A 71,689-nucleotide genomic window follows, 5' to 3' on the forward strand; every position below is an offset into this window, starting at 1 on the left:
GCAAATTGTCAAGTTGTAAAATTTGCTGATGATACTGCCCTCATTGGATTGATTGAAAATGATGATTATAGTCACTACCAAAATGAGATTAAAGCTTTTGTTAAATACTGTGACACTCATTACCTAGAACTCAATGTTAAGAAAACCAAAGAGTTGGTTATTGATTATAGGAGAAACAGCATGACAACTGAAGCAGTAGAAATTAAAGGGTCAGTAGTGGAAAGAGTGAACTCATACAGGTATTTAGGCGTAGTTTTTAATGACAAGCTTACATGGTCTGACCATCTAAGTTTAGTGATGGAAAAACTAAGTTCACGCATATATTGCCTGAGAAAGCTGCAGTCTTTCAAGGTAAATTTAGCTGTTGTGAGGATGTTTTTTATGGCAGTAATATGTAGCGTGTGGAGTTACTGTGTGGTGGGATGGGGTGGGAATGCTGGGGCAACTGAAAAGGCCAGGATTGACAGAGTGACTAGGAGGGTTGGAAAAATGATGGGAGAGTCAAATACTGTTGATAAAATATATGAGGACCGCCTAGCAAGTATGAGGAAGAAAATAATTGGGGATCCTACTCATCCTCTACATGAGAACTTGACAGGGAGGGTTATGGAGCGCAGTGGTAGGTTAAAGCCCCCTGTGACAAGGACAAATCGGTATGCTCTCTCTTTCATTCCTCAGGCTATTAGACAGCACAACAAGCACTTTAAGCGTACTTTTCCATAGTGTATTAAATTTATTTATTTATTATGGCCTTATGGTTTCTTAAAGATGTGTATATTTATGCTAATGTTTTTATGAGCATGGGATGGGTATGTGCACTGTAATTTCCATGTTTATGGATGAAATAAACCTGACTTGACTTGACTTGACTTCTCGTAATTCGTAATTCTTCTCCTTCCGGGCTTACGGTGTTTACAGATCCCAGCGCGCTCGCGGGGCGTGTGTGGGCATGTGAGGACACTCCTCCTCACCAATCAGTGCACAGGGGAGTGTCTGCTCATGCCCCCAGCCTCACTCGGCACGGCTTGGCTCGCTTCAGCCCTACTCCAAAACGGTGCGAGTTTTAGGGGCTAAGCAGGGCTGAAGCGAGCTGAGTCGTGCTGGTTTTTGGTAGTCGAAACGCGAGCCGTGTTGGGCTGAAGTGAGCTGAAGCGAGCTGAAGTGAGCTGAAAAAGGGTAGTGGAAAAGGGCCATTAGTAGTACTGATGCAAATAGGCTTAGTGTTAGTAGAATTAGTACTGTTAGTAGTAACAGTATTATTGTTCGCGTTGTTAAGACTGTTAGGAGGGTTCGTGTTAGTAGTATTAGTGTTAGTACTACTATTATTAGGGTTAGTGTTTTTCCAATCTATCCCTTTGTCTAATACTATGTATTGCCTAAAATATGCAATAATGGAGGAAACAAATAATGGGGCAAATACTTCTTCATTGCAGTATTTATACGATAGTCCCCTTTTCAAACTTTTAACCCACTTGAATTAAAGGTTCTTCAGATATTAGCTTCACTTCAAAGTAGTTAATACTTTCATAATGTTATTGCAAATGATTACTTTTTTTTTCATGGTTGGTAGAAAAAGGAAGAAGCAATCATTGTGTGATTAATACCACATCCTTCTTTCTGCAGCTTTGGTTTTACGATGCTGCAGTGAAAGCCTGTTTTGGGGTGAGTAATGGGTGAATCTTAAACCTACTTCTCTGTCTGTACATGTGTTTATATGTGAACTGTGGAAACTCAGTGTTTGGACAGAGAAGGGACAGAAGAGTTACAAATTGGGACAACAGGAACACACACAGGAGAGACAGACCAGAAAGGGCAGATGAGATCGTTATAGTTGGTCTACTACATCGAGTTAACTACACCTTGTTTTGTTTTTTAAGTTTGTCTTCTTGTTTTAACAGATCGTGAGCTAATCGCTAGTCATTTAAAGCTTTTCAAGCACAGTGCGCCACCATTTGCAGTGATGGCTACAGCCGCAGTGGAGTTGATGGGCTTCTTCTTGGGCATCCTGGGTATGATTGGCAACTTGGTGGCCACCTTGTTGCCCTACTGGGAAATCACGGCCCACATTGGCCCGAACATTGTCACGGCCGTGACAAACATGAAGGGCCTGTGGATGGCATGTGTCCACCAGAGCACCGGAGCCTTCCAGTGCGAGACCTACAACACCATCCTCGGCCTATCCACCGACCTACAGGTGGCCCGGGCCATGATGGTCATCTCGATTATCTTATCTGTCCTCGCCTGTGCAGTGTCCAGCATTGGGATGCAGTGCACCATGTGCATGGACGGCTCCTTGGCAAAGACGAAAGTGGCTGGAGCCGGAGGGTGCCTTTTTTTAACAGCTGGACTTCTGTCACTCATTCCCATTTCCTGGAAGACCAACGAAGTAGTGCAGACCTTCTACCAGTACAACCTACCCGACAGCCTGAAGTTCGAGATCGGGGACTGCCTGTATGTCGGAATTGCCTCGTCTCTCACGTCTCTGCTAGGCGGAGGGCTGCTAAGCATATCCTGCTACACTGACCTAGAAGCACAGCGAGGATTCAGACACTACGGTAGAGGTTACCCGTATCCTGAACGCATGGGAAAACATGGCACGGGTCGTGGCGTCTCACATTCGATGCCCTTCCACCCGTCAGCCACTCTGCAGAGTGCAATCAACATGAACTCCACCAATAGAAACCAGACTCTGGTCAGCCAAATCAGTAGCAGTAGCCACTCCACAACTGGCGTCGGAGACTCCAGGAAACCAGCACGCCAGAAAACGACAGCTAGTTATGATGTCACCGGGTATGTCTGAAGAGTTTGCCAAGGTGCTGTTTTGCACCATGAACTTGAAAAGACTCGACTGTTAAAATTCAACTTGTGAATACAGCTTGGATTTTGGAAAAAGGTGTTTTATAAACTACACATATTTATAGTATTTTCATAGCTAACAGAAGTATTAAGGCTCACAAAAGGTACATTTTGTACAGTTTGTTTTTTTTTCCTGCTGAGAGAACAATTACAGGAACAGTGAGGCATGCCTGCAAGGGAAACAAATCAATACCAGGTCAATCGACCACTGGTACCTTGCAAAAGCGATAAAGTCCTCTGTGTAAACACAAAGAGCTAAAGTTTCACATTAATGGTTTAATATGGCTGTGAAATCCTTCTCTTGCAGTAGGATTCATTTTGTACGGTTATACATTTGGCACATGGACGGGTTTGCGCTGGCTCGTCCTCCTTAAATGACAAAAGTACAAATAAATGATATGAATAATAAAGAATGTTTCAAATACAAAAGAAACGAGAAAGAAATTAAGAATAGATGAAGCTGTTTCTCAAAGTGGGGCTTGTGAAGCATGACCAGGGCTCTGAGATTATTTTATTTTTATTTCTTATGTTGTTACAGTGTTGGAAATCACAACCCAGTGGGTTTAACTGAAACCACAAATAAATCAGTTTATAAATAACACAATAATGTATTCTGAGCTGGATTGTGTTTATTTTAAACATCTATCCTGAGGGAGTTTGTAGAATTTATTTTGCATTTAAACAGGTCCCTGGCTGCAAACTTTTGAAAAGTAAATGAGTGTCCCTGTTTAAAAGTTTATACAGGGCCAGATGGATGGGTCAGTCAGGTCAACTTAAATGTCTAAATAACCCTTAACATCTCTATCTGTGGCACGGGTCATTGATTTACAGCAGGAGCTGCATGAAGCACTGCACTGGAATCGACCGAATCGATTCAGGCCGAGTGATTCTGTGAGAAACTAATGCTCCTGCAGCAGTGTTATAATAGGCGTTCCAAAATAGGCATTTTACTTCTGTTTGGAGATAAATTCCTCCATCAGTAAAAACTAGGCATGGAACGATTCACTTAATTCACGATTTGAGTTAATTCACCGTGTTGGGTTCATGATTCGATTTTCCCATGAGTTTTTTTTTGGGGGGGGGGAATATTTTATTACCAAAAAAAAAGAAAGATCTATTTTCCTATTCTTTATCAACTTAAACATTCCTATAGTTAAATTAAAAAAAACAACACACACATTTTTTCTTAATAACAGAGTTATTTAACCACATTTGTAAAAGTTGGAGTAAAATATATATGTTATTTCCCAGCTGGGAGGTCCGTATTGTGAAATACCGTGGCCGAGGTCTTGAAAGTACTGAGCGAGGCCCTCTGGGCCGAGGTCAGTATTCAAGGCCGAGGTCACGGTATTTCACCATACGGACCGACCTTAAGCTGGTAAATAATATACTTATTTTTTTCTTTACCAAATTCTAACAGAAAACGAGAGCGCCCGAAAGGGAAAACCGAGCCGAGCCGCCATTTTGAATCCTCATTCACGGCTGTAATGCAAATGGCTTCCTCCTCGGTATACAAGTGCACTTCCATGGCAGGAAAAAAACTACATTTTGCCGCCTATGTAGTCCCGTATTTATACAAAATTGAGTCATTCAGGATTCAGCCATGTTTTTGCTCGGTGTTAGCAACAGTTAGAGGTTTTTAGCTTTCTCCTGAAGTGTTTTATTTCTTCTTCCTCAGGGTAGTAAAACTCGCTTTCGCTGTGAACACTGTCGTTATCGCTATCCATGCTGTAAAATTAATGCTATTCTCCTGAGAAATGCTGGCAAACATTTATAAGATTTTTGATAATCTTATAAATAAATCTTATTTAAAAAAAAGATAAAATGTTGACAAAAAATGCTACTTCTTGTTGTGAACAAGCAAGTCGCCAGAGGTCCGTAACTGGGGTCTGTATTGTAGGATACGGACACGCTCGCCAGCCAATCAGAGCACAGGATTTGATGGAAAGCGCACCGCGAAAAAATTTTTATTAACATATTCCTTTTATTAAAAATGAAAAAGTTAATAACAAATAGGCCTTTTCTTAAAGGGCCCATGGCATGGTGGTTTGTTGATGCTTTAAACGGGCTCGTGGAGGTTTCCGGATGTTATATCCGCAGCCTTTCTCGAAATGAACCCTCGGTACGTAGATATAGCCTCCTGGGAGAAAGCCCCATTTCATCGCTTTTCCCAGTGCGTCGTTTTGCTAATGAGAAGCAGGAGGCGGGGAAGGGTAGACGGTGGGGGCGTGCCATGGGGGGAGGGGCTGCCGTCTGCCTCCCAAGCCGGCCGAGAGCGCTCCTCGTCGGGCACGGCCAGGCGGGCGAATGCCCTGGTCCGTCCGCCCTGTCTAAAAAAATGGTACAACTCGAGCCCATGGTAAAACTGGGACTTTGTCATTTATTCCCGCCTGAGGCCCATGGTAAAACTGAGCAGTGGGACTGTGTCATTTTTTTCCGCATGAGGCCCATGGTAAAACTGCACTTCCAGGAGGGGCTGCCGTCTGCCTCCCAAGCCGGCCGAGAGCGCTCCTCGTCGGGCACGGCCAGGCGGGCGAATGCCCTGGTCCGTCCGCCCTGTCTAAAAAAATGGTACAACTCGAGCCCATGTACCTGGCTAACTGCAGGAAGCGGTTAGCTGCACAGCTAATGTAGCCATTGCTAGGCTAACGCACCGATTTTAAAACACGGCAAAACGACCAGTTATACACTTACTTGTTCGGTGTTTGTTGCTGATGCGGCAGGGATGCTTGGTACGGACCCAGGCTTCAGTGACAGTTGATGTGCAAAACCTGCCCTGTACTGTCCCAAGTTGTGGAAACGTTCATCAGGAAAATGCTTCCGACAAACATACACCGTCTTAGGTAGACTCGACGGCGTATTATTGGAGTAAATAAAATTAAGCCACTGCGTCTTCAGGGGCTCTCCCGTCGGCAGTAAAAACAGACTCCTTTCTGTGTTGTCACATCCATGTACAGCGCAATTTCCATGTTGTGTCTTCTATGGGCTCCTCACTACAAAATGTAGTCATGTGTTCTGCGCATGCGCAGTAGGCTTGGTAGGACAAACAGCAACTTTTGAGTTGGGCGGGCAATCCATACAGTGGGTGGGAATCCAGAGGGGGGGTGTGGGGATCATCTCCCTTGCTGACGTAGGCAAGGGAAGAGTTTATCAACGCGCCGTTTTGACGCACCATTCTCAAATGTTGGGCATAGTTTGGTTTACACATTATGAAATTTCTAGCCACTGGGGTGACTTAAGAAGGTCAGAGGAACTCATTTTAACGTTAAAAAACCTCAGAAAGTGAAAATTTCATGCCATGGGACCTTTAAAACTATAATGAACATTTGTACAACCTTCATTTGCTTCTCTTTTCTTCATCTTTCAGCAGTCTGGAAAAAGAAAGCGCAAATTTCTTGTTAGCTCATCCAGCCGACAGGTGATGAGTTTATGCCATCATGTGTTGTCCATCGTCTCTCCGGCGTCGTCCACATTTCACAAAAATCGCTTCTTCTTTCTCAATTCTTCATTGATTATTCTTTTTGGCAGGAAGGTCGGTCTGCCTGGGGTGCATATGGCTTCTAACCAAATTTGCATAATTGCAATTAATAATGAAGATATGGAGCAATTAATTAATCCTTAACGAGCAGTTTCCACACAAATCGCTTCTTCTCCCTCAATTCTTCACCGATTTTGATTCTTTCTGGCATGAAGGTAGAGGTACCTAGGGTGCATATAACTTCTACCCAGATATGCTTCATTACAATTATTAATGAAGTTATGGACTAATTAAGCCTTAATTCAACAGCAGTTCAACAAAAATCGCTTCTTCTCGGTCAATTCCTTGCCGTTTTGGATTCTTTCTGGTAAATCGGTCGGTATTCCTAGGGTGGATATCACTTCTATATATAGCTTGCACCATTTATTGCACAAGGTGGCCCACTTTAGATCGTTCCTTCTGGACTAGACTTACAGTCTCGTTAAATCTATTTGTACACAATCACATAACAGCTCTTTCACATTGTAGATCTGTTTTTTTTTTTGGCGGGGGGCGGCAGTTTGTTTTTGCGTCATTAGAGCTGTGTTACTTCCACCTAGGGTGAAGTCATGTGCATTCCCACTCTTAAACGGTACTGTCTAAACAACACAAGTACAGCTAGGAAAAACTAACAGATTGCACAAACACGATTCATTATTTATTCCATCGATTCAAATCGGCATAAATTTGTATCGCGATTTATCATGACACAATATATCATTACATGCCTAGTGTAAACTTTCACCACTCTGGTACAGTGAACTGATTTCTCACACTATCTTATCCAAGAAGGATTCTTATGATGCTACTTTCAAATCTGGCCAAAATAAGGCACCTAAGTGCACCTTCCCGTTTAGGACGATCCTCCTCCCAGGAGCACAGATGCTTCCCAAAACGCTGTCTACTGAGGATACTGCCTTCTGATTGGACCGTGCTGCCGAGACTGTTCTTAATCCTAGTCTCAGTGTTCGGCGTTTCTTTAAATTGTGAAATTGTAATTTGTAAATATGCACTATTTGTTGTCAAGGTATATCACTTTATTTTCCTGAGAAATCACCCATACTTTAATAACACTGACCTAACTCCAATGGCACACGCTAACAAGTATCTGATTGGACGTTAAAGTACATACAGTATACATTTCATTATACCATTTCATTTTCCCTCCTTTCCTTTGTTAAAAATATTTTAACTCAATTTCAAACCTTGACCCAGTGGCACCTTTTAAAAGGCTGCATAAATCACTTTGTATATTGAAATACAATATTTGTACTATATAGCCCGCTCCAAAGACTTTTAAGGCACACTGTGAGGCCTAAGTATGTTTCGTGAAGTTCACAGAGCACCTACAACTATTGAGATTTTTTTTTTTTCTGAAAGCACATCAATAGGGTTAGAGTCCACAAGGAAAGAAGCTACAACTCAAATGGAGAATCTGTAGTCAGGTTTGGTGGAACGGTATACACACGGCCCAAGCACTGCTCAAGATATGAACATCACCTTCTTGGTAAGATTGCGCAAGATCCTGTACGTATCTACAGTGTTGTTATAGGGACCCCTCCTGGTGAAATGGAAAACTTCTACACTGCATCTGGAGGTTCTCAGGAGAGCATTGATGACCAGGAAACCTGTGGTTTCTACCACATTTATACCATTCTGCTATTAAAGCATCGATTCTAATAGACCACGGCTCTCTCACTCGGGAAATCACTGCACGTACACGTGTCTGTCGATGTGGTACGCTAAACATTCTAATATAGAATTAAGATTTTATCGTATATATTTAAGATTATAGATTTGAGTATATATTTATTTAATATGTCCATTTATATTCCATTCTAATCAAGGAGCTTTAATTTTTTTCCCTTTGGTCAAGAATAACAGTTAGGACTAAGTTTTATCGTACACATTTAAGATTTATTGTTTATATTTAAGATTATAGATATTAGTATACATTTCAGATTTTATTCATTTATAAATTATTAGACTACTTGGGGCCAGTTATGAGTTTGACACTTTATTCAAGTTGTTGACTGATCGATCGATTGCTCTTACTGAGCAGTTTTGGGCGTCTCCAGTGTTAGTGCTTTGTAACAGTCAGAGGGAAAGCTGTAACTTTAAGATCAGGAACATGACGCTGCGTTCGTCCAATTTCAACAGGGATTTAAAAAAAAAAAAGAGGAGGCGGAAACGGAACGACTGTTTATCGCTGTTACGATGGAAGACATAACAGGAATTTAGTTGTTCTGCGGATGTTCTACAACTGTTGGAAAACTGGGACGGTGGTGGCTCAGTGGTTAAAGTGCTCCGTTGCTGATCTTCACGTTTGAGGGATGGAGCTGCTGGGCTGCTTTGGGCAAGTCTTTTAACCCTACCAGCTCAACCCTATTCGCATTCCACACCTGGGGAAAAGAAGTGGATACAGACCTGGAAAATGAAAAAGAAAAAAAAAAGTTGGAAAATTGCTGTGGGATAAAAGGACTAGAACATCTGGGTGGTAACAGCAACTTCGCTTCATGAATCACACGACCATACAATCAATCGCTGATTATCATCCCGTAACAGCACAGCCTGTCTGTCGTGTTTTATTCCTTACATAAATACTATTTAAAGTACTTCATCATTACAGTCTCATGAGCAGTTTTTCAGATCCTTTTGCGCTGGAGTCGTGCTGTGAATTTCTGAAGCGTCTTCAGTCGTTGCGCGTCTCCTCTCCCGGGCAAACTCGATGACGAGAGGCTTGTCCTGCAGTCTGTACCCGTTCACGGTGTCCAGCGCGGCTTGGGCAGTCTCTAGATCTGTAAAACTCATTAGTTAATGAATGATCCGAGCTAATAGTTATTAAACGTGTGCAAAAACTGTTTAATGAAAATGTTAATCTACAACCCCGATTCCAAAAAAGTTGGGATAAAGTACAAATTGTAAATAAAAACGGAATGCAATAATTTACAAATCTCAAAAACTGATATTGTATTCACAATAGAACATAGACAACATATCAAATGTCGAAAGTGAGACATTTTGAAATTTCATGCCAAATATTGGCTCATTTGAAATTTCATGACAGCAACACATCTCAAAAAAGTTGGGACAGGGGCAATAAGAGGCTGGAAAAGTTAAAGGTACAAAAAAGGAACAGCTGGAGGACCAAAGTGCAACTCATTAGGTCAATTGGCAATAGGTCATTAACATGACTGGGTATAAAAAGAGCATCTTGGAGTGGCAGCGGCTCTCAGAAGTAAAGATGGGAAGAGGATCACCAATCCCCCTAATTCTGCACCGACAAATAGTGGAGCAATATCAGAAAGGAGTTCGACAGTGTAAAATTGCAAAGAGTTTGAACATATCATCATCTACAGTGCATAATATCATCAAAAGATTCAGAGAATCTGGAAGAATCTCTGTGCGTAAGGGTCAAGGCCGGAAAACCATACTGGGTGCCCGTGATCTTCGGGCCCTTAGACGGCACTGCATCACATACAGGCATGCTTCTGTATTGGAAATCACAAAATGGGCTCAGGAATATTTCCAGAGAACATTATCTGTGAACACAATTCACCGTGCCATCCGCCGTTGCCAGCTAAAACTCGATAGTTCAGAGAAGAAGCCGTATCTAAACACGATCCAGAAGCGCAGACGTCTTCTCTGGGCCAAGGCTCGTTTAAAATGGACTGTGGCAAAGTGGAAAACTGTTCTGTGGTCAGATGAATCAAAATGTGAAGTTCTTTATGGAAATCAGGGACGCCGTGTCATTCGGACTAAAGAGGAGAAGGACGACCCAAGTTATCATCAGCGCTCAGTTCAGAAGCCTGCATCTCTGATGGTATGGGGTTGCATTAGTGCATGTGGCATGGGCAGCTTACACATCTGGAAAGACACCATCAATGCTGAAAGGTATATCCAGGTTCTAGAGCAACATATGCTCCCATTCAGACGACGTCTCTTTCAGGGAAGACCTTGCATTTTCCAACATGACAATGCCAAACCACATACTGCATCAATTACAGCATCATGGCTGCGTAGAAGAAGGGTCCGGGTACTGAACTGGCCAGCCTGCAGTCCAGATCTTTCACCCATAGAAAACATTTGGCGCATCATAAAACGGAAGATACGACAAAAAATACCTAAGACAGTTGAGCAACTAGAATCCTCCATTAGACAAGAATGGGTTAACATTCCTATCCCTAAACTTGAGCAACTTGTCTCCTCAGTCCCCAGACGTTTACAGACTGTTGTAAAGAGAAAAGGGGATGTCTCACAGTGGTAAACATGGCCTTGTCCCGACTTTTTTGAGATGTGTTGTTGTCATGAAATTTAAAATCACCTCATTTTTCTCTTTAAATGATACATTTTCTCAGTTTAAACATCTGATATGTCATCTATGTTCTATTCTGAATAAAATATGGAATTTTGAAACTTCCACATCATTGCATTCCGTTTTTATTGACAATTTGGACTTTGTCCCAACTTTTTTGGAATCGGAGTTGTAGTTAAAAACGCTTCTGTACGGTGATGCCTTGTTTGCTTTTTCCTACCAGAGAAAGTGATGAAGGCTTGACCCTTCAGCCTCCCCGTCAGGAGACGATACACAATGGGATTTGTCTCGTCCTTCTGAAACCGGCAGAAAAGAGCCACCAGCTGAGCCAAAGAGGCCCGAGGACTCAAGTTCTTCACACACAGCACCTACGCAGAATAAAAACAGTGCAGTCATACAACTCGATTTCGTAAACTGGCACATATGCACTCGCACAAACTTCCGAAATCATTACTTTAGAATAGTCTTTTTTTTTTAAGGAGTGTTTGGCTGCATTTGACTTGCAACTCCGACCCCATCGTCTTTCCTCTTCCTTCTGGATAAAAAAACCCTACTAACTGACCACAAAAAGCTTGCAGTACGCAAACAAACACTTAATATGCTACGCAGAAAACGTACATTTGATGGCTCTCCACGCTGATAGTTCTGAAAGCGTGAAATCCCTCTTATTCCGTCCTCCGTCTCCCGATTGTTCCTGATCTCCTCGTCGGAAATCTCCTCGACTTTACCACTGAAGGTCACCGGACCGTTCTGGCCCTGACCGCAACACGAGGTCACGCGTCCGATGGGTTGGTTGACCGTCAACTTCTGTGGAACACGTGACGATTCTTGATTCTGGCACTGTGCTGATCTGATGGGGGGCGTGGGTACGGGTACAGGCATGGATTCATTGCTTACTGATGATTGGCTGTTACAGCCGTTGAGATCATGCGACCGATCAGAATCCGGGTCTGGACGTGGTGTTTGGTTCTGATCAGAATTTTTAGTCTGGGGTAGGTGTGTGACGCTTTCAGAGTCTTTCTGTTGATCTTTGAGAAAGTCTCTGTATAATGAATCCATTGGGTTTGAAAAGGTCGCCCCCTGCTGGCCATTCTGTGAATCTCCTTCTGTGAGGGAAGACAGTGAAAGATGGTATGGTAAGTGTTCTAATTACCTCGTAAATCTGAGGAAAGCAGAAATCGTACCGCAGGACTTGAGAACACCATGATAGATTTTCTAGACCCAAGTGAGGTCGAAGCATAGCACAGGAGGTCTGAATTTTTTTTAATTTCAAGCCACCACAGCTCTTATAACTATTAGCCTGTCTAACTGAATGGGTTCAGTCCAAACCTCAATCGTTTAAAGGGGACGTATTCTGACAAACTTGAGGTGCACGAGCCAGTGCATTCTAAGTGCCAGTGCCAAGCCTGGATAAATGGCGAGGGTTGTGTCTGGAAGTGCATCTGGCGTAAAACTCAAGCCAAATCAACCATCCAGATGATGAAAGGACTTTCATAAGGGATCGATCGAGGCCCGGGTTAACAACGACCGCCACTGGAACTGTTTCCCAGCAGGGTACCAGTGCTACTGGTGGGAAAAGGAAGAGAAAGAGAGGTGGACGGTTGGTGTGACTGAAAAAGATACGGAGGAGATGGAGGGACATTATCCGCTGTCACAACCTCTAACGGGAACAGCCAAAAGAATACAAAGACTCATGGCCTAGTGGTTAGAGAAGCAGCTTTGGGACCAAAAGGTCACTGGTTCAACTCCCTGGACCACATATATACCCAGAGCAGTGGGCTGCTTTGCTACAGCGCCCGGGGAACAGTTGGGGCTTAGGTACCTTGCTCAACGGCACTTCAGCCATGATATAGAACGATGGGTAAGTGCTGTTCATGCACTCAACTCTCCTTACAGTTTTCCTGCTGGTCCCAGGAATCAAACCAGCAACGCTTTGGGCCCAAGGCTGCTTCTTTATCCTTCAGGCCATGGCTGCCCCTAATAATAATATGGTGGAATCCATGGCCCAATGGTTAGAGAAGCAGCTTTGCGACCAAAAGGTTGCCAGATCGATTCCCTGAACCAGCAGGAATGGCTGAAGTGCCCTTGAGCAAGGCACCTAACCCCCAACTGCTCCCCAGGATGCTCTGGGTGTGTTGTACGTCGCTCTGGATAACAGCGTCTGCTAAATACCATTAATGTTCTTGTAATATGAAGAAGGATATAATGAGAAACCCTGAAACACGACACTCGTCAGTATCTTCTGCGCCATTTCAGAAAACGTCACGTGATTCAACACGTCGTTCAGATTCGGCTCCCCTTTCTATGTCACAAGGAGCTCATTTTCTCCTTACTATGAAGTTTGGCATCTTAAACAAGTGTCGGGAAATCTTGCAGCCCGACTCTGCAGCCTCCAATGTTTAAGCGAACTGCTGAAACCATAATGTTTAAAGATTAAATCGTAGGCTAATCAAACCAAAGAAAAACACAGCCTTTCCAGAACATTGTCTGCCGAAGCCTACAAAACGTTTAATAGCAAAGGTCTTGCTGCGGCTTCAAATTTTCACCTGATCACCTTTCAATAGGCAAATATCATTATTACTACTACTATTAGTAGTAGACAAGTAACCTAGTTGCCTAGTAGTCGGACAGCCAAATAGTTTCATCAGTGGCCTACGCCGAGCCTCCCCGGGACTAGACAGTAGCGGAGGCTGTATTTATTTATTTAGGCCTATCTAGCGCAACAACTTAGACTATTCCTTTACATATACTCAAACATAGCACAAGAAAGGGTTCAACAACAGGCAATCACAGCAGCTTGGTGAAGTTCTAAATCACATCGGTGTCAGACCTATGGGCCTACCCCCCCCTTGGATCTGCATCACTCTCATTATTGACCTTTAGCGCTCCCAGTTGACGGAAATCCGTCATAGCGACGGAAAACTTTAATCCATGGGTATGTCTGATTACTGATGAGACACCTGATCCAACTTCTCAGCTAATTATTAAACCCTTAATGGAGTGAACCTCGTCTGATGAGCAGAGAGGACTGAGGCACAGCGAGAGCTGCAAACATATGACCACGTACGTCAACTGGAAGTTAGAGGATCCCCCGATCCTCCTTTATGCAGACCAGAACGACCCAGTGCTCCATTCAAGTCAGCGAGGAGGTCCGTGGTTTTCACCAAAACACTGGCCATTCTTTCTCTCTAGGAAGGTTCATGGGTATTGGGAGGAATACACTCACCGGCCACTTTAGCAGAAACTCATTCTTGATTCTGAGATCCCTGTTCCTGGCTGCAGGAGCGGAACGTACAGGTGGGGTGAAGTATTGCAGTAGGGTGATGATCAATGTCCTGATCAGTGGTTTGAATTGTTTCTCTACTGGCACAAAACTTTTCCTTAGGATCGTGTAGTGTCTGCCAAAGTTCAAAATAACAACAACCATGTTATTAGCAATGTTGGTACTGTTGGCAGCGTCAGTATTGGGAAGAGTATTCATGCTAACAGTATGAGTATTATTAGGGTTAGTAGTGTTAGTGTTATCAGTATTAGTATTGTTAGCAGTCTAAGTTTCATTAGGAGCATTAACGTTAGTATTGTTAGTAATGTCTGTGTTATTAATAGTATTAGGAGTGTTAATGTTGGTTGGATTAGTATTGTTAGTAGCATTAGTGTTGCTGTTAGTAGTATGACTGTTGTTATAGTGTTAGGGTTAGTAGTGTTTGTATTGTTAGTAGTATTAATGTTGTTAGTCATGTTAGTATTGCTAGCATTAGGAGTGTTAATGTTAGTTGTATTATTGTTAGTAGTCTGAGTAGTATTGATGCAAATAGGGTTACCGTTAGTATACTATTGTTACAGGGCTAGTGTTTGTAGAACTAGTATTGTTAGTAGTGTTATTGGTAGTGTTGTTATTATTATTGATAGCATTAGTGTTGCTGTTAGTAGTATTACTGTTATAGTGTTAGTAGTGTTTATATTGTTAGTAGTGTAACAGCATTCACTTTAGTAGTGTTTGTTTTGTTCGTAGTATTAGTGTTGTTTTATGTTAGTTACATATATTATGTTAGTTAACATATATTAGTGTTGTTTTAGTATTAGTGTTAATAGTATGACTGTTATAGTGTTAGGGTTAGTAGTGTTTGTATTGTTAGTAGTATTAATATTGTTAGTCATGTTAGTATTGCTAGCATTAGGAGTGTTAGTTGTTTTAGTGTTTCTTTTGTTAGTAGTATTAGTATTATTGATAACAGTGTTGCTGTTAGTAGTATTACTGCTGTTGTAGTCTTTGTATTGTTAGTATTTTAACAGAATTCGCATTAGTAGTGTTTGTATTGCTAGTAGTATTAATGTTGTTCGTCATGTTAGTATTGCTAGCATTAGGAGTGTTAATGTTAGTTGTATTATTGTTAGTAGTCTGAGTAGTATTGACGCAAATAGGGTTACTGTTAGTATACTATTGTTATAGGGTTAGTAGTGTAAGTAGTATTAGTATTATTGATAACATTAATGTTGCTGTTAGTAGTATTATTGTTGCAGTCTTTGTATTGTTAGTATTTTAACAGCATTCACATTAGTTAATGTTAATGTGAATGTTAGGGTTAGTGTGTTAATGTTAGTGGTAATAGTGTTATTAGTAGTGTTAGGCATGTTAGTAGTATTAGTATTATTGACAACATTAGTGTTGCTGTTAGTAGTATTACTGTTGTTGTAATGTTTGTATTGTTAGTATTGTAACAGCATTCAGGTTAGTAGTATTAATGTTAGTCATATTAGTGTTGTTAGTCATGATAGTATTGTTAGTACCATTAGGAGTGTTAGGCTACATCTACACGACAACGGCAACGAGATGTTATTAAAAAAAATATCGCGTCCACATGGGCAACGGATCAGTAAAATATCAGGTCCATATGGCAACGCAACGCTTGCTGAAAACGATGCAATACACATGCCACACCTCTACGTGCGCTGTAAGACGGTCCCATCGGAGACACCAGAACAATAGAAGAAGTAGGACGCATGCGCATAAACCCCTCCTTCTACCCGGCGTGAAGCACTCACAGGAACAAACACACAACAACAAGAAGAAGATGGCTGCGACTACGCGAGGAAATCGTGCCTTCTGTGTGTACAAATTAGTTTTATTAGTGTGCATAGTTTTATATAACTTAATTTTCTTATTGTGTGTGAACATTTTGAAAAGCATTTTTATATAATTTATATAACTTTTTATATTGTGTGTGAACATTTTGAAAAGCAGTCTTATCCAATGAAAAAAAGAAATTCAAGAAATGGTTCAGTTACTTGTGTATTTAAAATAAAAGCTGTATAGACCCTTTTCAGTCACGTGACCTTCGTAAACGCGACCACCATTTTGGACATGTAGCGGACTTCGGCTCGAACTGGTTTGAATGCGAGGAAGGCGACAAACGGAGAACATACAAGAAAAAGGAGCGAGATGCAGAAAACACCTTCGCTATCCAGCGACGTAGGGCATTTACAGGGCGAGCAGAGGGAGAAATAACAACAGTAACGACACATTAGCAACGCCGTACAGAAATAACGGTTTATGGCACGGACCCTTTCGGTTCTCGCTCATCTAGCTGCTACAATGACTGCTTAGACTGCAACAATAATACCTAACCCACATTTAAGTATCCGTCGTAAAGACGTGAAACTCGTCGAGTGACGAGTGTGTTCATTGATAAGCTAACACAATCTAAAAGTAGACATACCATCACACTGCCCTGGCGCTGTGTACAGTTTACCTTCTATGGTTTGTGCACTCGCTATTTGCCATTACTTTCTCCAACCCAGTGTTACAGATTACAGGGAACGGCCTGGATTTAAGAGACAAATACATGCTCCTATTGTTTTGAACACTTATTTGTAGGCAGTGCTTAATTTGTAAAGTGGGAGGTCCCGGAGCGCAGAGGATGAGCGGCTCCGGTGCGGAAAAAAGAGGGGCGGGGCGCTGCGCTGCACTTCTGGGCATGTTTTGTAATAACACTGCAAATTAAGTTCATCTGCAGATATTTTGTGGATGTCATTTCATGAGAGAAATCACCAACAAGGCAGATATCAAAATCAGACATTAACACTAAATAAACTTGCATTTTTTTATTTAATTATTTGGGTTGTTTTTTTTTTTTGTTACATAGTCAAAAGAGGTGTCGGATCACCGGATCCAGTGTAAATAGCTGCCGGAGCCAACGCCCGAGGTTCCGGAGCGCGCTCCGGCTTGCTCCCCCTCAAATTAAGCGCTGTTTGTAGGACACTGCCTCTGATCTGTCCTACAGTCTACCAACAGCAAAGGAAAACAACGCTAGCTAATGTCGTTAGCTAATAGCTACTACAGAAGAACAAAGAGGTTACAATGGGTTATTTTAGCCTATTTGGTTACACACTCACCGCCACAGAATGTTAACAGCAATGTAATGCCTTTTCTGGCTAATTTTATTCGTCTTACCTCCAACAAAGTGGTCACTACACAAGCGCTGGTATGCTGAGGGCTGCCAATCTGTTAATTTTTTTTTTAATGGCCGCAATCCATCTTCTCCGTCAGGATCCGATAAAATGATAACCCTTGCCTTGTGTGTTGATGGTTACTACATCCAGGTGCACAACAATATAGTGGCATGATGGAAGTCTTGCTGAAAATAAACACTTTTTTTGCTGCCGTTCCTCAATGTTGGCTGTGGTAAACTACTGGTAGTACACGTCCAAAATGGCGGCTGCGTTTGTCGTGACGTCACGTGAAAAGGGTCCATACAAAAGTGAATGCAATGCAGTGGTTCATACAAAACAGCGAGAGTGCTGCTTGTTCTAGTCATGTGGTTGTGACGTCATCGTAAACAAATCCGTTCTACTCATCCAGACGACTTCGCAACGGCGCCGTTGCCAGATTTTTCCACTCTGGAACCTGTTCTCGTTTTGGGGCACCCAAAACGCCGGTGCCGTGTGGACACCAGGCCGAAACGATAAACAATTTTATCAGATTCACCTGAATCCGTTGCCGTGTGGACAGCCTCTTAATGTTAGTAGTCTTAGGAGTACTGATGCAAATAGGCTTAGTGTTAGTAGAATTAGTACTGTTAGTAGTAACAGTATTATTGTTCGCGTTGTTAAGACTGTTAGGAGGGTTCGTGTTAGTAGTATTAGTGTTAGTACTACTATTAGGGTTAGTGTTTTTCCAATCTATCCCTTTGTCTAATACTATGTATTGCCTAAAATATGCAATAATGGAGGAAACAAATAATGGGGCAAATACTTCTTCATTGCAGGATTTATACGATAGTCCCCTTTTCAAACTTTTAACCCACTTGAATTAAAGGTTCTTCAGATATTAGCTTCACTTCAAAGTAGTTAATACTTTCATAATGTTATTGCAAATGATTACTTTTTATTTTGTTTTTCATGGTTGGTATTAAAAGGAAGAAGCAATCATTGTGTGATTAATACCACATCCTTCTTTCTGCAGCTTTGGTTTTACGATGCTGCAGTGAAAGCCTGTTTTGGGGTGAGTAATGGGTGAATCTTTAACCTACTTCTCTGTGTGTACATGTGTTTATATGTGAACTGTGGAAACTCAGTGTTTGGACAGAGAAGGGACAGAAGAGTTACAAATTGGGACAACAGGAACACACACAGGAGAGACAGACCAGAAAGGGCAGATGAGATCGTTATAGTTGGTCTACTACATCGAGTTAACTACACCTTGTTTTGTTTTTTAAGTTTGTCTTCTTGTTTTAACAGATCGTGAGCTAATCGCTAGTCATTTAAAGCTTTTCAAGCACAGTGCGCCACCATTTGCAGTGATGGCTACAGCCGCAGTGGAGTTGATGGGCTTCTTCTTGGGCATCCTGGGTATGATTGGCAACTTGGTGGCCACCTTGTTGCCCTACTGGGAAATCACGGCCCACATTGGCCCGAACATTGTCACGGCCATGACAAACATGAAGGGCCTGTGGATGGCGTGTGTCCACCAGAGCACCGGAGTCTTCCAGTGCGCGACCTACAACACCATCCTCGGCCTATCCACCGACCTACAGGTGGCCCGGGCCATGATGGTCATCTCAATTATCTTATCTGTCCTTGCCTGTGCAGTGTCCAGCATTGGGATGCAGTGCACCATGTGCATGGACGGCTCCTTGGCAAAGACGAAAGTGGCTGGAGCCGGAGGGTGCCTTTTTTTAACAGCCGGTCTTCTGTCACTCATTCCCATTTCCTGGAAGACCAACGAAGTAGTGCAGACCTTCTACCAGTACAACCTACCCGACAGCCTGAAGTTCGAGATCGGGGACTGCCTGTATGTCGGAATTGCCTCGTCTCTCACGTCTCTGCTAGGCGGAGGGCTGCTAAGCATATCCTGCTACACTGACCTAGAAGCACAGCGAGGATTCAGACACTACGGTAGAGGTTACCCGTATCCTGAACGCATGGGAAAACATGGCACGGGTCGTGGCGTCTCACATTCGATGCCCTTCCACCCGTCAGCCACTCTGCAGAGTGCAATCAACATGAACTCCACCAATAGAAACCAGACTCTGGTCAGCCAAATCAGTAGCAGTAGCCACTCCACAACTGGCGTCGGAGACTCCAGGAAACCAGCACGCCAGAAAACGACAGCTAGTTATGATGTCACCGGGTATGTCTGAAGATTTTGCCAAGGTGCTGTTTTGCACCATGAACTTGAAAAGACTTGACTGTTAAAATTCAACTTGTGAATACAGCTTGGATTTTGGAAAAAGGTGTTTTATAAACTACACATATTCATAGTATTTTCATAGCTAACAGAAGTATTAAGGCTCACAAAAGGTACATTCTGTACAGTTTGTTTTTTTTTCCTGCTGAGAGAACAATTACAGGAACAGTGAGGCATGCCTGCAAGGGAAACAAATCAATACCAGGTCAATCGACCACTGGTACCTTGCAAAAGCGATAAAGTCCTCTGTGTAAACACAAAGAGCTAAAGTTTCACATTAATGGTTTAATATGGCTGTGAAATCCTTCTCTTGCAGTAGGATTCATTTTGTACGGTTATACATTTGGCACATGGACGGGTTTGCGCTGGCTCGTCCTCCTTAAATGACAAAAGTACAAATAAATGATATGAATAATAAAGAATGTTTCAAATACAAAAGAAACGAGAAAGAAATTAAGAATAGATGAAGCTGTTTCTCAAAGTGGGGTTCGTGAAGCATGACCAGGGCTCTGAGATTATTTTATTTTTATTTCTTATGTTGTTAGTGTTGGAAATCACAACCCAGTGGGTTTAATTGAAACCACAAATAAATCAGTTTATAAATAACACAATAATGTATTCTGAGCTGGATTGTGTTTATTTTAAACATCTATCCTGAGGGAGTTTGTAGAATTTATTTTGCATTTAAACAGGTCCCTGGCTGCAAACTTTTGAAAAGTAAATGAGTGTCCCTGTTTAAAAGTTTATACAGGGCCAGATGGATGGGTCAGTCAGGTCAACTTAAATGTCTAAATAACCCTTAACATCTCTATCTGTGGCACGGGTCATTGATTTACAGCAGGAGCTGCATGAAGCACTGCACTGGAATCGACCGAATCGATTCAGGCCGAGTGATTCTGTGAGAAACTAATGCTCCTGCAGCAGTGTTATAATAGGCGTTCCAAAATAGGCATTTTACTTCTGTTTGGAGATAAATTCCTCCATCAGTAAAAACTAGGTATGGAATGATTCACTTAATTCACGATTTGAGTTAATTCACCGTGTTGGGTTCATGATTCGATTTTCCCATGAGTTTTTTTTTTTTGGGGGGGGGGGGGGGGGGAAGAATATTTTATTATCAAAAAAAAAAAAAGATCTATTTTCCTATTCTTTATCAACTTAAACATTCCTATAGTTAAATAAAAAAAACAACACACACATTTTATTTTCTTAATAACAGAGTTATTTAACCACATTTGTAAAAGTTGGAGTAAAATATATGTGTTATTTCCCAGCTGGGAGGTCCGTATCGTGAAATACCGTGGCCGAGGTCTTGAAAGTACTGAGCGAGGCCCTCTGGGCCGAGGTCAGTATTCAAGGCCGAGGTCACGGTATTTCACCATACGGACCGACCTTAAGCTGGTAAATAATATACTTATTTTTTTCTTTACCAAATTCTAACAGAAAACGAGAGCGCCCGAAAGGGAAAACCGAGCCGAGCCGCCATTTTGAATCCTCATTCATGGCTGTAATGCAAATGGCTTCCTCCTCGGTATACAAGTGCACTTCCATGGCAGGAAAAAAACTACATTTTGCCGCCTATGTAGTCCCGTATTTATACAAAAGTGAGTCATTCAGGATTCAGCCATGTTTTTGCTCGGTGTTAGCAACAGTTAGAGGTTTTTAGCTTTCTCCTGAAGTGTTTTATTTCTTCTTCCTCAGGGTAGTAAAACTCGCTTTCGCTGTGAACACTGTCGTTATCGCTATCCATGCTGTAAAATTAATGCTATTCTCCTGAGAAATGCTGGCAAACATTTATAAGATTTTTGATAATCTTATAAATAAATCTTATTAAAAAAAAGATAAATGTTGACAAAAAATGCTACTTCTTGTTGTGAACAAGCAAGTCGCCAGAGGTCCGTAACTGGGGTCTGTATTGTAGGATACGGACACGCTCGCCAGCCAATCAGAGCACAGGATTTGCCCTGGTCCGTCCGCCCTGTCTAAAAAAAATGGTACAACTCGAGCCCATATACCTGGCTAACTGCAGGAAGCGGTTAGCTGCACAGCTAATGTAGCCATTGCTAGGCTAACACACCGATTTTAAAACACGGCAAAACGACCAGTTATACACTTACTTGTTCGGTGTTTGTTGCTGATGCGGCAGGGATGCTTGGTACGGACCCAGGCTTCAGTGACAGTTGATGTGCAAAACCTGCCCTGTACTGTCCCAAGTTGTGGAAACATTCATCAGGAAAATGCTTCTGACAAACATACACCGTCTTAGGTAGACTCGACGGCGTATTATTGAAGTAAATAAAATTAAGCCACTGCGTCTTCAGGGGCTCTCCCGTCGGCAGTAAAAACAGACTCCTTTCTGTGTTGTCACATCCATGTACAGCGCAATTTCCATGTTGTGTCTTCTATGGGCTCCTCACTACAAAATGTAGTCATGTGTTCTGCGCATGCGCAGTAGGCTTGGTAGGACAAACAGCAACTTTTGAGTTGGGCGGGCAATCCATACAGTGGGTGGGAATCCAGAGGGGGGGCGTGGGGATCATCTCCCTTGCTGACGTAGGCAAGGGAAGAGTTTATCAACGCGCCGTTTTGACGCGCCATTCTCAAATGTTGGGCATAGTTTGGTTTACACATTATGAAATTTCTAGCCACTGGGGTGACTTAAGAAGGTCAGAGGAACTCATTTTAACGTTAAAAAAACTCAGAAAGTGAAAATTTCATGCCATGGGACCTTTAAAACTATAATGAACATTTGTACAACCTTCATTTGCTTCTCTTTTCTTCATCTTTCAGCAGTCTGGAAAAAGAAAGCGCAAATTTCTTGTTAGCTCATCCGGCCGACAGGTGATGAGTTTATGCCATCATGTGTTGTCCATCGTCTCTCCGGCGTCGTCCACATTTCACAAAAATCGCTTCTTCTTTCTCAATTCTTCATTGATGATTATTCTTTTTGGCAGGAAAGTCGGTCTGCCTGGGGTGCATATGGCTTCTAACCAAATTTGCATAATTGCAATTAATAATGAAGATATGGAGCAATGAATTAATCCTTAACGAGCAGTTTCCACACAAATCGCTTCTTCTCCCTCAATTCTTCACCGATTTTGATTCTTTCTGGCATGAAGGTAGGGGTACCTAGGGTGCATATAACTTCTACCCAGATATGCTTCATTACAATTATTAATGAAGTTATGGACTAATTAAGCCTTAATTCAACAGCAGTTCAACAAAAATCGCTTCTTCTCGGTCAATTCCTTGCCTTTTTGGATTCTTTCTGGTAAATCGGTCAGTATTCCTAGGGTGGATATCACTTCTATATATAGCTTGTATATAGTGTATATAGCTTGCACCATTTATTGCACAAGGTGGCCCACTTTAGATCGTTCCTTCTGGACTAGACTTACAGTCTCGTTAAATCTATTTGTACACAATCACATAACAGCTCTTTCACATTGTAGATCTGTTTTTTTTTTTTTGGGGGGGGGGAGGCGGCAGTTTGTTTTTGCGTCATTAGAGCTGTGTTACTTCCACCTAGGGTGAAGTCATGCATTCCCACTCTTAAACGGTACTGTCTAAACAACGCAAGTACAGCTAGGAAAAACTAACAGATTGCACAAACATGATTCATTTTTTATTCCATCGATTCAAATCGGCATAAATTTGTATCGCGATTTATCATGACACAATATATCATTACATGCCTAGTGAAAACTTTCACCACTCTGGTACAGTGAACTGATTTCTCAGACCATCTTATCCAAGAAGGATTCTTATGATGCTACCTTCAAATCTGGCCAAAATAAGGCACCTAAGTGCACCTTCCCGTTTAGGACGATCCTCCTCCCAGGAGCACAGATGCTTCCCAAAACGCTGTCTACTGAGGATACTGCCTTCTGATTGGACCGTGCTGCCGAGACTGTTCTTAATCCTAGTCTCAGTGTTCGGCGTTTCTTTAAATTGTGAAATTGTAATTTGTAAATATGCACTATTTGTTGTCAAGGTATATCACTTTATTTTCCTGAGAAATCACCCATACTTTAATAACACTGACCTAACTCCAATGGCACACGCTAACAAGTATCTGATTGGACGTTAAAGTACATACAGCATACATTTCTTTATACCATTTCATTTTCCCTCCTTTCCTTTGTTAAAAATATTTTCACTCAATTTCAAATCTTGACCCAGTGGCACCTTTTAAAAGGCTGCATAAATCACTTTGTATATCGAAATACAATATTTGTACTATATAGCCCGCTCCAAAGACTTTTAAGGCACACTGTGAGGCCTAAGTATGTTTCGTGAAGTTCACAGAGCACCTACAACTATTGAGATTTTTTTTTTTTCTGAAAGCGTATCAATAGGGTTAGGGTCCACGAGGAAAGAAGCTACAACTCAAATGGAGAATCTGTAGTCAGGTTTGGTGGAACGGTATACACACGGCCCAAGCACTGCTCAAGATATGAACATCACCTTCTTGGTAAGATTGCGCAAGATCCTGTACGTATCTACAGTGTTGTTATAGGGACCCCTCCTGGTGAAATGGAAAACTTCTACACTGCATCTGGAGGTTCTCAGGAGAGCATTGACGACCAGGAAACCTGTGGTTTCTACCACATTTATACCATTCTGCTATTAAAGCATCGATTCTAATAGACCACGGCTCTCTCACTCGGCAAATCACTGCACGTACACGTGTCTGTCGATGTGGTATGCTAAACATTTTAATATAGAATTAAGATTTTATCGTATATATTTAAGATTATAGATTTGAGTATATATTTATTTAATATGTCCATTTATATTCCATTCTAATCAAGGAGCTTTAATTTTTTTTTCTTTGGTCAAGAATAACAGTTAGGACTTTAAGTTTTATCGTACACATTTAAGATTTATTGTTTATATTTAAGATTATAGATATTAGTATACATTTCAGATTTTATTCATTTATAAATTATTAGACTACTTGGGGCCAGTTATGAGTTTGACACTTTATTCAAGTTGTTGACTGATCGATCGATTGCTCTTACTGAGCAGTTTTGGGCGTCTCCAGTGTTAGTGCTTTGTAACAGTCAGAGGGAAAGCTGTAACTTTAAGATCAGGAACATGACGCTGCGTTCGTCCAATTTCAACAGGGATTTAAAAAAAAAAGAGAGAGGAGGCGGAAACGGAACGACTGTTTATCGCTGTTACGATGGAAGACATAACAGGAATTTAGTTGTTCTGCGGATGTTCTACAACTGTTGGAAAACTGGGACGGTGGTGGCTCAGTGGTTAAAGTGCTCCGTTGCTGATCTTCAAGTTTGAGGGATGGAGCTGCTGGGCTGCCTTGGGCAAGTCTTTTAACCCTACCAGCTCAACCCTATTCGCATTCCACACCTGGGGAAAAGAAGTGGATACAGACCTGGAAAATGAAAAAGAAAAAAAAAAGTTGGAAAATTGCTGTGGGATAAAAGGACTAGAACATCTGGGTGGTAACAGCAACTTCGCTTCATGAATCACACGACCATACAATCAATCGCTGATTATCATCCCGTAACAGCACAGCCTGTCTGTCGTGTTTTATTCCTTACATAAATACTATTTAAAGTACTTCATCATTACAGTCTCATGAGCAGTTTTTCAGATCCTTTTGCGCTGGAGCCGTGCTGTGAATTTCTGAAGCGTCTTCAGTCGTTGCGCGTCTCCTCTCCCGGGCAAACTCGATGACGAGAGGCTTGTCCTGCAGTCTGTACCCATTCACGGTGTCCAGCGCGGCTTGTGCAGTCTCTAGATCTGTAAAACTCATTAGTTAATGAAGGATCCGAGCTAATAGTTATTAAACGTGTGCAAAAACTGTTTAATGAAAATGTTAATCTACAACCCCGATTCCAAAAAGTTGGGACAAAGTACAAATTGTAAATAAAAACGGAATGCAATAATTTACAAATCTCAAAAACTGATACTGTATTCACAATAGAACATAGACAACATATCAAATGTCAAAAGTGAGGCATTTTGAAATTTCATGCCAAATATTGGCTCATTTGAAATTTCATGACAGCAACACATCTCAAAAAAGTTGGGACAGGGGCAATAAGAGGCTGGAAAAGTTAAAGGTACAAAAAGGAACAGCTGGAGGACCAAATTGCAACTCATTAGGTCAATTGGCAATAGGTCATTAACATGACTGGGTATAAAAAGAGCATCTTGGAGTGGCAGCGGCTCTCAGAAGTAAAGATGGGAAGAGGATCACCAATCCCCCTAATTCTGCGCCGACAAATAGTGGAGCAATATCAGAAAGGAGTTCGACAGTGTAAAATTGCAAAGAGTTTGAACATATCATCATCTACAGTGCATAATATCATCAAAAGACTCAGAGAATCTGGAAGAATCTCTGTGCATAAGGGTCAAGGCCGGAAAACCATACCGGGTGCCCGTGATCTTTGGGCCCTTAGACGGCACTGCATCACATACAGGCATGCTTCTGTATTGGAAATCACAAAATGGGCTCAGGAATATTTCCAGAGAACATTATCTGTGAACACAATTCACCGTGCCATCCGCCGTTGCCAGCTGAAACTCTATAGTTCAAAGAAGAAGCCGTATCTAAACACGATCCAGAAGTGCAGACGTCTTCTCTGGGCCAAGGCTCATTTAAAATGGACTGTGGCAAAGTGGAAAACTGTTCTGTGGTCAGATGAATCAAAATGTGAAGTTCTTTATGGAAATCAGGGACGCCGTGTCATTCGGACTAAAGAGGAGAAGGACGACCCAAGTTGTTATCGGAGCTCAGTTCAGAAGCCTGCATCTCTGATGGTATGGGGTTGCATTAGTGCGTGTGGCATGGGCAGCTTACACATCTGGAAAGACACCATCAATGCTGAAAGGTATATCCAGGTTCTAGAGCAACATATGCTCCCATCCAGACGACGTCTCTTTCAGGGAAGACCTTGCATTTTCCAACATGACAATGCCAAACCACATACTGCATCAATTACAGCATCATGGCTGCGTAGAAGAAGGGTCCGGGTACTGAACTGGCCAGCCTGCAATCCAGATCTTTCACCCATAGAAAACATTTGGCGCATCATAAAACGGAAGATACGACACAAAAGACCTAAGACAGTTGAGCAACTAGAATCCTACATTAGACAAGAATGGGTTAACATTCCTATCCCTAAACTTGAGCAACTTGTCTCCTCAGTCCCCAGACGTTTACAGACTGTTGTAAAGAGAAAAGGGGATGTCTCACAGTGGTAAACATGGCCTTGTCCCAACTTTTTTGAGATGTGCTGTTGTCATGAAATTTAAACTCACCTAATTTTTATCTTTAAATGATACATTTTCTCAGTTTAAACATTTGATATGTCATCTATGTTCTATTCTGAATAAAATATGGAATTTTGAAACTTCCACATCATTGCATTCCGTTTTTATTTACAATTTGTACTTTGTCCCAACTTTTTTGGAATCGGGGTTGTAGTTAAAAACGCTTCTGTACGGTGATGCCTTGTTTGCTTTTTCCTACCAGAGAAAGTGATGAAGGCTTGACCCTTCAGCCTCCCCGTCAGGAGACGATACACAATTGGATTTGTCTCGTCCTTCTGAAACCGGCAGAAAAGAGCCACCAGCTGAGCCAAAGAGGCCCGAGGACTCAAGTTCTTCACACACAGCACCTACGCAGAATAAAAACAGTGCAGTCATACAACTCGATTTCGTAAACTGGCACATATGCACTCGCACAAACTTCCGAAATCATTACTTAAGAATAGTCTTTTTTTTTTTAAGGAGTGTTTGGCTGCATTTGACTTGCAACTCCGACCCCATCGTCTTTCCTCTTCCTTCTGGATAAAAAAAACCCTACTAACTGACCACAAAAAGCTTGCAGTATGCAAACGAACACTTAATATGCTACGCAGAAAACGTACATTTGATGGCTCTCCACGCTGATAGTTCTGAAAGCGTGAAATCCCTCTTATTCCGTCCTCTGTCTCCCGATTGTTCCTGATCTCCTCGTCGGAAATCTCCTCGACTTTACCACTGAAGGTCACCGGACCGTTCTGGCCTTGACCGCAACAAGAGGTCACGCGTCCAATGGGTTGGTTGACCGTCAACTTCTGTGGAACACGTGACGATTCTTGATTCTGGCACTGTGCTGATCTGATGGGGGGCGTGGGTACGGGTACAGGCGTGGATTCATTGCTTACTGATGATTGGCTGTTACAGCCGTTGAGATCATGCGACTGATCAGAATCCGGGTCTGGACGTGGTGTTTGGTTCTGATCAGAATTTTTAGTCTGGGGTAGGTGTGTGACGCTTTCAGAGTCTTTCTGTTGATCTTTGAGGAAGTCTCTGTATAATGAATCCATTGGGTTTGAAAAGGTCGCCCCCTGCTGGCCATTCTGTGAATCTCCTTCTGTGAGGGAAGACAGTGAAAGATGGTATGGTAAGTGTTCTAATTACCTTGTAAATCTGAGGAAAGCAGAAATCGTACCGCAGGACTTGAGAACACCATGATAGATTTTCTAGACCCAAGTGAGGTCGAAGCATAGCACAGGAGGTCTGAATTTTTTTAATTTCAAGCCACCACAGCTCTTAACTATTAGCCTGTCTAACTGAATGGGTTCAGTCCAAACCTCAATCGTTTAAAGGGGACGTATTCTGACAAACTTGAGGTGCACGAGCCAGTGCATTCTAAGTGCCAGTGCCAAGCCTGGATAAATGGCGAGGGTTGTGTCTGGAAGTGCATCTGGCGTAAAACTCAAGCCAAATCAACCATCCAGATGATGAAAGGACTTTCATAAGGGATCGATCGAGGCCCGGGTTAACAACGACCGCCACTGGAACTGTTTCCCAGCAGGGTACCAGTGCTACTGGTGGGAAAAGGAAGAGAAAGAGAGGTGGACGGTTGGTGTGACTGAAAAAGATACGGAGGAGATGGAGGGACATTATCCGCTGTCGCAACCTCTAACGGGAACAGCCAAAAGAATACAAAGACTCATGGCCTAGTGGTTAGAGAAGCAGCTTTGGGACCAAAAGGTCACCGGTTCAACTCCCTGGACCACATATATACCCAGAGCAGTGGGCTGCTTTGCTACAGCGCCCGGGGAACAGTTGGGGGTTAGGTACCTTGCTCAACGGCACTTCAGCCATGATATAGAAGGACGGGTAAGTGCTGTTCATGCACTCAACTCTCCTTACAGTTTTCCTGCTGGTCCCAGGAATCAAACCAGCAACGCTTTGGGCCCAAGGCTGCTTCTTTAACCTTCAGGCCATGGCTGCCCCTAATAATAATATGGTGGAATCCATGGCCCAGTGGTTAGAGAAGCAGCTTTGCGACCAAAAGGTTGCCAGATCGATTCCCTGAACCAGCAGGAATAGCTGAAGTGCTCTTGAGCAAGGCACCTAACCCCCAACTGCTCCCCAGGATGCTCTGGGTGTGTTGTACGTCGCTCTGGATAACCGCGTCTGCTAAATACCATTAATGTTCTTGTAATATGAAGAAGGATATAATGAGAAACCCTGAAACACGACACTCGTCAGTTTCTTCTGCGCCATTTCAGAAAACGTCACGTGATTCAACACGTCGTTCAGATTCGGCTCTCCTTTCTATGTCACAAGGAGCTCATTAGAATTACGAGTCTCTCCACTCAGGGCTTGAGAAGTGCCCTGGTGAATGAATACTCATGATGAAAGTGCTACCTGATTGGCTGGCTGAAGATGGGGGTCGGGTGAGCAGTGGCTCGTTATCATTTAAAGGAACAGGCGCACAAATCGGCTGTTTTGGACGGGGTGAGAAGAGAGCTGTGGTGCTTTATCTCTGTAGTATTGCTGGGTTTCACGTGACGTCACATCCACCTCATGAGTTATTCAAAACTTTAGCTGGTGGTCTACCAAAGCTCAGTCGACAAAGCGTTTGTACGGAGAAGGCACATCGCTTGCATGAAAAATACCTTACGCTTGCGTTGTTTTAGGTTGTTCGAATCGATCAAACCGTGAAACTGATAAAAGTTTCTTCAGGGTGCGCCATGAACTAATAAAAAAGGGTGAAGGAACACAGGATTTCACAAAAAGACGTCGAGAAAGGCGGCTCTGACTGAAATCGCAGGGAGCAGAGTCAAAGCGTGCTCGAGTTTGCAGTGATCACTTGGTGAAAGGTTTGTATTTCCCTCTCAGCTCTGTCCTTAGTGTTTTCCAAGTAATTTTCTTGCTATGTGTTGTTATTTTACGGTACTTTTTTTTAGTCATGAAGCGCTAAAGTCCCCAGCTGTTTCTTTGTTTCCTCCTCACAAAGTCCATATGCATGAAGGTCGCGACAAAATTCTTCCCCAGCCGTACAGTTACAATGCACTGTGATCACTTCTCCGTCTTGTTTAACGAAGGCTATGTTCACACTGCAGGCTGAAGTGACTCAAATCCGATCTTTTCGCCCATATGTGACCTGTATCCGATCTTTTATTGACAATATGAACGACACAGATCCGATTTTTTCAAATCCGACCCAGGCCGTTTGGATATGTGGTCCTAATTCCGATTCCTATCCGCTCTTTTCATATGCGACTTCAGTCTGAACCGCCAGGTCGCATTCATCCGACTTACACGTCATCAACAAGCCACAAACGTCACTATTCTGCGCTGAAGTAGGCGGCGGGTCTCTCAAAAAAAGTTACAACAACATGGCGCATAATCACGGGCGCAGATAGAGGGTGGGACGGGTGGTATTCGTCCCACCCAGATTTAAATTCACCTCGCTCGGTCCCCCCCACTTATAGGGAGGAAAAAACGTCTATGCTGTCTTTCTTTGCATAAGGCAAACCTCACGGAAAAATCAAAAGACTAATTACCATTCGGTTTATTGAGGTGCACGGCAGTGTATACATAGTTGCAACAACTCACATAAAACAAAACAAAGACTGATATTCGGTTGGTTGAGCTGCGCAGACTGCACTGGTTGCGAGCTCGAGCTTGGTTGCTATGGTAACCCACAACAAGTTTGACAGGCATATCGGGGTTGGGGTTGGTTTGCTGGCAGCTTTGTCCCCCCCAGTTTTTTGTCCCCCCCAGTTCAAAAAACGTATCTGCGCTCCTGCGCATGACATCAATGCGAGGGACGCTTCGGGCTGTGAAGGTTCTGAATCTTCTCAATGGAAGGACGCAGAGGTTAGGGAGCTGATTTCCATTTGGGGGGATGCAGCTATTCAAGCTAGATTGGCTGGGTCATACCGCAACCGGGCGGTTTTACTTCCGTAAACACTGGCCATGCTCACTGCGTGTGACGTCGTCGTATCCTGCAATGCACATGCGGAACACTTTTAGGTCGCTTTTCGTTCATACTGAGGATCACATACAAGTCGCATATATTTGTTAATGTGAACGACCTCACAAAAAAAATCGGATTTCACAAAAAAATCGGAATTGAGCATTAAGCCTTGCAGTGTGAACGTAGCGTAAGATCCAGGTCTTTAAAGGGGTTTCGGATGATCTTTGTGAATGATTTATCTGAGAGATAAGAGCCAACACAAGTGAGAATCAAGCCAACTGTTGTTTGTTTACACTTCAATTTGCAGCGCTTTGTGGTAAAGACGCGAACGAAAAGCTTAAAAAAAATAAACAGACTTACACGGGCAAAAACAATACAGGATTCATTCGGGAGCGACTTGATCGCGAGGTCCTTTACCCAGCCATGTACAAAAAAGTTATAATCCTCCACACTCTTCCACGCTTTCATCTGTTTTGCGGTGTAGAAGGACGTCTGCAACACCAGATAGTTTGAGATGTCGGGGAACTCGACTGAAGGGTAGTTTTCCAGATTGTATGACAAATCCTTCTTTCCCAGACTGTAGGCGTCGATTCCACTGCACACAGCAATCTTCTGAATATATCTAAAGCCAGCAGCGGCTTTTAGATCACGAGTGTACTCTGATAACTTATCGCTAGTTGTTTGCACTACGGCAGCCGTTTAGACCACCAGCTATTTCACTGCCAGTAAAACCGCTAAGAAAAGTCACGTGACTGAAACCCAGCAATAGTAACCAAATCATGTCACAGACATTTCATTAAAACCTCAGGGAACTGGGTCAACTTGTGGAAAATGAGCACAGTGTCACTTTTAAAACAAAATTCAGGAATTATGAAACCTATATGGCTACAATTAATATCCAAAATATCATATTATACATTTAAATAATAATCTCAATACAGTGGTGCTTGAAAGTTTGTGAACCCTTTAGAATTTTCTATATTTCTGCATAAATATGAACTCAAACATCATCAGATTTTCACACAAGTCCTAAAAGTAGATAAAGAAAACCCAGTTAAACACATGAGACAAAAATATTATACTTGGTCATTTATTCATTGAGGAAAATGATCCAATATTACATATCTGTAAGTGGCAAAAGTATGTGAACCTCTAGGATTAGCAGTTAATTTGAAGGTGAAATTAGAGTCAGGTGTTTTCAATCAATGGGATGACAATCAGGTGTGAGTGGGCACCCTGTTTTATTTAAAGAACAGGGATCTTTCAAAGTCTGGTCTTCACAACACATGTTTATTGAAGTGCATCATGGCACAAACAAAGGAGATTTCTGAGGAGCTCAGAAAAAGTGTTGTTGATGCTCATCAGGCTGGAAAAGGTTACAAAACCATCTCTAAAGAGTTTGGACTCCACCAATCCACAGTCAGACAGATTGTGTACAAATGGAGGAAATTCAAGACCATTGTTGCCCTCCCCAGGAGTGGTCGACCAACAAAGATCACTCCAAGAGCAAGGCGTGTAATAGTCGGCGAGGTCACAAAGGACCACAGGGTAACTTCTAAGCAACTGAAGGCCTCTCTCACATTGGCTAATGTTAATGTTCATGAGTCCACCATCAGGAGAACACTGAACAACAATGGTGTACATGGCAGGGTTGCAAGGAGAAAGCCACTGCTCTCCAAAAAGAACATTGATGCTCATCTGCAGTTTGCTAAAGATCACGTGGACAAGCCAGAAGGCTATTGGAAAAATGTTTTGTGGACGGATGAGACCAAAATAGAATTTTTTGGTTGAAATGAGAGGCGTTATGTTTGGAGAAAGCAAAGCACTGCATTCCAGCATAAGAACCTTATCCCATCTGTGAAACATGGTGGTGGTAGTATCATGGTTTGGGCCTGTTTTGCTGCATCTGGGCCAGGACGGCTTGCCATCATTGATGGAACAATGAATTCTGAATTATACCAGTGAATACTAAAGGAAAATGTCAGGACATCTGTCCATGAACTGAATCTCAAGAGAAGGTGGGTCATGCAGCAAGACAACGACCCTAAGCACACAAGTCGTTCTACCAAAGAATGGTTAAAGAAGAATAAAGTTAATGTTTTGGAATGGCCAAGTCAAAGTCCTGACCTTAATCCAATGGAAATGATGTGGAAGGACCTGAAGCGAGCAGTTCATGTGAGGAAACCCACCAACATCCCAGAGTTGAAGCTGTTCTGTATGGAGGAACGGGCTAAAATTCCTCCAAGCCGGTGTGCAGGACTGATCAACAGTTACCGCAAATGTTAAGCTACAGTTATTGCTGCACAAGGGGGTCACACCAGATACTGAAAGCAAAGGTTCACATACTTTTGCCACTCACAGATATGTAATATTGGATCATTTTCCTCAATAAATAAATGACCAAGTATAATATTTTTGTCTCATGTGTTTAACTGGGTTCTCTTTATCTACTTTTAGGACTTGTGTGAAAATCTGATGATGTTTTAGGTCATATTTATGCAGAAATATAGAAAATTCTAAAGGGTTCACAAACTTTCAAGCACCACTGTATGTGTGAATAGTCAAAAACCAGCTGGGTTTAAAATAAAGAGGATCTGTGTGTTTAAAAAAAAAACAGTTACAAGCGTCCCTGTCTAGACAAACTACTTCTTTCTGTTTTCTACCTTGATGGTAGAGGACAGTAAGGAAGCTGGAGCGGTCGCTGCCGTGGAACAGAGACTTTTCAATCTCCATCTCTCTCCGTGTGAGAGCTCGGCTGCCCGAGAAGTGCTGGGGACGGGATAATAACTCCGTCCTCGCCGTCATCTTGTCCCAAATAACTCGCAGTCGCTCGTCCCGTGCTTCAGGAGCTACGTTCACACCACGATTCTGAAAAAAAGAAGAAAAAAAAAACAACCAAAGGTTTTTAACTGTTTCCTGCATAAGCATCCTGCTTTAAAGGAGAACTGAAGGCAAATTTATCATCAAAATTCTATTTCTCATTTTATTAAATGTCGGAATGCATTTCTGATCACTGTTTTGTCGCTGCTATAGCAAGTTATGAGTGTTTGAAATATGCTCTGTAATATATCAGTCCATATGTCAAAGCGATGGCCGTAAACGAGATTCGTTGAGACCTGTGCGAGACATCGTAGGATGGAAGTAAAACGTACAGCGGAAATCAAAGTGACCGACATCTGACAACATTGTCAAAAGACGCGCACGCCTTCTTTCGAACACTGATGTAATCAAGCCGGAAGTTTTGTTTGTTTTGATAGCAATCAGGAAAGTTTGAAAAAAGTAGGCGTCATTTAAACTCGTTTTTGTGCAATATTTTGTTTGGAAAACAGTTTTCAAAATGGCGGCGCTGACACCTGGCTGACACTTCTTCACGTTTCGAAGTCTCGCGCAAGTCTCGTGAAGATCACGCGGATAAGCGACGCCTGCCGTGGACCAAACGAACTAAACTCAACACGGCTAAAAACCGAATAGGCCGATAAGTATAATATTTAATTGCAATTAGTTCCCAATACGAGTCACGATATAAGGTTACTAAAACCGAATAACACGTTAATTAAAGCCTAGGTCACAACCGGACGTATGATTTTTTTGGCTGTGCGATTTTTGGCGTTTCCCAAATCGCTGCGGTTTTTTTTGTTCGTGGAGAAAGATGCACGTTGGCCACAAGTTTGTCTTGCAACCTGAAAAAAACGTAAGCGCCCGTAGAGTTTGTTTGACACGACAAAGAACCTCTGCGGCCGGTCTGCGGCTCGAAAATCAGCACGTCACACGCGCGCCCTCCGTGCGTTTCTGGCGTTTTTTGCACGTAGACCGGCCGTAGGAGCACGTACGGCCGGTTGTGACCGAGGCATAAGAAATAAAGCAAGTTTAAAGATGACTTCAGTTCCCCTTTAATATCTCCTACACACAAGCGGTTCTTGTATACACGCCCTGACTTGCTATGTTCGTCATATTTATTAATACTACATTTACCACAGAAACCTGAAATGCTCTTAGGTACGTGATTTCTGATTGTTCACCCAGGTGTTGCTCGCCTCTGATCTTTAAAGGAGTCTGCTATATTGTTAAAATAAAAAGCAGCAATTATTTCATCTTATTAACGTCAAGCGAAGAGGCTGTTAACGGAACGGCTAACTGCCATGACGTAAGCGACAACAGGAATTCGCTTGTTTTTTTGGATTTCTTTTACATTAATGTAATGTCATGTAATTATAACTCAACGAAAAGTATCGTGTCATTTTTAACGAGTAAAAAATTGGCAAACTGCTGTAAGATAAGATGAATAAAAATCCTACGGTGGTAACCACATCAACGCATCCCACCGTATCGTTGTTTCCGTGCATTTTTTATTACGACCTGGATGAAGATCAGATCACATCACATTTTGCGAGTAATTAATGCAGATAATTCCACAAGGTTCGTAAATTCCTTCTTGCAACTGTCATAAACTTCACTAAGTGTACTTAGAGGGATTATAAAAATACTAAACAGACACTATGGTATTTTCACGCTCTATGAGCACGTCAGGTTTGACTCTGACCTTCCCACCGCCGTCTTGCACGTCTCTGTTCCTCCACAGCTCGATCTCGGCGTCGGTGAGGCCCAGCTCTCGGAGGCTGGCGAGTTCCTTGTCTCCGTCCTGCAGTGCTTGGAACTGAGCCAGACTGCGCACCCCTGCCGCCTGCTCGCCGAACGGCTTGTACAGCGCAGCCGGGGCAAAGCATTTCTTCTTCGCTACGCAACTGTCAAGACAAGAGAAGGATTGCTAGTGGATTTTTGTTCAATCAGAGTCGTGAGTCATCATGACAAGTAACATGTTTAAACAATATTTATATTCATGATTTGTCATCCGTTTCAAACGGTATGGCGTTTCTTTTCTCTTTCCGAACACAATAACATACTCATGGCTCCATGCTTCAAAACTGTAAACACTTCTTCTATTTCTAGACGGAATAAAATCCGACAGGCTTCAAGTTTTCTTCAAGGAAAAACTCCACCCTGAAACATTTGCTTCTACTGAAATATCCGTGACGTGGTTAGAGCTTATGGTGCTAATTTGTCACTCGGTGCCAACAAGTCGGTCTGGTTCTTCCTTTGAGATGTTAGCACAGTTGCAATTTAATAAGAGGAAAAGTTTAACGAGCTCAAGCATAACAGAGAACAATCAGGTTTTACTGTTAGATCCTAAAAACAAAAGATTTTTTCCCCCCACTGTCTTCCAGCAGTGTTCAACATCATATTAATGAGAAACTCCGAGTCCCAGAATGCAACGTGGGTACGGCAGAGCTTCGGCTCGGCTAATTAGCGAGCTATGAGATGACAAGCGTGATGACGTTAACTGACGATAAACATTAAAGATGAAGCTGATCTGTTTGAGTAGAGCATATAGATGGGGTGGGATGACAGCTGGACAGATTTAAACACTAAGGGTGTATTCAGACCAGGATAGTTCGATAGTTCACTTGCTTTGGTCCGAACCAAATGTTTTTTTTTTATCTTGGTGCGGTTTGCTTTCACACTGTACATTTTAGTAAGCGGACCAAAATCTGTCAACAAAGCCACGCGCCCTGAGGTCGTTCAGCTATTGGTCAGAGACGACACGCGCACAAAGCATTAAGTTCAAAAGTAGTCATGGAGGCTTTCCGTGCTGTTATTCTTTTTAATGTCATCAAAGCTATATGTTTTTTCCAGTTTTTACTGTTTTCACAATTGTGCGATTACTATGCTGTTGTACAAGTAATTTATCAACGACGACTTCAAAGGGCAAGGCGGCTACGGAGGATAGCGCTGATGAGCGCACATCATGTTGTGACAGTTCTGGCTCTTCACGCAAGACGGAGGAGGTATGTGTCGGGATATTCGCCTTATCCGTCGTAATAGATGAATTTCTTTTTTGCGTCGCTAGTACCGCCACTTTTTGAAAGAATGTCCCTGATTTTAATGTAGGTCTGACGGAGTTTCTTCACTTTTAGCCGACATTGTTCTGGGGAGCGCGTGAACCCCTTCTCCTTCATTTTCTCACTGAATACAGCAAACACGTCGGCATTTTTGTGTGTTCTCTCCAAAAGCTCAGATATGCGGACATCTGCCCATATATCCACAAGGGTACGCGTTTCTTCCTCGGCCCACGTTTGCCCCCTACTCATTTTTTGTACTCTGTAGTCTAGCCTACCACTGGTCTGAATGACTGAACGACTGTTGTAAGGATCCCTTGACAACCGAAACAGTGTTTGCACTTTGCGGTGGAGTGTCAAGACTCTGTTTCCCATAATGCTCGACAAACGACGGAAGCTCCCGAGGTACAAAGAAGCAAAACTGTCGGATTAGGTCCGGTCTGCTTTCACACCTCCAAAAGGTCCGCACCAGGGTTCCTTTGGTCCGGACCGAGTCCGACCTTGCAGCTCCGTCTCGGTCCGCTTGTTTGGTCCGGACCAGAGTTCGGTGGTTTGTATTCAGACCAACCCAAAAGGTCCGGACCAAGGGAAATTTGGTTCGTTTGGTCCGGACCAAACAACGTAGGTGTGAATACGCCCTAAAGCGCTGCTGCATCGCTTTCTTTAGGTAGAAATTCTCTCTGGTGCTACTATCAGTGGGCGGATGAAAGGCATTGTGGGTAATATGGAGGGCTTTTTTTTTATTTACAAAGCAAATCTTGGATGTCACTGAAGATCACGTGTTAATTACATTTAACAGTTATTCCCTGAAATCGAGTCGTACATGAGCTGATAGCCGGTGAGGCGCGTAGCACCGAGATTGAGTGAAATAACGGTTTTATTCGATCCACATTCACTGGATTTTGAGAAACTGAGCTTTTTTTTTTTTACAAATTCGATAAATAAAAACTTTATACAAAAAAATCATTTCCGCTTAGAATGTAAACAAACTGGCGAAATGACAGTGAAAAATGCGATAATAATAATTCTTGAAAAATTAAATTAAAAAAAACACAACCCACCACCATCTTCTTACCATGAAATACTTTCATTCCATATTTTATTGCTCTTTTTTGTTTGTTTTTATTTCGATTTGTTGGTTCAGCGACACGCTCCACCATTTTGTTTTTCTCTACTCATGGTATATGAGCTGATATCCTAGCAGTAGAGTAGCCAATCAGAGCACAGGACTGCTCATATCCTGTGAACGTGGATGGAATAGTTATAAAGACTTTCATGCAGGTTGTTCAGGATGGAGGTTTCTGGTATGCATGGATTAAAGCAAAAAAAAAAAATCATCTGACTGAAAAAAAAAGCTCCATGTCGTTGGCCCCTACCACATCAGCGATGCGTCAAATTTTAAACGCCGTGTTGTCCATTATCCCCTCGGCCCCTACTTATAGTACATTTACATAATTTTAACAATGACTAAAGCTAAGGCAAGACTTTACCATTGTCATTACTGGCTATAAACGATGAAACATCAAGTTTTCAGCGCAAAGTGCAAATTTATTTCAACAGTACTTTAGTAATGCACTGCAGTGGTTAAGAGAAAAGTGCAAGTGCAGTCGAACTTAAACCATGCTTTCAAAAGAGTGGCACAGAAAGAACTTGCAAGAAAAGTAAAGTGAAAGTTCACTTTTTCTGCTTCTTCGCAGTGAAGCCAAAGGCATCTAGTTTTCTGCCATTGCTTCCATAGACTTTTTTATGGCAAACTACACAAAAGCACACACCTGCCATTTTCATCTATTTGCACCATGAACTAAATGGCTTGCCATTATCACCCATTTCATTTCGCCAAGCCCATCTCCACTTATTCTTTACCGTTTTGTCGATGTCTGACACATCTGTGCCTTCATTTAAAAGAAGCGCGTCCATGCTGGCAAAACCGAAAGTAATTTGATGCGCTCTAGTGATGGAAATCGAAGGGCCGATATCCGGTGGCCTTATACGCAGTACTCAAGTTGAGGGGGGGGATGTGGGGGGAGGCATCCCCCTTCTGAAATAAAAATCTCAAATTATCCCCCTTATAAAACGCCCATCCCCCCATCACATCCCTTGTGCCATTTTACCAATTAATGTGGAAATTAGCCTACTATTATTTTAACAAATATTACTACCATTTCAACATTAGAGACTTTGCGCAGTGATAGCCTACATGTAGCCGGATAAAAAAGACGCATATTTATTTATTCGGTTGCACCTCTCATTCACACCTATACGGAGGTTTCAGTCACTGAAAACAGCTACTTTCGCAAACTCTGGGCAGAGTGGAGATTTCTGAAAACTCCATCTTCAGACACGCGTGTAAATCGGGAAAACGAAGCAACAGTGGGCGAGAGGGCGCGCGCGAATATAATGAGTCAGAGGTGTGAATCTTTCACCGAATGCCAATTGTCCCGGTTCTTCATGAAATCGCACGCGCACGCACAAATTCATTAGGTTAACTTTCAAATAACTGTTCTTGTGCACTTGCACAAGACGAGGCAGTAAATACTGTGGAATTATTTTCTCCTTACTATGAAGTTTGGCATCTTAAAAAAGTGTCGGAAATCTTGCAGCCCGACTCTGCAGCCTCCAATGTTTAAGCGAACTGCTGAAACCATAATGTTTAAAGATTAAATCGTAGGCTAATCAAACCAAAGAAAAACACAGCCTTTCCAGAACATTGTCTGCCGAAGCCTACAAAACGTTTAATAGCAAAGGTCTTGCTGCGGCTTCAAATTTTCACCTGATCACCTTTCAATAGGCAAATATCATTATTACTACTACTATTAGTAGTAGACAAGTAACCTAGTTGCCTAGTAGTCGGACAGCCAAATAGTTTCATCAGTGGCCTACGCCGAGCCTCCCCGGGACTAGACAGTAGCGGAGGCTGTATTTATTTATTTAGGCCTATCTAGCGCAACAACTTAGACTATTCCTTTACATATACTCAAACATAGCACAAGAAAGGGTTCAACAACAGGCAATCACAGCAGCTTGGTGAAGTTCTAAATCACATCGGTGTCAGACCTATGGGCCTACCCCCCCCCCCCCCCTTTTTCCCCTCGGATCTGCATCACTCTCATTATTGACCTTCAGCGCTCCCAGTTGACGGAAATCTGTCGTAGCGACGGAAAACTTTAATCCATGGGTATGTCTGATTACTGATGAGACACCTGATCCAACTTCTCAGCTAATTATTAAACCCTTAATGGAGTGAACCTCGTCTGATGAGCAGAGAGGACTGAGGCACAGCGAGAGCTGCAAACATATGACCACGTACGTCAACTGGAAGTTAGAGGATCCCCCGATCCTCCTTTATGCAGACCAGAACGACCCAGTGCTCCATTCAAGTCAGCGAGGAGGTCCGTGGTTTTCACCAAAACACTGGCCATTCTTTCTCTCTAGGAGGGTTCATGGGTATTGGGAGGAATACACTCACCGGCCACTTTAGCAGAAACTCATTCTTGATTCTGAGATCCCTGTTCCTGGCTGCAGGAGTGGAACCCAGTGTGTTATTCTGTTTTCTGTTGCATGCTGAGATGCTTTTCTGCTCACCACGGTTGTAAAGAGTGATTATATGAGTTACTATATCCTTCCTGGCAAAAAAGCTCGAACCAATCTGACCATTTTGTGATCTCTGACCCTCTCTTATCAACAAGGCGTTTGTTTCCACCCACAGAACTGTCACTCACTCACTCACTCACTCACTCACTCACTCACTCGATGCTTTTTTTGTTTTTTGCACCATTCTGTGTAAACTCTACAGACTGTTGTGTGTGAAAACCCCAGGAAGGAGATCAGCAGTTTCTAAAATACTCAAACCAGCAGTCCATCTGACTCAAACCAACACCCATACCACAGTGAAAGAAAGAAAGAAAGTCACGCTTCACTGTGAGATCACAATTTTTCCCATTCTGATGTTTGAACATTGCGAACATTAACTGAAGCTCTTGATTTGTATCTGCGTGATTTGATTTGATGCATCGTGCTGCTGTCGAGCAATCGGCTGATTAGAGAACAGGTGGATGTAGGGGTGTTCCTAAAAAAGTGGCCGGCGAGGGCAAGACATTAACGGATTTCTTGTCCAAATGTTATTTTTAACAGACAAATTCTTATGTTAGACCATACACCAAACTCAGGAAAATATTATTTGATCATTTTCATGGTTGCAATTGTTTAAATATTTTTTCCAGCAAAATTTCGTTTGTGATGTAAGGTGACACGCCCACTTACGAGACTGGAACTGGTGCACTTTTGCTCCCGTAGAGATGTTGCTCTATCTTGGTATAGTCTAAGATGTTTGGGAAACACAGTTCAGGACTTGAGCCTGAGCAATTATGGAAAGGTGCGAGTTATCTACCGGTCGATGTCGACGTCTGTATCGAGTTGTTGGAGCAGCAGGTTGTGCAGCTGCCTCTGTCCCTCCGTCTCCTGCTCCTCAGGAACCGGGCCGTCGTCACAGACCCGACGGGTGACCCTACAGAAATCAGAACCAACTCTTTCAACGTGCTCTTTTACGGATGCAGGAAATCAGTTATTCAAAGCAATATCATTTTAAAATCAACAGAAAACTAGCTTTTTTTTTTAAACAATATACAGTACATTATACATTTATTATCACAAGACTCATTAACAGAGTTTTATCTTTAAATGATAAATTATATTATAAATTACTGACAAAGTACTAAACGATTCATTACTGCATCACTTTATAACCAGACACACAAAACATACAAATAAAATATTATTTATTATTCTATCTACATTCACTGCATATGAGCAATCGCGCGCTCTGATTGGCTACTCTACTACTAGGATATCAGCTCATATACCGTGAGTAGAGAAAAACAAAATGGTGGAGTGTGTTCCTGAAGCAACTGAGGATGAAATAAAAACTCTACTCGAAAATAAAACCACAAAAAAAAAAGCAACAAAATATGGAATGAAAGTATTTGACCGTAAGAGCGCATCTTTTGTTGTTTATTGTTCAATAATTATTATTATTGCATTTTTCACAAATTGCTCCTGTTATTTCGCCAGTTTGTTTACATTCTAAGCGGAAATGATTTTGTCGGACGTTTTGTATAAAAAGTTTTTATTTATCGAATTTGCAAAAAATAAAAATGCTCTGTTTCTCAAAATCCAGTGAACGTGGATTAGAGCCCTGCACTCCCGCGGGAGTCCCGCGGGACCCGAAGCAAAGCAGTGCGGTGCGGGACAAATTTTGAAAGCTCATTGCGGGCGTGGGCGGGAGGGTGAGTGCACAATGCGGGAGAGGTGATAAGCTGCAGTCCCGCTAACTAAAAACGTGTTTAAAATAAAATTTATAAATTATTAATTTATGTCTATCATATATAATTTGTGCTGGATATTTTATTTGGCATTAATGAAAACATTTTAAGATGCCTAAATTTGCGGATGTGGTCTAATCTCGCGTACGTTTCCGATTCCTTTCCGCTCTTCCGTGTTTGAGATTTTGGTAGGTGTGTTGGGTATCTCTGTAAAGCCTCAGCTGCGCATGCCGCCTGGCAACGCTAGGTGAAGGATTGGTCAGTGGAGAGCTCAGCATGTTTAATTCCCCAAGCCAATGACAAGAACTTTCGTGAGAAATAACGCGAACGTCTGCATCATGCGGGATTTGCGGGCGGGAGCGGGACAAAATATGGCAGGCGCAGGCGGGAACGGGACTGAAAATCATAATTCTTTGCGGGAGCGGGACTGAAAATTCTGTCCCGCGCAGACCTCTAATGTGGATAGAATAAAACAGTTATTCCACTCAATCTCGTCGCGCAGGAGTTTATAGGGCTATCAGCTCATGTACGACTCGATTTCGTGGAATAATTGTTTATTGGGCAGCCCGAATGTTACCCTAGATGACATTTTAAAAAGTAGAACACTTCAATGAGTACAGAGATCATACCATTTATACTGTTAATACGTGTTACATTTTATTGCATTATTGTTTTGTGGTTTAGCTTTACATAAAAATCGATTTCCATAAAATCACAATGACCTCATTCTGACACTTTCCGTCTTCCACAGCCATGGCCATGCATTATGAGCTCATTCCCATGTGTTCATAAGTTGTGGACATTTTTAATTAAGGATATCACCAGCGGAGATATGAAATAGTCGTCACAGAATAGCGTTTGACCTTTAGGTTCGCAACGCCTCCCTAAGTAATGACACTATTATATACAAATGGGTGAGGACTGGGACACACCCGCATTGTTCACACCCACTGACTGACTGACAGCTGGAACAGTTTGTGTCAACATATGAACAAAGAGAGGTGTCATGACCCCGTTTTATTTTTCTAGAGAGACACACCAATATGTAAAAATGTGAAAGGATATATAAGAACTTAATTCTTAAGAACCGAAAACAAGGATTTGTTTTTAAGAGTAAACACCAGTTACACAGTAAGAGCAGAGTTCACACTGCCAGTACGGCTGTGAAATACAGTTTGGTTTCGTGATGTTTCAGGTTATCCTCTACTCTTTCGTGCTTTAAGTGGAGTGCTGCGATTCTGAAGGAACTATATTTCATCACTGATGTTACAAAAAAAACCCAGTTGACTTCATTTAACAGTATTTCATGTTAATGCTCCAGCACCAGGCTCTTTCTGACGCATGCTTTAACCTACTTTCTATAATTTCAGTTTTGCTGAAAGAAGTCAACTCTAAGACGTCTGTGATCAACCACAGATAAGCAAACCATGAAACTGACTTATCAGATGAAAAATAACGTCGCAGCTGCAAAGTTTGGCACTTTGCTCTGTCTGAAAGACAACCGTTTTTGTAGAAGAAGAAAGTTTCAAGGCTGAGAGCTTCAAGCATTTAGCCACACAGCATATACCCATGAACCAGGATGGTGGGGGCGGTGTAATGGTGTGGGGAATGTTTTCCTGGCACACACTGTGCCATCTTAATACCAACCGAGCATGCCATAAAGGTTTGAGAAGCAGCTTTGTGTGATCAAACGGTTGCCAGTTTGATTCCCTGGACCAGCAGGAAAATGGGGGAATGAACAACACTTTCTTCTCACCTTCACATCCACAGCTGAAGTGCCCTTGAGCAAGGCACCTAACCCCAGCTACCCACTACTCTGGGTGTGTTTCAGGTGGGTTAAATGCAGAAAAATTATTTCACTGTGCTCTATGTATACATGACAAATAAATCCTTCTTCTTCTTCTCATTGAACGTCAAAGCCTATCTGAGCACTGTTGCTGAACACAAGCATCCAGTGTTACCAATTTGGAGACTTTATCACAGATTTGGTGACTTTTGCCGCTTTTCCACTACCAACGCGGCTGAGTTGGGCTGAGCCGTGCCGTGCTGAGTCGAGCTGAGTGGGGCTGTTGGCGTTGCATTTCGACTACAACCGCGCTGAACCGTGCTGGCTGGAAGTGGGTGGACACATTGGGTGGAGTTAGCGAAAGTGGGTGGACGTCAGGTGATGTCGTTAGGCGGCGCAAACAGTGACATCAGTGATCTTTTAAGCGGTAGTCTCATAGCCCGGAGAGTAAACAATAAACATGGAGGACATGGAGTCGTTAGTGTTGCTGGTCTTGGTGCTGTGGCTTGTTGTCACCGACAACACCAACAGATACTGGCAAGAGCGTATAGATGAGGCGAGGCGCATAAGGCTTCATAATTCTCGTAATTCTTAATTCTCCTTCTTCCGGGTTTACGGTGTTTACAGATCCCAGCGTGCTCGCGGGGTGTGTGTGGGCGTGTGAGGACACTCCTCCTCACCAATCAGTGCACAGGGGAGTGTCTCCTCACGCCCCCAACCTCACTCAGCTCGGTTTGGCTCGTTTCAGCCCCACTCCAAAACCGTGCGAGTTTTGGGGGCTGAGCAGGGCTGAAGCGAGCTGAGTCGTGCTGTTCTTAGATAGTCGAAACGCGAGCCGTGTCGGGCTCAAGTGAGCTGAAAAAGGGTGGTGGAAAGGGGCCATTTTACACTACGTTCACACTGCAGGCTGAAGTGACTCAAATCCGATCTTTTCGCCCATATGTGACCTGTATCCGATCTTTTATTGACAATATGAACGACACAGATCCGATTTTTTCAAATCCGACCCAGGCCGTTTGGATATGTGGTCCTAATTCCGATTCCTATCTGCTCTTTTCATATGCGACTTCAGTCTGAACCGCCAGGTCGCATTCATCCGACTTACACGTCATCAACAAGCCACAAACGTCACTATTCTGCGCTGAAGTAGGCGGCGGGTCTCTCAAAAAAAGTTACAACAACATGGCTTTGATGTTCCTTTGAACGGAGGTTGCAGTCACTACCCCGCAGAATGCCTGAGCCAAAACCCTTGCCCTCTTCCTTCTCAACCTCCTCCTTAACATCAGGCTATTGTGCATGTTCTGGCTCCGTCGCAACATCAACTGCATCATCGCCAGGTACTCCATGCTGGCTACTGTCATACACAGGAAACTTTAGGTTACTTCCGTAAACACTGGCCATGCTCACTGCGTGTGACGTCGTCATATCCTGCAACGCGCATGCGGAACACTTTTAGGTCGCTTTTCGTTCATACTGAGGATCACATACAAGTCGCATATATTTGTTAATGTGAACGACCTCACAAAAAAATCGGATTTCACAAAAAAATCGGAATTGAGCATTAAGCCTTGCAGTGTGAACGTAGTGTTAGACCCCTTTAGAGACGGGTTGTTTTACAATCAGGGTACAAAGTTTGTGTCACAGGGGTCCAAAATTCCAGTTTTTAAGTGAAGGGCAAGTTAAAGAACAGATTTCAGGTAATTTTTTGACGCGTGTGTATGGTAGTTTTGTGTAATCTGCTATAAGATAAAGAAGATTAAGTGTAGCTTTAAGCAGGGCTGGGAGAAACAAATGAAGTGATTCTCGGAGAGGACATTTTTTTTTTTTTGACAATTCAGAATCCACTACTTCCATAGTGCTTTTAAATATAAGGCTGTAAGCTTTGTGTTAGTCGTCTCTAATATTTATGTCCCAATATCTTGACCACATTTTAGGATGAAAATAATCATTTTAGATATGTTATTTTATATTGAAAAATTAGCTGTCTCGGAGAGGAAATTTTTTTTGACACAATTACATACTAATTTGATCAAAAACTTACTGGCATTCAACATTAAAACTTAACTATGTTTCCAATGATATGGAACCAAATATTTGTTTTATGGTATAAAGAATGATTTCAGTGCATCCCTTTTGGAGCTACCTGTGGTCAAAAAAGCACTTTTTCTAAATGACACGAGTAATTTTGCTAAATATGACATATATTGCTAGCCTAGTAAACTAGACCCACCCGCCTAGCAGCCAAAAATATTTTTGCCTAGCGAGTGGGTCTAGCCTCGCACCATATCAACAAAACACCCCGGGCATCAAATCGTGCCCGCCAATCACAACGCAATAGCCTGGCAAGCCAGACTAAATGTGAATATTTAGTCTGGCCTCGATCCGTAGACATTTCTGAAGGGTGTGGGAGGAACAACCCGCTGTCTTTCAAACTGTCTCTGTGCGTATAGGCCAACGCTCTGACCAATCAGCGCAACAGTGACTGTGACGTAGTCAGAGCGACAGAAAGCAGTGGGGGAGGCCTTGAAATAAATAATTTTTCAAAATGTGTATTAATTAATAAACAGGTTCTAGATATTAAGAAGTTTGGAGATAATGACCACAAGTTTGGAGTCTGTACCACATACTTAACATACACTTTTTTTTTTTTCCAAGTGTTTTTCAAGGGTTTGCTTAAACTGTTTGAGAGTTTTTATTTAGTGGTGTTTGGTGAAATAATTTCCCTTACATTTAAAATAACGGGAAAATAAGAAACAATCAAAAAGTAATGTTTCAAAGCTGTTTATTAATTCTTCGTACTGCACAAACTAGCCCCATTCTTTTGGCTACGAGCGGAGCCAGCTGGTAGATCAGACTTTTGCCATAGCCGGTCGGCAAAACAGCGAAAACGTCCTTCTTGAAAAGGAATGAGCGGAGAGCCTCTTCCTGCTCATGTTTCAACGAAAACTCCAAGTCTAATTCTTCTAAAACTGATTCCAAAGCGGAGTCAAACACGCGCTGTTCACTAGCCCGTAGCCATCTTTCCTGTTGTGCTTTCTCCAGCGTCGCGCAGCTTTGTCGTCACTCCTGCAAAAGCCCGCCCAAAGAATCCAAACAAAAACCTTGCGTTGTGATTAGCAGGAACAATTTGATGCCCGGGGTGTTGTTTATATGGTGCGAGGCTAGACCCACTCGCTAGGCAAAAAATATTTTTGGCTGCTAGGCGGTTGGGTCTAGTTTACTAGGCTAACAACGCAAGGTTTTTGTTTGGATTCTTTGGGCGGGCTTTTGCAGGAGTGACGACAAAGCTGCGCGACGCTGGAGAAAGCACAACAGGAAAGATGGCTACGGGCTAGTGAACAGCGCGTGTTTGACTCCGCTTTGGAATCAGTTTTAGAAGAATTAGACTTGGAGTTTTCGTTGAAACATGAGCAGGAAGAGGCTCTCCGCTCATTCCTTTTCAAGAAGGACGTTTTCGCTGTTTTGCCGACCAGCTATGGCAAAAGTCTGATCTACCAGCTGGCTCCGCTCGTAGCCAAAAGAATGGGGCTAGTTTGTGCAGTACGAAGAATTAATAAACAGCTTTGAAACATTACTTTTTGATTGTTTCTTATTTTCCCGTTATTTTAAATTTAAGGGAAATTATTTCACCAAACACCACTAAATAAAAACTCTCAAACAGTTTAAGCAAACCCTTGAAAAACACTTGGAAAAAAAAAAAAGTGTATGTTAAGTATGTGGTACAGACTCCAAACTTGTGGTCATTATCTCCAAACTTCTTAATATCTAGAACCTGTTTATTAATTAATACGCATTTTGAAAAATTATTTATTTCAAGGCCTCCCCCACTGCTTTCTGTCGCTCTGACTACGTCACAGTCACTGTTGCGCTGATTGGTCAGAGCGTTGGCCTATACGCACAGAGACAGTTTGAAAGACAGCGGGTTGTTCCTCCCACACCCTTCGGAAATGTCTACGAGCGAGGCCAGACTAAATATTCACATTTAGTCTGGCTTGCCAGGCTAATATATTGCCATACATTCACCAAAAATAACGTTATCACCAATTTTTTTTTTGCATGGTAAATAGAGCTATCACAGGGCTACAATAAACAACCAAGTTTATTTAGGGTGTATTCAGACCAGGATAGTTCGATAGTTCACTTGCTTTGGTCCGAACCAAATGTTTTTTTTATTTTTTCATTTTGGTGCGGTTCGCTTTCACACTGTACATTTTAGTAAGCGGACCAAAATCTGTCAACAAAGCCACGCGCCCTGAGGTCGTTCAGCTATTGGTCAGAGACGACACGCGCACAAAGCATTAAGTTCAAAAGTAGTCATGGAGGCTTTCCGTGCTGTTATTCTTTTTAATGTCATCAAAGCTATATGTTTTTTCCAGTTTTTACTGTTTTCACAATTGTGCGATTACTATGCTGTTGTACAAGTAATTTATCAACGACGACTTCAAAGGGCAAGGCGGCTACGGAGGATAGCGCTGATGAGCGCACATCATGTTGTGACAGTTCTGGCTCTTCACGCGTCTTGGAGGAGGTATGTGTCGGGATATTCGCCTTATCCGTCGTAATAGATGAATTTCTTTTTTGCGTCACTAGTACCGCCACTTTTTGAAAGAATGTCCCTGATTTTAATGTAGGTCTGACGGAGTTTCTTCACTTTTAGCCGACATTGTTCTGGGGAGCGCGTGAACCCCTTCTCCTTCATTTTCTCACTGAATACAGCAAACACGTCGGCATTTTTGTGTGTTCTCTCCAAAAGCTCAGATATGTGGACATCTGCCCATATATCCACAAGGGTACGCGTTTCTTCCTCGGCCCACGTTTGCCCCCTACTCATTTTTTGTACTCTGTAGTCTAGCCTACCACTGGTCTGAATGACTGAACGACTGTTGTAAGGTTCCCTTGACAACCGAAACAGTGTTTGCACTTTGCGGTGGAGTGTCAAGACTCTGTTTCCCATAATGCTCGACAAACGACGGAAGCTCCCAAGGTACAAAAAAGCAAACCTGTCAGATTAGGTCCGGTCTGCTTTCACACCTCCAAAAGATCCGCACCAGGGTTCCTTTGGTCCGGACCGAGTCCGACCTTGCAGCTCCGTCTCGGTCCGCTTGTTTGGTCCGGACCAGAGTTCGGTGGTTTGTATTCAGACCAACCCAAAAGGTCCGGACCAAGGGAAATTTGGGTCGTTTGGTCTGGACCAAACAACGTAGGTGTGAATACGCCCTTAGTCAAGCCTTTTGATATTGAAGATAATAAGTGTTAAATGTGATTTTTAGCTTGCGTACCCTGATTGTAAAACAACCCAGACTTTAATTTAAAAAAAGCCTTGTGACAAATCTACTGGCTTTTCCAGCACAAGCTAACAATTGTCTTAAACTCGATGCAGCTCTCCAGCTCACATCACAGCCGCCATTATTTGAGTTTAGAAAGCTGTTTCACTCGACTCGCCATCAGCGCATAACGCCTAAAGGCCCGGTCCCACAATACCGATAACTATAAATAAATCAGCCCCCTGCAGTTTATGTGGTCGGTGCTCACACCAGACCGATAACGATCCCTACAGCCCAGGCCTGGGTTTATCCGTATCGCTGAGATTGCTTCAGGAGCCATTTTTCCGGACCTGGACCTGATCTGATAAAACATCTGACCAATCCGTTTGTAACTGTGTACATGTGGTGTTGTCTGAACACGTGCTATTTTTCCCCGGGCATCTCTGTACATCCTTGTTGCGTCATGAAGTCACGGAATACAGATTCACGGAAAATAAAAAAAATATATAATACAAAGCACGGCTCTTTTATTCCCGGATGCGTGATTATTTTCCGTGAAATATCAATAGTAAATTAATAAAGTAAACATATAAAAGATGTGCAGGTAAGATATTTTAATTATGAACTTCACCAGTCCAAACATTTGTTTTAGACTTCAGGGCTCGACATTAACGCTTGTCCGGGACAAGTGATCCTTTATGTCGGACAAGTTCATCGTCTCAGTTACTTGTCCGATTGGACAAGTGCCAAAATACGCCGATATTCGGGTTACATATCAAATTTATCAGTTTATTCACACGATTTCCGAAGCATCTCACTCGACATATTGTTTTGATGAATCGCCGGATGTTTCTCTTCAGAAAGCGCGATGTGCGCATGCGCAATATTCCACTTGCGAAACCGGCCAATACCGCTTCGTGTATTTGAGCTGAAAAGTAAACGGTCGTTTACCAGACCCTCCAGGATTTTGCGATGTTGCGATTTGCAACTTCAACGCAAATTCAACCAATCCCCGCGAATACAGGGCGGTGTTGCAATTATACCCAATCACCGCAACTTTCCCACAAATTTGACCAATCGTTGGCGTCGTCTCGAAGTGACGTCGACAAACTACCTTCCGCCTTAAGGCCAATTTATGCTGACAACGCAGTCCTCGCAGACGGTGTCGCAGATGGCGTCTGCGTAGCCCCCCCCACCTTCGCAGACGCTCTGCGCGCACCTCCCAAAAATTGTGACCACCATAGAAGCCTCGCAGACAGCGTCGCAGACAAGAGGGCTCTGATTGGTCCACTCTACATCCGCTGTACACGCACTTCCGCTTCCCTACTTTCCCGGTTTGGTTTGTTTTCACTACCGCCATTTTTAAAAACACGAGTGAAGATGGAGCAGCACGAAGAGCGGTTGATCGAGGAAGTGAGGAAGTACGGACATCTATACGACTCCAGTTCTAGTCATTATAAGTAACCGGAGGATAAACACTCCACTAACCACACCCACCAACTACTCCTAGCGATTTCGCGACTTCGCGCCCCCTTGCGTTGTAGCGGTGAATAACATCGCGCACGCCTATTACTCCCCGCTCAACGATAAATTACAACTGTCTGCGAAAAGCTATCTGCGAAAGCCTTGTCGCAAGAGCATGCAGAGGCCTTTACTTCCGTGTTTCCGTTCAAGAGAAGCAGCATGTGCGAGTCAGTGTTTATACAGGCTTAAATTCTGTTACTGAAAGTGTGTTATGTTTACAGTGAAGGACTGTGCGCATTTTACATTATTTTTTTTACTTAATACAAGAAATTAATGGATGCCAACATTTTTGCCAAAATGGTATTTTATTTTCCACTGTTTAGGCAGCTTCAGCATCATACTGTGAGATTCTGTTCAAATTGTTTGTTTTTTTTCTTCTATGAAGCCTGAGCCATTTATTTTATTAGTTTATAATTATTGTTTAATTTAGTCTTCAGGAGAGACTGCCTGCACACAGTACTAGTATTAATAGTTTTTTTTTCTTACATGAAAGCTGAGGCGTTTATATTATATTTGAAGGTAACTTCATGTTGTGCTGTGAGGTTCTCTGCACTTTAACTTTTGAACCAACAGGAGCATTTGGATAAGTAAAGCCTATTTTTCTGCATTTTTGTAGTCCTGGTAATCTTTTATATTGGTAAAGATGTTTATAGGACCATTTCTCAGTGTCTTTGTTTTTTTTAATCAATAGTTTTTCAGTAATAACTTAATATTTAACATATCACTCAATTTTAATCACAAAAAGAGAAAATCGCAACAATTTCTCGCAACTTTCACTTCCTCCCGCAATGTAATCGCAACAAAAACCTAAAAAACACCGCAACTTTCATCGCAACCATTAAATACCATACAGGAGCCACAATGAATAATTAGACAACAATAATTAATCAGTGGAGGATATATATTCAAAGTTAATAATTTAAAAATGAAAATATACTGTATAATTTTAATTTTCTGGTTTTCAATTTCTCATAAATAAATTAAAGATTGATTAATCTGTGATGCATCATCCGTATGAAATCGGTAGCTAGTCTGTAATATACTGAAACATCCGTGACCGATCCGTAAATTATTAGCATCCGTATTAAAATCCGTAACCACTCCGTATTTTGTATCCTTTTTTATTATATTTCCGTAATCCGTGACCTATCTGTATTATATCAACCACTGGAGTGTGTGCATGGGTTGTTTTGAAGTCCAAGCTGTACAGTACGACCCGGAATAATGTGCGACCACTTGGAAAAAACTTCCATGGCTATTCCTAAGTTGTATATGCGTTTATTTCCCTGAGTGTCCGGACCAAGCGATATTATAGTCGGGATTATAGTTGTGGTGTTTCTGCTCCAGACTGGAACTAAACTCAGGCCGAGGGACAGTCAGAGTTGGAGTTATACTTATGTTTGGGACCGGGCCATAACTGTGTCGCACTTGCAACCAATCACTGATCACGACACACTGTTTGTCCCGCCCTCTCACCTCTTTGTTCTTCGTTTTAACTCTTTAATCCTTAAAGCAGTTGCTACAGCCACCCTTGTATATGTGTACACTGTTCACCCTTAGAACATATTTACAAGAAAAAAGTCTAAAGACAAGGTTTTGACAAGGTGTCATATGTCGTCATTAAGGGATACTGTATACACGGGGTCGTCATTAAGGGGTAAACTCATATTTTGGAGATGTTATATTTCATAAGTAATAAAAGTGAAAAAACATTTTCCTTCACGCCTACTCAGTGTCACTGCTTTTTTTTTTGGTCTACATTCTTGATAGAAAGTTGAGTTTCTGAGTATCCTGTAAATCGTGCATGGGACGGCACAGTGGTGTAGTGGTTAGCACGGTCGCCTCAGAGCAAGAAGGTTCTGGGTTCGAGCCCAGCAGCTGGCGAGGGCCTTTCTGTGCGGAGTTTGCATGTTCTCTCCGTGTCTGCGTGGGTTTCCTCCGGGTCCAAAGACATGCGGTGAGGTTAATATGGGACGGGCTTGGGCTGAGGTGCCTTTAAACGATAGCCTGGGGCCGCCCATCCTAAGCGTGACACAACACGAGGACCTGCTCCGAGCTTAGTCTGGCCAGGCAAGCTATCTATAGCATTTCCAAGCTCCCGAAAAATCGGGAACCAATCAACTTTGAGCATCTCCAACGGCCCTGGGTAGAGGCGTGTTCAAGGCACTGACGTAGTAGAACTGCGACCGGAAGCCATAGATTGTTTACAGAATCTATGCCGGAAGCGCTTCATTCACTAGAAACATTACGAACATGGAGCAAGTTCTCATTGAAAACGGAGCAAAGAGCAGCCCTGGAGGTATTTATTGAAAGGAAGGACGTTTTCGCCTTGCTCCCGACCGGCTTCGGTAAGAGTTTAATCTACCAGTTAGCCCCGTCGTGTCACATACGTCAGAGGAAAGAGTGATGTGATTGGTTTAAGCTTCGTCACAGCCTTTTCTGGCTTCGACCAGTAGCAAACTGAGGCATTTCAGGGAGGCGGGTCAACCACGGGCTCTGGGAAACGGTTTGGCTTAATAGCTTGGCCAGACCAAATGCTCGGAGAGCTTTGAAGTCGCGTTAGCCAGGCTGTTTAAACGAGGCACTGAACTCCCAACTGCTCCCCGGGCGCTGTTAGCGTGGCTACCCACTGCTCTGGGTATGTGTGTGTATGTGTGTGCGCGTGCACATGTGTGTGTTCACTGCTTCAGATGGGTTAAATGCATTAAGGAATTTCACAAGTGTGTGATGAATAAAGTTGTGCTTTCTTCCTTTCTTTCAAAGTTTCCTTCATGGTGCCGTGACCAAAGATGACTTCTTTCTGTAAGAAATTATTTCTTAAATAATTTCCTAATCATTATTAATTTTCCATTCTGTTATATTCGAAGAAAACATTCATGTAAAAACTTATTTGCATTTTGATATGTCATTGATCATGACGGTGGTTGTCAACCGGTGAGGCGCGGACACTCTCCCGGTGGGGTGGGGGGGGGGGGGGGGGGGGGAGTAGGCTAGGATGAGGGGGGGAAAAAATCATTTAAAAAAAAAATCACGAAAATTCCCATGTCGAAAATGCAAGTGGTTGGACTACTATAACACAAACAAATCAACCACACAGTTTCATTTCAAATTTACCAATACAGGGGGTAGTATTTTGAGCCTGTGACGCGATGTCATGTAACTGCTAGGCTAGCCTACTATATAAGCGTCTGCACACGCGTTGAGCTTCATTCACCCTAGTCTCATCTCTTGCCAAGTTTGCTTGTGCCAGCTCTCGCTAGTCTATCTGTTATCAGTGTTGAGATCAATCTACTTTAGGTCTTTACTTCAAACCCAAACAGTCTTTTTAAAGACTATCCCAATCTCAGTCCTAGCTATTTTTTAACTGCTAAGCGTGCACTTAGCTAATAGGGTAAGCCTCTGCCTTTTTCACCGTGTTGCAACACATACGACACACGTGACTAAGACAATCACTCACTCACTCAGGACTACAATCTTCTCATCTCATCATCTCTCGCCGCTTTATCCTGTTCTACAGGGTCGCAGGCAAGCTGGAGCCTATCCCAGCTGACTACGGGCGAAAGGCGGGGTACACCCTGGACAAGTCGCCAGGTCATCACAGGGCTGACACATACAGTGCGTTTACATGCACATCCAAATCGAGCTACTGTCGGTAATCGAGCTAAGGGTCCCAGCAGGGGTGCCAGAGAAATCCAATCCTACATGCACACAAGGAAATCGAGCTATTGTGTGAGGTACATTGTGCACCCGAGCCACAGGTGGCGCTACACGTCCCATTGTGTTGGTACACTTCCGGTTGTCGTCATGAAGAAGAGCTATTCAAGAGTGTAAACAAAGTTATCAGTTCCGTGTTCACAAGAAGAACAACGACGACGCTCACCATTTTCTCTTCTTCGTTCGTTCGTTCTCCTTGTTCCTCCTGACCTCTTCTGCTGCTCGCTACTACTACTGTTGTCATGCCGACCGAGGCTGTTGTGTTTCCCGCTTGTGGTCTCGTCACTTCCGGAAGGGGCAGTGCTGAAGTAAGTAGCTCGACTACGTAGCTCGATAGGGTTTACATGCACTAAGTAGCTCGGCTACAATCGCATAATCTAGGTCGCGTAGCTCGATTAGGCCAAAAAAAAAAAAAAACGTGTGTTTTTCCGGTTACGTAGATTTCAAAACTAGGGTAGGTAGGCAGGCTTTTTTTTTTTATTTTGTTCGAAAAAATTAACACAAACATCTTACAAAATAGTATTTTGGCACAGAATCCTTTATACCACACATCATAATAAAATAAAAGTGTTTTAAATCTTTAAACGAATAAAAAAAAAAAATATCGCGAGAGTTCGAGTTATGATCTATGGAAGCGTGTTGCTGCCACACTCAAAAAAAAATTGGCTTAGAATCAAGTAATTACGTGAAAAGATATTAACAAAGTTATCACATTTTTACAACATATTTATCATGTAATAACATAACATCACGTAATTTCATGACGTTATTTCATGATATTTTCATGTAATAACGTGAAAACACCTTATCAAGAAATAACGTGAAAATAACGTCCTAGGCTAGGCTACTTCCATTAAAAGCAGACGGCCTAGCCTAGCCTACTGTAGAACTTGGGTCGAGCAAAAACACCGAGCAAAAACATGGCTGAATCCTGAATGACTCCTATTTGTATAAATAGGGGACTACATAGGCGGCAAAATGTAGTGTTTTTCCCTGCCATGGAAGTGCACTTGTATACTGAAAAGGAAGCAATTTGCATTACAGCTTTGAATGAGGATTCAAAATGGCGGCTCGGCTCAGTTTTCTTTCCTCCTTCAGTATACAAGTGCGCTTCCATGTTTATGCAGGAGGGCTGATAGAAGTGGCGAAACATTTTACTTTTTATCGTTTCTTTCACAACTTGAATGCGTTGAAACAAAAAATTATGACAAACTAACGCCGCTTACACTAAAATATCGAGGGAAATTTGTAATAATTTTACGGTTGGCAATTTCAACTCGGAAATTCTCGATCGGTCGGGTTACCGGAAACACACTTTTTTTTTTTTTGGCCTTACATGTAAAAGTCGCGACTGGGAAAAAAACGAAAAAAAAGTTTAGGGTCGGGCAGTACGGATTAGGGTCGGTCGGGTAACCGGAAAAACACACTTTTTTTTTTTGGCCTTACGAGAAATCCAGTTCGGTTCGATTTCAGCCGAGCTAAGGTGTTTCCATGGCATTTAGAACTTCGATTTCAGTCGAGCTACGGCAGAAATTCGATTTTCTCTATGTGCATGTAAACGCACTGACAGAGAACGGCCAGTTCTGCTCCTTTATCTCCCGAGATTCAAACTCGTGATTTTTTTATTTTTTCTTAAATTATGAATGTTTTCGAACTGAAAAATACTGCAATTTAAGGTCATGTGAAGGGATTTATCATGTGCTGCTCTGCAATGAGAAAAGAATTTGCGTCGTACTTTAAAGAGGATTATCGCTCTTTTGCGTGGGTGCGAGATCCATTTGTGTGCACAGCAAACGAGCTGTCAATTGATACGCACGAACAGCTTATTGAGCTGAAGAGTGACAGTAGGCTGAAGGAACTTTTTACCTCCTGCCCTCTTTCGTCATTCTGGGCAGCACTGATGCAGGAATACCCTCAACTCCGTGACGTCGCCTTGAAGATTCTCCTCCCTTTCGCGTCCACGTATTTGCGTGAGGCAGGATTCTCAAAAATGACTGCACTCAAAACGAAATACCGCAATCGTGCACAAATCGAGGATGATTTGAGGCTATGCTTATCAGACATTGCACCAAGAATTGAGGATCTTTGCAAGGCAAAGCAGGCTCAGGTCTCACATTAACATCGCCTGCCTGCAAGCTTCTGTAAAACATGCAGATGATATGCCTATTATTAGGTCTAGTAAAGGGGGGGGGGCCAACTGCAATGAGCCAGCTTTAGGGGGGTCCAGCTTGAAAAAGGTTGAGAACCCCTGGATCATGATGATAGTATGCAAATGAGCCCGTGACGTCACCAAGCTACTTTTTTTTTTTTTTTAGCTTGCTTTAGCTACCTTGCCCTGAAAACCGTTAGCAATAGGGTTGCCACTAGAGCCCTGCACTCCCACGGGAGTCCCGCGGGACCCGACGCAAAGCAGTGCGGCGCGGGACAAATTTTGAAAGCTCATTGCGGGTGCGAGCAGGAAGGGGAGTGCACAATGCGGGAGCGGGCGGGAGAGGTGATAAGCTGCAGTCCCGCTAACTAAAAACGTGTTTAAAATAAAATTTATAAATTATTAATTTATGTCTATCATATATAATTTGTGCTGGATATTTTATTTGGCATTAATAAAAACATTTTAAGATGCCTAAATTTGCGGATGTGGTCTAATCTCGCGTACGTTTCCGATTCCTTTCCGCTCTTCCGTGTTTGAGATCTCCGATCATGGCAGAAGAGCAGAGCTCCTCTAGTGAAGCTCACAGTGCTTCAGAAGTAAGTGCTGCTTTCAAAAGAGGTACATTTACATGTACATTAAGCTCAGCATGTTTAATTCCCCAAGCCAATGACAAGAACTTTCGTGAGAAATAACGCGAACGTCTGCATCATGCAGGATTTGCGGGCGGGAGCAGGACAAAATATGGCAGGCGCGGGCGGGAGCGGGACTGAAAATCATAATTCTTTGCGGGAGCGGGACTGCACAATGCGGGAGCGGGACTGAAAATTCTGTCCCGCGCAGACCTAGTTGACACCCCGTCCCGTAAAATACGGAATCGTCCTTTATTTGGCAATTAAATCTTGTGTCCCGTATTGAACCGATACGGGACGCGATTTGTTCCGTATTTTCATAAATGTCCAATACACTTGTCTGTCTCACACGTATCAACACTAAATCTAACAATAATGAACAAAATAAAACAGGAAATACTCCGTTGCGGGATCTACCCAGGACACAAACCCCTCCCCTCTGTGTCACGCTCTGTACGTCTGTGTCTGGCTGCCTGCGTCACTGCGTGTGGCGCTGTCACGGTTGCCTAGAGACAGACAACACACACCGGCGCTGCTCAAAAAACCCGGGCCTTTTAAAAATGTCTGCTGCACCCGGGACTCCACCACGTCCTCAAAAGCGTAAACGCTTACAAAAACACAGACGTGAGTGGGAAGAGGCACATCCTTGGCTGGACAGCGTGAGTGGAGACGACAACAGAGCAAACTGTAAAGTCTGTTGGCGAGTGTGTTCAGTGGCGGACGGTGGGCTGTCTGACATTACACAGCATTCGTCAGGAGAGCAACACTGCAGATATGTAAGAACACAGAAGACACAAGCGTCAGCGTCACAGTTCTTTATACCCCAATCATCTCCTCAGAGTGATACGGTATGGGACATTATGTTTTGATTGTCGTTTGTTTGATTGATTGATTGATTGATTGTTTGAATTAATGATCATTCATCCGTCCGACTGGATGTGTTAAAAAGGATGACCGAGTTGTTAAGAAGTGAGGGAAATCTGTTTGTTTAAATCTGGTCTACTCCACAGACAAGAGAAGCACAACAGTTCCTGATGAACTCAGGACTGTTGAGGGAAGGAGTAATGTTTTAGTCTGGCTAACGCAACTCCAAAACTCTGCGAGCATTTGGTCTGGCAAAGATATTAAGCCCAACCGTTTCCCAAAGGCGTGGTTGACCCGCCTCCCTGAAACGCCTCAGTTTGCTACTGGTTGAAGCCAGAAAAGGCTGTGACGAAACTTAAACCAATCACATCACTCTTTCCTCTGACGTATGTGACGCGATGGAAACTGCTTGAGTACCTAACAGGAAGAAGATAAATACCTCCAGGGCTGCTCTTTGCTCCATTTTCAATGAGAACTTCCCGTTGAATGCTTTCAATACAGCATCTACCGCTGTGTCAAAGGCTTGCCGCTGCTCCATGTTCGTAATGTTTCTAGTGAATGAAGCGCTTCCGGCATAGATTCTGTAAACAATCTATGGCTTCCGGTCGCAGTTCTACTACGTCAGTGCCTTGAACACGCCTCTACCCAGGGCCGTTGGAGATGCTCAAAGTTGATTGGCTCCCAATTTTTCGGGAGCTTGGAAGGGCTGGAGATAGCTTGCCTGGCCAGACTAAGCTCGCAACAGGCCCTTGTGTTGCGTCACACTTAGGATGGGCGGGTGGGCGGGCCCAGGCTAGTAATGTTTTGCACTTTCTTGTTTTCTGCATTCTTGAATAAGCAGACATACATGTTTGTTGTGTTTTTGTTCTCTTTTTTCCTCTCTAAGTAAAAATGTCCCCAAGGTTCACAAAGAGAGTCCCTACACCAAGAACAGTTATGCACTTACATTTACAGTCATATTAAGTTCTCAATATATTTAGATTATATTTTAAAAGTTCACTGTTGCCCACTTGTACATTATACATTTTTACAGCATTGGTAATAAAGCATTTCAAGCTTTAAGTATGAGTAAGGCCATTATTAAAAAATGTTCTGTTTCCGGTCCACCGGCCGGGTGAGTGCCGTTTGTGCGGGTGAAATTTTTTTTTTAACGCCAGTTTTTCGACATTTTTTTCGGGTTCGTAAATCTAAAATCGAACTTGACATTTCCGCATTCCCAGGGCTTTCCACTAAGGCTCATACTAGCCAGCCATGACAAATAAGTAGCCAGCCGGGGGGAGTAAACACAAAATAAACTCCTGTGCACGCAGTTCCCAGGGTTAAGTGTATTTTCCACAGACCATTTATTTATTCACTTTACTCAAATACAAAGTAAAATGGCAGTAAATCTTTCTTTTCTTGCGTATTGCATCATGAGGCATTCCTGGCTTGTAAATCTCTTATTTTCGGTGCATGACACATTCATGCAGCTGAGCATGCGCCGAGTGCGCGCGCACACCGCATGTCGGGGCGCGGATGAGTTACTCTCCCTTGATCAACGGTTCAGTTTGACATTATTGTCAGTCCATTAGATAAACATTTAATTTTATTAAAATCGAAAATTAATATTTAGAGCCTGTGGGCTACAAAAATAGTCATTAAAGTGGCCGGCTGGACTTAATTGTGTGGCCGGCGCTTGTGGAAAGCCCTGTCGAATCAGCTCTGCGCATGCGCTGTGCGGCACAAAAAAATAGCAGCCACCATGAAGGAAGGAGATCCGGAGTTTTCAAACATTTGCTTAAGTGTGAAATCGCAAAATGGTATTCTAGCGAACAACAAAATAGTAAAGATTCAGAAAAACAAATCAATCATTCAGTGATCATTTTAATAGTGTAAATTCATCCGAACTAGGCCTAACGCTCAATTTAGAACTACAAAAAGTCCGTGTGCCGGACATTTTATTTAAGTACCTTTGTAAAAGTTTTGCAAATGTTGCAGTCAGCATTTAAAATGCTAACAAAGTTTTTGTACAAGTTTCAGTTGATTAAACCGTCATATTTTATTAAATGTGTCTGCTTTTGTAATAAAAAAAAGTACTGAAAGAAAAAGCAAACACAGCATTGCGATTTCTTATGCATCCATATATAATAAAAATAAAAAATAAAAAATCCCTCCCTCCCGACTGAAATTTTTTTTTGCCCGCCCGGTGGACAGGAAACGAATTTTTTTTTAAGGATGGCCTAATTGCTTTCTCGATCACCCCTTTACTAAAAACACCTACAAAATAAAACATACCCCTGCTGCGGGCACCCCACCCCATGGGAGTCGCGCCCGGGGTGGCCGTGGCCCCAAGGAGCCGTGGTGGGCGTGCCTTATTTTCATTTCTGAATGGTGGCAACCCTAGTTAGCAACACTGCAAGCATCCCACAATCACAACAAGCTGTGCTATCTGGAGATAAAAAAAAAAAAGTTCCCAACCGGAAAGTGTTAATATTTATCCAGTTATTTTAATGTATGTAATAAGAAACTACTCCTGTAATGATGCAGCTTTCCGCTTCCTAGCTAAGCTAAAGCTAACGCTGCGTCCACCTTAAGACAGCGCTCTCATTATATTATACAAATAAATGCACTGAATAAATAATTAAAACGCGTTTTATATATATATATATATATATATATATATATATATATTGTATAAGAAGTCAACATGCGGTAAGACATGAAACACCTTGTTTACACTTTTGCTACTCACCGCTTCATATTTCCTTCATAAAACCTCCGCTTCCGGTTTACAGCGGAAGTATTGTTCTTGTTGAAGCAAAGGATTCTGGGATGTGTAGTTAAAGCAGTTTTGGATGTTTATGTTGATTTCCTGAGAGAATACAGCGTTTGTGCTGGAAGCTGTGATTAATTTTAGTCTGAGAAAGAAAAAAGGGATGCATTTTTGGTTTGCACTTAAATAATTAACTTTGGAATCTTTCTCTCTTTCACTCACACACACTGAATAAAACATACTGATCGTTATGTTACAACCCCGATTCCAAAAAAGTTGGGACAAAGTACAAATTGTAAATAAAAACGGAATGCAATAATTTACAAATCTCAAAAACTGATATTGTATTCACAATAGAACATAGACAACATATCAAATGTTGAAAGTGAGACATTTTGAAAGTTCATGCCAAATATTGGCTCATTTGAAATTTCATGACAGCAACACATCTCAAAAAAGTTGGGACAGGGGCAATAAGAGGCTGGAAAAGTTAAAGGTACAAAAAAGGAACAGCTGGAGGACCAAATTGCAACTCATTAGGTCAATTGGCAATAGGTCATTAACATGACTGGGTATAAAAAGAGCATCTTGGAGTGGCAGCGGCTCTCAGAAGTAAAGATGGGAAGAGGATCACCAATCCCCCTAATTCTGCGCTGACAAATAGTGGAGCAATATCAGAAAGGAGTTCGACAGTGTAAAATTGCAAAGAGTTTGAACATATCATCATCTACAGTGCATAATATCATCAAAAGATTCAGAGAATCTGGAAGAATCTCTGTGCGTAAGGGTCAAGGCCGGAAAACCATACTGGGTGCCCGTGATCTTCAGGCCCTTAGACGGCACTGCATCACATACAGGCATGCTTCTGTATTGGAAATCACAAAATGGGCTCAGGAATATTTCCAGAGAACATTACCTGTGAACACAATTCACCGTGCCATCCGCCGTTGCCAGCTAAAACTCTATAGTTCAAAGAAGAAGCCGTATCTAAACATGATCCAGAAGCGCAGACGTCTTCTCTGGGCCAAGGCTCATTTAAAATGGACTGCGGCAAAGTGGAAAACTGTTCTGTGGTCAGACGAATCAAAATTTGAAGTTCTTTATGGAAATCAGGGACGCCGTGTCATTCGGACTAAAGAGGAGAAGGATGACCTGAGTTGTTATCAGCGCTCAGTTCAGAAGCCTGCATCTCTGATGGTATGGGGTTGCATTAGTGCATGTGGCATGGGCAGCTTACACATCTGGAAAGACACCATCAATGCTGAAAGGTATATCCAGGTTCTAGAGCAACATATGCTCCCATCCAGACGACGTCTCTTTCAGGGAAGACCTTGCATTTTCCAACATGACAATGCCAAACCACATACTGCATCAATTACAGCATCATGGCTGCGTAGAAGAAGGGTCCGGGTACTGAACTGGCCAGCCTGCAGTCCAGATCTTTCACCCATAGAAAACATTTGGCGCATCATAAAACGGAAGATACGACAAAAAAGACCTAAGACAGTTGAGCAACTAGAATCCTACATTAGACAAGAATGGGTTAACATTCCTATCCCTAAACTTGAGCAACTTGTCTCCTCAGTCCCCAGACGTTTACAGACTGTTGTAAAGAGAAAAGGGGATGTCTCACAGTGGGAAACATGGCCTTGTCCCAACTTTTTTGAGATGTGTTGTTGTCATGAAATTTAAAAATCACCTAATTTTTCTCTTTAAATGATAAATTTTCTCAGTTTAAACATTTGATATGTCATCTATGTTCTATTCTGAATAAATATGGAATTTTGAAACTTCCACATCATTGCATTCCATTTTTATTTACAATTTGTACTTTGTCCCAACTTTTTTGGAATCGGGGTTGTACAACTAGAGAATGAGAAAATGCCAAGTGAATGGAGAAAGAGTGTGCTAGTCCCAATATACAAGAATAAGGGAGATGTACAAAGCTGCAGTAATTACAGAGGAATAAAATCGATGAGCCGCACCATGAAGGGTATTGGAGGCGAGATTGAGAAGAGAGGTAGCAATCTGTGAACAGCAGTACGGGTTTATGCTAAGGAAGAGCACGTCGGATGCAATTTTTGCTTTAAGAATGTTAATGGAGAAGGCCGGAGAAGCTACATTGTGTGTCTGTAGACCTGGAGAAGGCATATGATAGAGTTATGGTATTGTATGAGAAAGAGTGGAGTGAATGAGAAGTATATCAGAGAACAATGAAACAGCAGTGAGGTGTGCAGTTGGAACGACTGAATGGTTCAAGGTGAAGGTGGGACTCCATCAAGGATCTGCTTTGAGTCCTTTCTTGTTTGCCATAGTGATGGATAGCTTGATGGACGAAGTGAGGCAAGAGTCACCATGGAACATGATGTTTGCGGATGATATTGTGATATGTGGTGAAAGTTGGGTTTGGAGAGATGGAGGGATGCATTGGAACGAAGAGGAATGAAGGTGAGCAGGAGCAAAACAGAATACATGTGCATCAATGAGAATGGGGATGAGAGTGGAGTGAAGATGCAAGGAGTAGACGTAAAGAAAGTTGGTGAATTCAAGTACCTGGGGTCAACTGTGCAGGAAAATAGGGGCTGCAATAGTGAGGTGAGAAAGAGAGTGCAGGCAGGGTGGAGAAGGATTTCGGGAGTCGTTTGTGATCGGAAAGTCCCAGCAAAACTGAAAGGTAAGATGTATAAGGCAGTAGTGAGACCAGCTGTGATGTATGGATTGGAGACCGTACCCTTAACGAAGAGACAGGAGGAAAAGTTGGAGGTGGCGGAGTTGAGGATGTTGAGGTTTGCAATGGGAGTGATGAGGTTGGACAGGATAAGGAACGAGCACATCAGAGGGACAGCACATGTGGAGAGCTTGGGAATTAAGCTAAGAGAGATGAGACTGAGATGGTATGGGCACATCCTGAGAAGAGATGCAGAGCATGTGGGAAGGAGAATGTTGAGGATGGAGCTGCCAGGCACACAAAAACGAGGAAGGCCAAAGAGGAGATACATGGATGTGGTGAGAGAGGACATGAAAGTGGCAGGTGTGGTAGAGAAGGATGCTGAAGACAGGGAGCAATGGAGACGAAAGATCCGCTGTGGCGACCCCTAATCGGGAGCAGCCAAAAGAAGAAGAAGATCATTATGTTACAACTGTAGATTATGCGTAAGTGTAAGGGGATGATGAGGACAGTGTGGCGATGTCCGTTCCCTACATTATATACATTATTAATATCTCCAAGACCATTGTGTTGGGAGGCGAACACCTGATTTCCCCCACCCCCTCTTTGAACCCCTGAGGATAAATGGACAGGCAGTGGAGCAGGTAGAGGCCTTCAGGTACCTGGGCACGGAGATAGACAATCTCATGTCTTTCTCCCAACACATCGACTCGGTGTACAAGAAGGCACAACAACGCCTGTTCGTGCTGAGGAAACTCAGGGGCTTCAACGTCACGGTTGTGTACAAAGCACTCGTTGAATCCGTACTTATTTTCAAGATCTCATCCTGGTTCAACTTCATCTCTGTTAAGAACAAGTCAAAGCTTTCTTGTATCATTCATCAAGCAAGTAAAATAGCTGGTGAAAACCAAACTCAGTTATCTATACTCCATACACAAGCAGTTAAAAGGAAGGCTAACCACATCACAGCAGATCCCACCCACCCCCTGCACAAGTCTTTCCAGTTAGTACCATCAGGTCGCCGCTATGGAGTCCCCTTGCCAAGAAAAACATATTCTGCAACTCATTCATTCCCACTGCCATAAAAACCTTAAATAAATAATAACATCTCTCTACTTTTATAACCATCATCACGATATAAACACAAGGTTAATCGGCTCACCATTAGTATTATCATTTTATTCTCCTGTTCCATTTATTTAGCCACTTTCATTCTGATTTTAGGAACATATATTTTGTATATCAATTGTCTGGTTGTTTTTTGCACCATGCTTAAGATGATTTTCTCTCATGACAGACAATAAAATTTTTCTGATTCTGCTCAACCCCCGACTCCGACCCCATCTCCCCGATTACTGTTCCCCCACGACTATGCCCTTTTCAGTAATTCGTGTGCTTGCTGCTAGCATATTAGCCTGAGAGTGTTAGCATGCTAACAATTAATATGTTAGCCTTTAGCATGTTAAAATGGTAGCTGCTGTTAACGTTATCAGTTAACATATTGGTATGCGGCAGCACGGTGGTGTAGTGGTTAGCGCTGTCGCCTCACAGCAAGAAGGTCCGGGTTCGAGCCCTGTGGCCGGCGAGGGCCTTTCTGTGCGGAGTTTGCATGTTCTCCCCGTGTCCGCGTGGGTTTCCTCCGGGTGCTCCGGTTTCCCCCACAGTCCAAAGACATGCAGGTTAGGTTAACTGGTGACTCTAAATTGACCGTAGGTGTGAATGTGAGTGTGAATGGTTGTCTGTGTCTATGTGTCAGCCCTGTGATGACCTGGCGACTTGTCCAGGGTGTACCCCGCCTTTCGCCCGTAGTCAGCTGGGATAGGCTCGCCTGCGACCCTGTAGAACAGGATAAAGCGGCTAGAGATAATGAGATGAGATGAGATTTTACCATGTTCGCTGTTAGCATGTAGCATGCTAGCCTTAACATGTTAGCATGATAGCTGTTCTGCTCCAGCTCAGCAAGCATACTTTGCATTTTCTCTGCGGAAATGCAGTCTAGTTTAAACTAATTTACCGGAAGAAATTATGTTAAGAACAAACTCATCGTTCATATCCAAGGCTGGAGTTGCCTGCAAGTGACTGTATTTATAATAAAACTATTCAAAACAATTCCAGGATGTTAAATATGAAACGGAACTTGCAGCAGGACAACAATCTAAAACACAGCCCAGGAAACCCACAGAGAACCCAAAGTGCCAAAGGGCCATGACTTCTGTGGTCAAAAGAACTGATCTGAAGATGGCTTTGCGTGGGTTACAGAACATTCAGAAAAGGAGATGCAAACTTCTGAAGGGATATATAATTTATAATAACTTAACATGGACGAAGCAACCATTTCTGTTAAGAATGAAGAGACATCTTGAAAACCTAATGCACTAAAGGGCTTCGTTGAATAAAATTTCCTTTTCATTCATTCATCTCATCTCATTATCTGTAGCCGCTTTATCCTGTTCTACAGGGTCGCAGGCGAGCTGGAGCCTATCCCAGCTGACTACGGGCGAAAGGCGGGGTACACCCTGGACAAGTCGCCAGGTCATCACAGGGCTGACACATAGACACAGACAACCATTCACACTCACATTCACACCTACGCTCAATTTAGAGTCACCAGTTAACCTAACCTGCATGTCTTTGGACTGTGGGGGAAACCGGAGCACCCGGAGGAAACCCACGCGGACACGGGGAGAACATGCAAACTCCACACAGAAAGGCCCTCGCCGGCCCCGGGGCTCGAACCCAGGACCTTCTTGCTGTGAGGCGACAGCGCTAACCACTACACCACCGTGCCGCCCATAATAAAGGTCTTCTTATCTTATTTTATCTTATCTTATCTTACCGTGCCGCCGTGGCAAGTGTATGATTTTGGTATGTAATGAGTCAGAAAGTTTTGATCCTTGATAATTTTTGATTCATGTTGTCACGGGAACTCTCACATATACACAATATGGTTGAAAAATAAAAATACATGCTTATTGAACGTTCCGTTCCAGATTTCTCCCTCTGTTGCTCTTATAATAATCTTTGAAGTCTTTCCACTAGATTTTGGGGCGTGGCTGTGGGATTTGTGTTCCTTCAGCTCAGGTACAAGAGCGTTAGTGAGATCAGGTGCTCATGTTGGGCTGATGAGGTTGAGGAGGCTCCAGTTTGAGTTCCAGTTCATCCCAAAGGCGTTCAGTGGGGTTGAGTTCAGTCAGGGCTCTGTGCAGGACACTCAAGTTCTTCACTCCAACCTTCACCTTACATCATGTCTTCATGGAGCTCGATTTGTGCTTGTTGTCATGCTGGAACAGGTTTGGGCCTCTTGGTTATGGTGAATTCTATTCAACTGTGCGCTTCTAACCATTTCCAGAAGAATTGTATATGGGTGTGATGGTCAGGCGTCCAGCTGTTGCAGCGTTCAAGTGGTGTCTTTGGTGATGTACAAATGTAAGTATGGTATCAGGAATGTATCATTTTTTTAAACATTTCAGCTACTGCACAAATAATTTTTTGGAACTTTTCACCGCATACGTGGGTATACGTCATGTGTGAACATCCAGGTCAAAGGGCAGTTAAAGGTAGACTGGCGTTCAGATTTTTCAAGTGTAGGTCATAAAAAGAATTTTCCCCGACCCCCAATTATTTTTGTTTAGTGGACTGAAAGCTACTGAATTCGAATCACAGACTTCCAATTTGATTAGTTTTTTTAAAAATAGAACAATTAATGAATTTATCTCCACGTGGCCCTAAATTCTCCGCTATTTTTTTCCTGCTTCACCATGACCCAATTCAAGATATTACATCATGCATCACGTGGTGGGCTTTTCCCGTTCACGCAAGGCATTGTGGGATACAAATTTGAAACAGGAGAGAAAAATGGAGGACGTGAGTGTGCGAATGAAACGTGAAAGACCGACTACAGTACCGGAAAGCGAGAAGAAGAAAAAAATGTTGTTATATACGAAGGAAAGGAAACACAGGACCAAATGAATAAATATCAGCGGTCAGCGAGCACCTCGGTGTGATCAGCTGTTCGTTTAGCGACAGAATGATGGAACTGTAAAATGATGCACGCTCAAAGGTAAACCTGAGAGAATGTGCTTCCTCACATTATATCTGAAGAGCAAAATGGTTTTATAAAGGGACGTCAATTGTTTTTTAATACCCGTACACTTTTCAATACAATTTATTCAAAACATTCGGCTGAACTTCCTGAACTTGTGATTTCTTTAGATGCTGAAAAGGCATTCGATAGGGTAGAGTGGGAGTACTTGTTCGCAGTTTTAAAGAAATTTGGATTTGGTGATACATTTATTTCTTGGATTCGCCTCCTTTATTCATCCCCTAAAGCCAGTGTCCATACTAATGATGTCTATTCTGATTATTTTGCCCTTGGACGTGGCACTCGCCAAGGTTATCCTTTGTCATCGTTGCTCTTTGCTATTGAGCCTCTGTCTATTACCTTACGATCTTCCCCCTTACTCAAAGGATCACACGTAATGGAACTGAATATAAATTATCGCTATATGCGGATGATTTGTTATTGTATATAACCGATCCCACTCACTCTGTCCCTGCTGTTTTAAGTATTCTGGAGAACTTCGGCAACTTTTCAGGTTATAAATTAAATCTGGGGAAAAGTGAGTATCTTCCCGTTAATATTGCAGCATGTCATCTTCAACAGGCAGGTTTACCTTTTCGATTTAGTCCATCAGGGTTTAAATACCTGGGTATTAACGTGACTCGTTCTTTGTCTAGCCTTGCATCAGCTAATTTCATTCCCCTTATCTCAAAGGTGACTTCTGATATTCAAAGATGGGGTAATCTCCCCCTTTCATTAATCGGCAAGATCAATGTTGTTAAAATGAATATTTTACCAAAATTTCTATTTTTATTCCAGTCAGTTCCTCTTTTTCTGCCAAAACATTTCTTTGACTCGCTGGATAAAATAATCTGTTTGTTTATTTGGGCTGGGTTGCTACTGGTTAAAATTTCCCAGATACTCTTGGTGTAAATTGGAACTATCATCCTGTAGGGGATCCTCTATACCTGCTCTACTTTATTCCTCTTTACCTACAAAACCCTCTCTATACAGTGGGTACGGAAAGTATTCAGACCCCTTTAAATTTTTCACTCTTTGTTTCATTGCAGCCATTTGCTAAAATCAAAAAAGTTCATTTTGTTTCTCATTAATGTACACTCAGCACCCCCATCTTGACAGAAAAAAACAGAAATGTAGAAATTTTTGCAAATTTATTAAAAAAGAAAAACTGAAATATCACATGGTCATAAGTATTCAGACCCTTTGCTGTGACACTCGTATTTAACTCACTTGCTGTCCATTTCTTCTGATCCTCCTTGAGATGGTTCTACTCCTTCAATGGAGTCCAGCTGTGTTTAATTAAACTGATTGGACTTGATTAGGAAAGGCACACACCTGTCTATATAAGACCTTACAGCTCACACTGCATGTCAGAGCAAATGAGAATCATGAGGTCGAAGGAACTGCCCAAGGAGCTCAGAGACAGAATTGTGGCAAGGCACAGATCTGGCCAAGGTTACAAAAGAATTTCTGCAGCACTCAAGGTTCCTAAGAGCACAGTGGCCTCCATAATCCTTAAATGGAAGAAGTTTGGGACGACCAGAACTCTTCCTAGACCTGGCTGTCCAGCCAAACTGAGCAATCGTGGGAGAAGAGCCTTGGTGAGAGAGGTAAAGAAGAACCCAAAGATCACTGTGGCTGAGCTCCAGAGATGCAGTAAGGAGATGGGAGAAAGTTCCACAAAGTCAACTATCACTGCAGCCCTCCACCAGTCAGGGCTTTATGGCAGAGTGGCCCGACGGAAGCCTCTCCTCAGTGCAAGACATATGAAAGCCCACATAGAGTTTGCCAAAAAACACATGAAGGACTCCCAGACTATGAGAAATAAGATTCTCTGGTCTGATGAGACGAAGCTTGAACTTTTTGGCGTTAATTCTAAGCGGTATGTGTGGAGAAAACCAGGCACTGCTCATCACCTGCCCAATACAATCCCAACAGTGAAACATGGTGGTGGCAGCATCATGCTATGGGGGTGTTTTTCAGCTGCAGGGACAAGACGACTGGTTGCAATTGAAGGAAAGATGAACGCGGCCAAGTACAGAGATATCCTGGAAGAAAACCTCTTCCAGAGTGCTCAGGACCTCAGACTGGGCTGAAGGTTCACCTTCCAACAAGACAATCACCCTAAGCACACAGCTAAAATAACAAAGGAGTGGCTTCAGAACAACTCTGTGACCATTCTTGACTGGCCCAGCCAGACCCCTGACCTAAAACCAATTGAGCATCTCTGGAGAGACCTGAAAATGGCTGTCCACCAACGTTCACCATCCAACCTGACGGAACTGGAGAGGATCCCCAAATCCAGGTGTGAAAAACTTGTTGCATCATTCCCAAGAAGACTCATGGCTGTACTAGCTCAAAAGGGTGCTTCTACTCAATACTGAGCAAAGGGTCTGAATACTTATGACCATGTGATATTTCAGTTTTTCTTTTTTAATAAATTTGCAAAAATTTCTACGTTTCTGTTTTTTTTCTGTCAAGATGGGGTGCTGAGTGTACATTAATGAGAAATAAAATGAACTTTTTTGATTTTAGCAAATGGCTGCAATGTAAGAGTGAAAAATTGAAAGGGGTCTGAATACTTTCCGTACCCACTGTATACCGATAACCAAGAGGTTCTTAACACACTTAAGATTTGTTATCAATTTAGACGGCACTTTAAATTTGTAGCTGCATCTTCTTCGGGTCCTTTAAATAACAACCATTTATTTCCTCCATCACTTTCGGACTCGACATTTTCAGTGTGGTTTGACAAGGGTATTACACGATTCAAAAATTTATATGTACATGGTGTCTTCGATAGCTTTGCCGATTTGTCATCTCGCTACGGCCTCCCTGTTACTCATCTGTTTCGCTATTTTCAAACTCGCAATTTTGTTACCAAGTATTTCCCTAATTTCCCCTCTTTACCTCCAGAACAGCAGTGGGAAACCATGCGATCATTTATTCCTCATCACAACGGAATCATTTCGAAGTTGTATGATATTATCTTGGCTTTTAGCGACCACTCAAATGCTAAACTTATGCCGCTTTTCCACTACCAACGCGGCTGAGTCGGGCTGAGCCGTGCCGTGCTGAGTCGAGCTGAGTGGGGCTGTTGGAGTTGCATTTCGACTACAACCGCGCTGAACCGTGCTGGCTGGAAGTGGGTGGACACACTGGGTGGAGTTAGCGAAAGTGGGTGGACGTCAGGTGATGTCGTTCGGCGGCGCAAACAGTGACATCAGTGAGCTTTTAAGCGGTAGTCTCACAACCCGGAGAGTAAACAATAAACATGGAGGACATGGAGTCGTTAGTGTTGCTGGTCTTGGTGCTGTGGCTTGTTGTCACCGACAACGCCAACAGATACTGGCAAGAGCGTATAGATGAGGCGAAGGCGCATAAGGCTTCATAATTTTCGTAATTCTCCTTCTTCCGGGTTTACGGTGTTGACAGATCCCAGCGTGCTCGCGGGGCGTGTGTGGGCGTGTGAGGACACTCCTCCTCACCAATCAGCGCACAGGGGAGTGTCTCCTCACGCCCCTAGCCTCACTCAGCTCGGTTTGGCTCGCTTCAGCCCCACTCCAAAACCATGCGAGTTTTGGGTGCTAAGCAGGGCTGAAGCGAGCCGAGTCGTGCTGTTCTTAGATAGTCGAAACGCGAGCCGTGTCGGGCTGAAGTGAGCTGAAGCGAGCTGAAGTGAGCTGAAAAAGGGTAGTGGAAAAGGGCCATTAAGTGTACTTGGGAAGGGGAATTGGGAATACAAATACACGAGGAGTTCTGGGAGCAGGCCATAGAGAGGGTACGATCTACCACCTCTTGCGCTCGTCTTGGACTTATTCAATTTAAGGTCTTATACAGGGCACGTTTCTCTAAATCCAGACTATCTGAACTGTATTCGGAAGTTGAGGACAAATGTGACAAATGTCACGGCTCTCCTTGTCACCTTAGCCACATGTTTTTTCTTTGTCCTGTTCTGAAAGGATTCTGGGCGGGCTATTTTACTATTACAGTATGTCGACTGTTCTTGGGTTAAATCTCCAACCTTGCCCTCTGATTGCTACACTACCGTTCAAAAGTTTGGGGTCACCCAGACAATTTTGTGTTTTCCATGAAAAGTCACACTTTTATTTACCACCATAAGTTGTAAAATGAATAGAAAATATAGTCAAGACATTTTTCTGGCCATTTTGAGCATTTAATCGACCCCACAAATGTGATGCTCCAGAAACTCAATCTGCTCAAAGGAAGGTCAGTTTTATAGCTTCTCTAAAGAGCTCAACTGTTTTCAGCTGTGCTAACATGATTGTACAAGGGTTTTCTAATCATCCATTAGCCTTCTGAGGCAATGAGCAAACACATTGTACCATTAGAACACTGGAGTGAGAGTTGCTGGAAATGGGCCTCTATACACCTATGGAGATATTGCACCAAAAACCAGACATTTGCAGCTA

The 71,689-nt window shown here is 42.7% G+C and overlaps 4 protein-coding genes across 7 annotated transcripts; 2 read left to right on the plus strand and 2 right to left on the minus strand.

Annotated features, from left to right (window-relative positions):
* Positions 1–1,765: 1,765 nt before the first annotated feature.
* On the plus strand, positions 1,766–2,800 carry cldn2 (claudin 2). The gene has a single exon (XM_060935249.1). The coding sequence runs from the start codon at positions 1,961–1,963 to the stop codon at positions 2,798–2,800; it is 840 nt and encodes a 279-aa protein (XP_060791232.1). The 5' UTR covers positions 1,766–1,960.
* A 5,468-nt stretch (positions 2,801–8,268) lies between these two features.
* On the minus strand, positions 8,269–22,071 carry LOC132895667 (RNA-binding protein 41-like). Of its 4 annotated transcripts, none has more exons than XM_060936460.1 (5): positions 21,492–22,071; positions 13,915–14,086; positions 11,307–11,794; positions 10,909–11,056; positions 8,269–9,171 (listed from the first exon to the last, which is right to left on the minus strand). In XM_060936460.1, exons 3-5 carry the CDS (start codon positions 11,745–11,747, stop codon positions 9,005–9,007), a joined length of 756 nt encoding a protein of 251 aa, XP_060792443.1. In that variant the 5' UTR covers positions 11,748–11,794; positions 13,915–14,086; positions 21,492–22,071; the 3' UTR covers positions 8,269–9,004. The 4 variants fall into 4 exon arrangements, with proteins under 4 accessions (XP_060792443.1, XP_060792445.1, XP_060792444.1 ...); XM_060936462.1 differs by lacking the exon at positions 21,492–22,071 and having other exon boundaries at positions 8,269–8,800; positions 9,001–9,171; positions 13,915–14,631; XM_060936461.1 differs by lacking the exon at positions 21,492–22,071 and having other exon boundaries at positions 11,307–11,791; positions 13,915–14,629.
* On the plus strand, positions 18,115–19,473 carry LOC132895070 (claudin-14-like). Its single transcript, XM_060935250.1, has one exon. It carries the CDS (start codon positions 18,488–18,490, stop codon positions 19,325–19,327), a length of 840 nt encoding a protein of 279 aa, XP_060791233.1. The 5' UTR covers positions 18,115–18,487; the 3' UTR covers positions 19,328–19,473.
* Positions 22,072–22,986: 915 nt separating the features above from the next.
* Positions 22,987–60,584, minus strand: rbm41 (RNA binding motif protein 41; the record flags this gene model as incomplete). Its single annotated transcript, XM_060936458.1, has 7 exons — positions 22,987–25,143; positions 26,879–27,026; positions 27,279–27,766; positions 33,274–33,478; positions 35,151–35,352; positions 40,892–41,008; positions 60,487–60,584. Coding segments are annotated over 7 exons (1,425 nt in total), but the record flags the coding sequence as incomplete, so codon positions are not given.
* Positions 60,585–71,689: the final 11,105 nt, after the last annotated feature.

Source organism: Neoarius graeffei, chromosome 12, assembly GCF_027579695.1.
Source record: "Neoarius graeffei isolate fNeoGra1 chromosome 12, fNeoGra1.pri, whole genome shotgun sequence".
NCBI lineage: Eukaryota > Metazoa > Chordata > Actinopteri > Siluriformes > Ariidae > Neoarius > Neoarius graeffei.

Bases quoted from the DNA above. Each gene is read 5' to 3' on its own strand.
- cldn2 (XM_060935249.1), top strand. From the start codon at position 1,961: ATGGCTACAGCCGCAGTGGAGTTGATGGGCTTCTTCTTGGGCATCCTG.
- LOC132895070 (XM_060935250.1), top strand. From the start codon at position 18,488: ATGGCTACAGCCGCAGTGGAGTTGATGGGCTTCTTCTTGGGCATCCTG.
- LOC132895667 (XM_060936460.1), bottom strand. From the start codon at position 11,747: ATGGATTCATTATACAGAGACTTTCTCAAAGATCAACAGAAAGACTCT. The intron at 11,057-11,306 runs GTACGTTTTCTG...TATTCTGCGTAG, and splicing joins AGCGTGGAGAGCCATCAAAT to GTGCTGTGTGTGAAGAACTT. The intron at 9,172-10,908 runs GTAGGAAAAAGC...TGAGTTTTACAG, and splicing joins AGCCTTCATCACTTTCTCTG to ATCTAGAGACTGCCCAAGCC.